Raw genomic sequence first — 72,089 nt, 5'->3', positions numbered from 1 at the left:
CCTCGGAATACTGCAATACTGTTTTAGAGGTTGGCATCCCTGCATAATGCACATAATTTCAGAGGAGTTTCCTGCCGCTCACTTTCCAGCAAATAGAATCTGCACAGCATGTCTACACCTGGTTATTGTGTGGGGTTTCTTTTATAATCTTTTCTTGCAGTATCCATGGGATCTAATCAAAAAAGCATGGGAGCTTGGCCTGATGAACACACACATCCCTCATGAAATAGGTACTTACCATTTCTCCTTCATAATTTACATGGCCAGTTATGGTCAATTTTGCCTGCATGCTTTTTTTCCTCTGGATAACCGATTAATGAGACAAGTGCAGCATATTAAAGGGTGTGTACAGTTCTGGGTGAGGTGTACAACATTGTAGATAAAATTTGCGAGGTATTCGGAAACCACTCTATGAGATGTCAAAGAGCATGCAATTCTAGAGGGTATCAAAAGTTTATTTGATGAAATTCGGTTTTGAAAGGGATGAGATATCCAAAAACAAGGTGAAACAAAGAGATCCTAATAAAGTTGTGGCATGTCGCCTTATATTATTAGCACTTTTTTTAATATCTCAGCCATTTGAAAACCAATTTTCATCAAATAAACGTTGAATCCTTCTTAAAATTACATGCTCTTTCATGTTTCATAAGAGGATTTTCATTATCTTACTTACTTACCATACCTCAGCCAGTACTGTACAGTCCCTTTAAGGATTTTTTTTTCCTGGATTCTCTATGAGAGCACTTGTCATTTATTTCTTGCACTTGTCAAGAGATTAACAACTTTTCTGCATCATAGTAAGTTCTGACGAATGCAGGAGATCAGATGTATCAAAGAAAAATCTGAGATACTGGAAGAAATGATGTGGTACTTACTGTTAGCTGTATTCTTCCTCTTTGCTGTATTCTTGCTGTTATTGAGCAAATCATGTGAAAGTGTTTCTTGCAATGTACAAGTAATGCTAACCTTTTATAGATCAGTCACATTTTCAAGTTCAAATAGGTATAATTTTAATTAAGTAGTGACACCCACATTGCAGTTGGATTTTGAGTTTGAGTTCTTGTGTACAAAAAGAAAATAAAAAAAATGAAAAAGAAGAAAGATATTACTGGTAAAAAGGAAGTGTGTATGAATCCCTGTTTTGATTGGCAGGTGGGCTTGGTCTTGGCATCCTGGACACATGTGTGATCACTGAGGAGTTGGCGTACGGCTGCACTGGTATCCAGACAGCCATTGAAGCCTGCTCTCTTGGAGTAAGTTCACCTTCTTTGTTTTCGCCTTCAGCAAGATGCTGAGACACTCTCCACTTTTCGTTTTGTCTGCCTCTGCCCCCAAAGGCTTTGGAGTTTTTATGTTGCTTGGTTTCCATCTGTCAGTCCCAGATGTTGCATAGTGTTGCAAGATTTTTTTTTTTATTATCATTATTTATTATTATTATTATTATTGTTATTATTATTATCATTATTACTACTATTATTATTATCATTATTATTATTATCATTAGTATTATTATTATTATCATTATTATCATCATCATCATTATCAGTATATTATGAGATTGTAGAAATGAATTTTGTTGGTACCTGGTCCAGGTGTGCTGCAAGAGGTGTAGTGTGTATAATGTAGTTATAGGTTTTGGGCAAAATCCATCAGGGTCAAGGGTCGCTGACCTTTGTCTAAATCGCCATTTTTCATTTGTAACCTAATCTAGGACTGTTGAGTGGGGATAGAGCTTGCTTAGAAGGTTAAGCCCCCGTTCCACTATCACGATTTGGACCCCGATCTGTCCCGATCTAGCAGATCGGGAGAGAGCGGCAAAAGCGTACGGGGATCGGAAGCATCGTAGCAGCAGCGTGTGGAGGTCGGGGTTGGAGCGGGCAGTTTTTCAGATCGGGAAGAAATTTTGAACCCGTTCAAAATTTCTTCCCGATCTCCCCGATCAAAATTGACATATTTTCAATCGTACGGCAAGCGGGGAGAGCGTAGTGACAGCGTAAACGCAGCGGGGAGAGCTTAATAACGGCGTAAACGCAGCGGGATGAGCGTAACAAGGTCTTTCTGAGCGTAGTAATATCGGCACAAGAACGGGAAGTAATTTTAGCTGTAATTTTCGAAGAAGAAGAAGAGATGAAGAAAAAGAAGGGAAGAAAGCAGCGAAGCAGCTACCCAAAAGGCGAAGAAAGAGAGACTGCACGTGATGCTGAAAGAGGAGGAAGAGGACATAGCATAATTTTGAAGAATATGAAATCATCTACAACTGGAGGAAGACGGACTATAAAAGCAAGGACATCAAGAAAAATCCTTTGAAAAATCAGCACGTCTTTGCTTATACAATGCATTGCTGCAAAAGAACCGTGAGTTGAGGAGGCTCTTCAAGTTCAAGTTCAAGTTGATTTATTTCACTTCCAACAAACAAATAATAAAAAATACAAAGAAACGCTCATATACACAGACGTCATGAAATCAGTACCACAATGCGATGAACAGAATATTATTGTAAAAGAGATACAGGCAAATTATCAACAGAGATACATATAACAGTTACGTCACTGTGGTAAATGTATACAAAATATTGCTGGAAATGGAGGGGACTGCTAAAAAACAGAGCTTGTAGTATTAGAATGCAGTCCCCTCTTAGAGAAAAATATGTAATTGCAAAAAACAGCAACAACAAATTTCCCTAAGCGGTAGCAAAAAAAAAAAAGACAGAGTAATACACACATACATGTACACATACGGACGCACATTAACAAACACATGGCGGCTCTCTTGTAAGGAAAAAAATGATGAGAGGATAGAAAGATATAGTAGTGAAGAAGGTAGTAAGTCCGAGGTGGACAAGGGGGGGGGGGGGGAGGAGGGGAGATGAGAGGGAAATGGTGGGTCATAACCAGGTCACTGGAGGCACAGAAGCACGGGCTCGCTGATGAAGAAAGAGTAGTGAGAATAACGAAGCAACAACAACTTTGAAATCAAAAGTAAAAAAAGAAGAATGAATCTTCGAGGTCCACAGTATATTTCTTCGGTTCTGCATGCTAATAAGTTGACTGACTGCTGACCCACAGTCGAATCGGGGTACATCGGGGCACATCGGGCACTTTTCAGCTCTCTGAACGGGGTAACAGCGTGATAAGATCGTATAGATCGTTCAGAGCGTAGATACAGCGTGCATTGACCGGATAACATCGGCAACATCGCACTAACAGCGTAGCTACATCGTTCTAAAGCGTACCGGCAGCGGCAGAGATCGCAATGTCTAATTCCCGATCATCGTAGTAAGAGCGTAGCAAGCACTTGGTAGTCGTAACTGCAGCGTACTTAGAGCGTTCTAACATCGTACTGTGTCCAGATCGGCTCAGGTTTTACCTGATCCTTCCCGACCTGAGAAAATTGTCAAATCGTAGCGAGAACGGCATAGTGGAACGGGGGCTTTAGAAATAAGTAGACAATCAAATTTTCCATTTCATTGTGGAGTGACTTACAATCATAGCTGATAGTTGTGGGAGGAAGAAAGGTTTTGAATTTGGATGTTCAGAAGTGCTGCCTGTCGTGCTGTTTTTATTTTGACATTGAACTTGGATACACATTCAATTATCTTGTAATCTCTCATCAGGTACACTTTGCTCAGTAATGTTAAAGGGGTCAACTGTTGTAGATGAATTGCAATCACAAATTACAGGCACCAAGATGTTGCTGATTTTGTTTTTATCTTCTTCCTAAACCTTTTTTGAGAATTGTTGACTCATTGCCTGGTTTCCTGCCTACCGGGTAGCCTTAGTTCAAGGCCCCCTTGCTGTAATAATTTTAAGAGAAATGAAGCAAATGAGTGATTCAGCACCTGAAACATATGTATTCAAGTTACCAGTTCTTTGAGGCAAGCCCCATTTTGGGAACTTTTGTTTAGTTTTCCTATTTTATGCCTCTGAATTATTAAATCTGCCCCCAGTGTTGGCAGGGAAAAATAATTAGCAACCAGCAGAACTTTGCTAGCTAATGGCCATCCATGAACATTTCGTTCAAAGGGTTGATGGACGAGTCCAGCAATTTCATTGCTTGAGGTAACTCACATGAACAACAATTACATTAATAGGAGATCTCAGAATGGCCTCTGCGGAGATGCACTTAGAGTTGCTTCGCGTCACTCACAATTGTTAGTGCCAAACAACTGTGTGGCAATCTTTCAAAAAGGCTGTCTATACGGTAGTCTCAGGAACCATTTGAGACATGGAACAAAACATCTCTTTCAATGTCTGACGGGAAACCAGTACAGATATGCGTGAACAGACCTTTTTATGCCTTTGCCTTGGTGGGCGCTGGGGACAACTTTTTCATTGTCTGAATGATGTCATCCTGTGTTTTGATTATTATTTTGCTCCATCCCCCTCGTTTTTTTTTCCCTCTCCATTGTAGTCAGCTCCGGTGATTCTGGCAGGCACTCCAGAGCAGAAGCAGAAATATTTGGGAATGCTGGTGAATGAACCTATCGTCTGTGTAAGTATTGCTGCGACATTCTGCATAGGCCATACTGTGTCAGCTGTTATTTTCGGGAATTCCGCGAATCACAGTTGGACCGTGAATTTAACAACACATGAAAATGTCACCATATGCTAAGGTAGTAGTTCGCTTATGAAAGCTGCTGTGTCAATTCGCGAAAACAGCATCTCACGAAAATGTCCACGACCTCCTCATTCACGAAAATATCTGTACGGGAAAGTAACAGTGTATACAGTATTTGACAATTAGCAGGGTGGTCCACAAGGGGTTTGAGCATATCGCTGCAACATGCTCAAATTCTTGTGCAACATCCTCAAAAGCCAGCAACATGCTATGCAACATTCTCAAGAATTGGTGACATGCTCTAAATTAAATGTATTTGAACATGTGAAAGACATACACATTAGTGCAAAACTTGAGAAACATCAAACGAATCAGAAAATTTGTGCACAAAACATGAGACCGAACATCTGACGTAAGCAGTACATTAAGAAGTTGCAAAATATTTCACATTACAATTTTATGTGCTTGTGATGTGCACTCCATTCTCGTGATGGGCACTCCGCGCACGTACAATTTTTGCAATATTCTCACATTCAGAGCTTGCAACGTGCTCAAATTTCAAATTGTGGACCACCCTGTTGTAAGGTCACATGGCTATCACACCCCACCTAAGATAAGATTTTGCTTGCATCCACATGGCATACATGCTGTGTTAATTCAGTTTTAAAATAGGAACTCTCCTTTACAGAATGATATCATGGCAACAATTCCAAGACACATGAATTTATGAATAGTAATGAAATCAATCAAAAAGAAAAAGTGGAGATGTTATCAGAATTGAAGCTGATATATGATCGTTATGAATCCTTGAATTTTGTACTTTCATAACAAAGTGATTCTAGTAGCAAACAAATTATGCAAATTTGAGGAAGTCATGATGTCATCAATGCACAGAGAATGATGAAAGAAAAATGAATATTCATGTCTGGATGAACTACATATGTAGTAGATGTGATGTATTAAAGTGTGGATGTGTGGCTGCAAATTGCTAGTCCCTATGTATTTTGCCTTGTTGTTGGAGTTCTGAGGATCTCACAGTATGATTCGTGGCATGCCATCAGCGTCCTGCATATTCATTTAGTTCTGAGTTTTCTCTAATCACTTCCCAGGCTTATTGTGTCACAGAACCGGGCGCTGGCTCAGACGTGGCGGGGGTCCAGACCAAAGCCGTGCGCAAAGGCGACGAGTATATTCTCAACGGGAGCAAGATGTGGATCACCAACGGTGGCCACGCCCGATGGTACTTTGTCCTTGCCCGCACGAATCCAGACCCCAAAGCTCCGACCAACAGCGCTTTCACTGGCTTCATCGTGGACAGAGACTCGCCTGGACTCTCCTTGGGCAGGAAGGTGAGTATTTCTGGAAAGGGCTGAATCAAAAGCTTGCAGCCACCCGAACAAACTCCAGTTTTGGCATTCTTCCAGTACAGAATGCTTTGTAGCAAGCAATAAAGTTGTGGATTCAAGACTAGGTCTCGTTTGGTAATGTAGCATATTTGCATACACTCCAAGTACTTTGTTGTCACTAGTTCTAAGATAGTATGGTGTGGATGTGACACATAGGATCCACTCGTACACTTTTTTTTAATGTACTCCTGCTTCTTGTGACGTATTGTGTTGCAATGTACAGCTAAGACCTTACAAAGATTATGATGACTTTTGTTTGAAAGACTACGTGCCATAAGGGGGCAGGGTAGAAATGTGAAATGTAATCTCTTATTTCTATCAATTACATATCTACGTATTCTGTTTGTTTTTCAGGAGTGGAACATGGGCCAAAGAGCGTCTGATACCAGAGCAGTCATATTTGAAGATGTTGTCGTGCCCAAAGAGAATGTCCTTCTTGGGGAGGGGCAAGGTTTCAAGATTGCCATGGGAGCCTTTGACAAGACAAGACCACCAGTAAGTGGTAGTAGTGACTTACACTAAACTGAAATATGCCTACAAGTTGGCTTATGCTGAAACTTTTTTGAGTAAGCAGCCAATTGTTTGGAAAACTTACAATCGATGTTTGTTGTGAGAAACTTCAGCAAAGTTTAAGATCGATGATTATTTGAATAAAAAACCTGGAAATGAACTCACTTGTTGCAACATTTCGCCAATTGTCAATTGGCTTTTTCGGGCGATTGACACTCCCGTTGATGGAACAACCCTTATCTCAACGGCCCAACTGCACTAAATAAGGGCCATTCCATCAATGGGAGAGTCGTTGCCCAAAGAAGGCAATTGATAAATGGCGAAACATCACAACAAGTGAGTTAGTTTCCAGTTTTTTATTCAAATAATTATCAATCTTGTACTTCAACTGGATGAATGAGAAGAATTTATATCTGTCTATTAAACAAAGTTTGATTTGTCACAGGTTGAAATATATTTTGACCTTGAGTTATGATTGTAGTTTGCCACTAGCCAATTTGCATTGAAGCTCCTGATTTGCAAAAACTTCTAAAAACTTGGAATCTAGTGTGTATGTGATTTTTGGAAAACTCCGGAATAAAAGCAGTCTATGATTGAATTGACTTTAATCTAAAACAAATCAAATCTTCAGCAATGAATGACAATATAGTTGGCTTTCAAATCTAAAAATTTTAGACCATTTAAAAAGTGGTGAGAATCTGGTTTTGAGGAAACTGAACTTGGTAGGCAAAGTGCTTGAGCATTGAATAAAGAACATGTATATATGTGCCTTATAGGCATGGTCTACCAGAGGACTGGGGCCTGCCAAGATAATGAAATGGTAGTAAATCGTCTATTTGATCGCTTTGCTCGTACCCTATCTCTGACTTGTGTTGATTTTACCTGGAAGAAAACTACAGGGATCGAATGTCTTAGCTAATACTCATGAGCCTATCTTATTCTTTGTATACTAGTTCCCACATTTCAAAGGGGAGGGCATTGGCCAGGTTTTTTTTTTTTCCTTTTTTTTTTTCAATTTACTCCCTCCACATCATGTAACACATGCCTTTCCCTAGGTACATTTTGCCCAAATTTTGTGAGTCATCCAAATTCCAGGAAATGTGTGTTTATCCATGCCAGTTGCTTTAACAAACAGCGGAAATATGGCCCGAGCTGACAGAATTTGGACCATATCAAAGCACCCATTTTTTTTCGATGTGTGTTTAATCCTCACACCCAGGTTGCAGCAGGTGCAGTAGGTCTGGCCAGAAGGGCCTTGGATGAGGCCACCAAGTACTCCATGGAGAGGAAGACCTTTGGTAGACACATCGCTCAGGTGAGTTGGATGAAGACAGGCCCTTCCCTGGACCCCCCCCCCCCCCCCCCCCCCCGAAGACCGGAGAATGAAAGCAATCTACAGCATTTTTGTTTGATAGATAACTAGACAACAGCAGTCATTAGTGGAGAAACAGTGTCTGTCTGTATTTAATGTATTCTTTACCACATGATGAACATACATACGTGTCCACATACAGTGTTGGCTTTTTACATCCTCTGCGTTATAGTGTACTGCTGCAAGAATAGGTTTGCATATCCCTTCTGTAAAAGCAGATGCTTTAATTACTCTTGCTCAGCTGGTTTAAATCAATTTTGCGTGTCCTTAATTTTGTGGATGGTCATGACAATTGAGTAAGCACTGCAAGCAGCTCACTGCTGCCATTACGTTCAAAGGGCTTTGGGAGTACATACTACCGTAAAAGGTGACTGGTCGGTGTTACGACTGCAAAGTTGCTCACTCTACAGGACCAGCTAATTTGAAGAAAACTACAAATTACATAATGCTATACACCTGCAGTATACCTACTTTGAGATCAAAGATATTAGATAGTATTACACATAGCATTTCATTTAAAGATATCAATTTCCTAGAGCTTTTGAATTGGGGGCTTGGTACCGTTGTGCAATATGTGAGTGCGCTGAAGTAGCAAGTAAACAGTTATTAAAAGTATCATATATTCAGCTTACAGAATTTTCAGTGTGCACATCACTATTTCTATTGTAAATATGCTATGACTGCACCATCACCTACTGTCACTGCACATCCCATCCCAGTTTAGTTTGGAAAGAGCTGCTTCAGGGATTATCTCATCAAGGTTTGCTTCAGGGATTATCTCATCAAGGTTCAAGGTTCAAAAACTCATGTTAATTTTTGTGCAAGTTTTATATATGTTCCACCAAAATTCACAAAAATGTCCACACTGCAAAAAGTTCGGCTTTTACAGCAACTCCCTGTCCTGCGTACTTGACATCCAAACTTGTTCTTTTCTCCCGTCTCATGTAAACAGCACCAGGCAGTGGCTTTCATGCTGGCAGACATGGCTATCGGTGTGGAGGCCGCACGGCTCCTGACCCAGCGCTCCGCTTGGGAGATCGACCAGGGACGGAGGAACACCTACTACGCCTCGCTGGCCAAGTGCTACGCCGCCGACATCGCCAACAAGAACGCTGCTGACGCGGTGCAGATATTTGGCGGAAATGGATTCAACAGCGAGTATCCAGTTGAGAAGTTGATGAGGGATGCCAAGATCTTCCAGGTGAGTTCTCATTCACCTATTTTTCCATTTTCGTAGGTGACCTTGCAACACAAAACCACACACAAAAAAAAGGTTGCCTGGCAATTATTTTTAGTTAAGGGCAGATTCTGACAGAGTATACATAATGCTTTTAAATAACAAAGAACTCAATAGAAGTGGACTTTCCTAACCCATCAAAATAATGGAAACAATATTTTACCCTCTGGAAAAGTGTTTGCTGAGATAGGAGGCTTAGAAGTTTAGGGTGTATTCAAATGCTTAATCTTACCCAACAGTGCTCTATGCAATGAATGGGACAGAAAGCAGGATGTAAGACTCTGTAGCAACTGTACTGAAGGGATTATCAGGTTAAGCTCATTAAGCACATTCTGTAGCAACCATAATGAAGGGATTATCAGATTAAGCTCATTGAGCACATTCTGTTCATGGCTGATCCCAACTTAAAATGCAGTAGCATCATCCTTTCTAAAGTTATGAGAGTTGAAAGTGAAGTGTGTGTAAAGGGTTTTTAAGAAATTGAAAGGGACCTCCAAGATATGCCCAATGACGCTGCATGAGAAAAACAATTTCTAGAAAAATGGCAAAAATACCCACAATTTCACATTCATTTTATGATCCCAAATCTAAGAATTATGGAGAAGAATAGATCTTTTGTAAATAAATGTCTATCCATCCATTCGCCCATTTCTCTGACTGCAGAAAAAAAAAATAAAAATCTTGTTGGCTGTCTCACCAAAAAATTGGCATATGATTTTGTACACAGAGTGTTCACATTTTGGATCATAAACTCAGAGGTCATAGATGAAAGTCATTAAAAATATGTTTGAATTCAAACCCTGTGTGTGATTGTTAAATGTTCTGAGGGTAATTCCCTGCTTTGGCTGTGTGCTTGAGTTTGAAGGTTGCTAGGGCAAAACAACTTGTAAATGTCAGTGTTTCTAGAGTGATGAATGATGTGACATATTGAATGGAATTTCATCCAAGCAAGGCACATAAATTCATGCTACGCAACGTGATAAAAGATGCCACTTTGTGATATTGTCCAAGTGAAGTATGTGGATTCAGGCTACATGGCATTGTAATAAATTTGTAACAACTGTATTTTTTTTTTCACCTGAATGTGAATCAAAATGCTTGGCAACAACCTGCCACCTGTAGACATTAAATGCAAAGTCAGTAGGATTTCATGCTGGTTGGTCCCTAAGGTGCTAAAGGTATTGTTTACCACTGGGAGTAGTGATTTGAAAATGTTCAAGTTATCACATTTGTGACCCTGAACCACAAAACAAACAAAAAGTCGCCAGATATGGATTTTTAGTTAAGAGTAGATTCTGGAAGGGCAGGCTCTAAGCTTTAAAATGATGTACAGTGGAAACTCGATATAACGAGATGGTCGGGACCGAGTCATTTTCCTCGTTATAGCCGATATCTCGTTATATCAGTAGGCATAAAAGAAGGCGTAACATAAAGACATTAATTTGCACATGTGGGACTACCCATCATATTTAAATCAATACTGGTAACTTGATATTGTGCGTGAGGGAATTATTCACCTTTATGGGTAAGAAGATGTTTTTCGCCAAGGAAATCCAATATCAAGAATGTATTTCTTATTAATTGTAGATGTTTGAATTTATAAATTTATATAGCTTGCAATTGTATCAAGTTCGTCTGTGGATTGGTATGTGGTTATCGTGGGTGTGTGTTGTGTGGAAAGCTTGAATTTGGTCTGCACAATACTGTGTGTGTATGTGACACATTCTGTATAATATGTACATTATGACTGCGTGTGTGTGAAGATGGGGAATTCCCTACGTAGAAGGCCAATCACAGCATCAGATTGCCTCACACCTGCTAAACGTCATGATTATGTCATGTATACATATGGCCGTCCCACCACATTTTCTGCATGTATCAGTGTGCGCGCACACACACACACTTACACGTAAACTAGCTGGAGTGCACTGAAGAAAATGATTATGTGTGTACAAGACAGTTTTTGGCGCATCAGGCTTTACAATCTCGGAAGATGATAGCACAGACGAAATAAAGCTTTACCGAAGGCATTTTGCTTTACCTCGCTATAGCAGGTTTGATTGACTATGTTTTTCTTTGTTTGGAAGTCACAAAATCTATCTCGTTATAGCAGTTATTTCGTTATAGCCGATCTCGCTATAAGAGTAGCATTTTACATAGACTTGTGTGGAAGCAAATTTGGGACCGGGAAAATTTCCTCGTTATAACCGATATCTCGTTATAGCAGTGTTCGTTATACCGAGTTTCCCCTGTATAACTCAATTTAAATGGACTCTTTTAACCTATCTAAATTTTAGAAAGAAAGGACACACTCTGGAAAGTGTGAAGTGAGAAAACAGGCTCTGAAGTACAAGGTGTATTCAAGCGCTTAATCTTTACCAAGCTATGCTACTGTAGCTGTGGGATGAATTTAACAAAAAACAGGATGTTGACCACTGGAGCAATAACAATGAAGGGCTTATTAGATTACGTTGAAATTAAGCATGCTTCATTAGCACATTCTGTACATGATGAATACCAACCTTCAGTGCAGTAGCAGCATTCTCTTTAAAGTTGTTGGAGTTGAAAGTGAAGTGCATGGACAGGGTTTTTGAGAAATGGGAAGAGGGTTCTATGAGAAGCAACTACGGTAATCACACTATTCCACCAGAGAAAATTGCTAAAAACACAAGTTCCTGTTTGTTTTATGCTCCCAAACTTTAATATGATATAGAAAAAGACTTGCTCTTTCAGAAAATATGGAAAACTCAAGATTGGTTAGGTTGACCTATTTCACCTATTTTCAGTCCTCACACAAAATCACTGTGTGCGACTTTTTGTTCGTTTTGTGGTGAACGGTCACATTTGATGCAATCGCATATGTGGAGGTCAGTTGTATCACAAAACATCCTACTATATAACAATTTTGCAATAAAGCCTAAAATATAGGGAGATATCACTATTTTTCTCACTAAACCATAACTGTAGAAGGTTTAGTCTTGAAACAATTTTATCATAATTATTATTCAGATTTTGTATATTTAACAATTCCTAGCATTGATTATAATGATTAACATTTTTACATTGGTTGTTTCTATCCCTTACATTTCAAAACTATTTTGAAGCACTTAAGCTGGGTTTTTGTTTCATCTGCAAATGGTAGATAATGCCTTCAACCTCTGTGTTTGGTTGATTTTCTCCCGCCTGCACAGATTTACGAGGGAACCGCCCAAATCCAGAGAGTGATCATCTCCCGCGAGTGGCTGACCAAAGCAAGCCAGGGCGCGTCCTAAGTAGCTTGTGCTCCGGAGTTGACTCGGCATCTGGTATACCACATTGCCGATTACACCCTGTTGTAGGACTATTCATGCACAAATCATTACCAGCAGCAATACTGGCAAGAATGTAATTGATCAATTTTCAGTTTGAATGAAAAATAAAAAGAAAGAATAATAAAGTAAGAAAGATTGAAAATATGATGCAGATTAATTATCATTTTTGTTGTTCTGGGCACAGGTTTGTATGGCTGCATCTCTCTATTAGATACACATATTCATTTTCTTTTGTTTGCCTGTTTGTAACTAGCCGGTGACCGAGATGTTTTTTTTTTTTTCACAGGTGTATACATGCTCTTCAAGGAGATGTGATCTGTCTGTAGTGAAAATGAAATTTTAGAAATATTTGATTGTAAGTTTGGAGTTGGTTAAAGAAAAAAACAACAATACTGTTTGTTACAACAATAGTGATGAAATATACCAGTCTGTTACAAGATGGATATGATCTACATATACATTAGAACATAACACATACATGCGTGTAATTGTCTTTGCACATTTGTACATTTCATTTGAAGAATGTTTCTTGGTAACATAGAAAACCTGATTGTTACGAGCTTGACATGGTATTCATTTGTATATAAACATATCAGAGGACACTACATTCTGTGTGAATTATTTGATTTTATGAGCAGCAGGGTTTTTGATGTGTTTATTTGTTTGTTTGTTTATTCAAATTGTGTGGGTAGTTTCAGAAATTACCAGTGCACACCATAGCAATATCAGATTATTTTTGTGTATTTATTTTAGAGACAAACTTACAATGATGTTTCATATTGTTCTCACGGCAGGTTTTTAGCCCAGAGATTGCAATGTTGCCCTTAGTATACACTGATCCTACTTAGGCAGCATGATCCGCCATTACTATTGGTGTCCCCACACACATCATGTGTGTGGTGAATGCATGATAGATATTGCAGCTGGCTCATGGGGCACTGCAGTAATGTCATGCACATCGATCCCCGGATCAGTCTCTAACACAGTGGTAAATGGCAAAAGATGGGGACTATCTCAGTTTTCAATACTTTAATAGCTTGCTTCTGTGGAAGTCGGGGGGCGGGGGGGGGGGGGGGGGGGGGGGGGGGGGAGGAGTAAAATCACATATTGATTGTAGTGGAATTTGGACCTTATGATTTCTGGTTTTGATATGATGTGCTGCTTTCTGTGTGAAACAGGAATTTATGATGTAAAGAACAGGAAGTCATTTCTATGCACATGTTATTCTATCACTAGTAGGCCCTACACCAATTTCATCTATGGCAGAGTGACCTGGGGGGGGGGGGGGGGATAACAATGATACCCCTCTTTGAGAATTCTGATCCAAAGGGTGAGTACTTAGAGCCATTAGCTGCATTCTTTCCAAAAAAAAAAAAAATAGAATGAAAAATTGTCATTATGCAATCAGTTCAGGGTATAACTTCCAAAAGATTTTCTAGTGTTTTGTTTGTTTGTTTGTTTTTAAATCTAAGCACATTGTTGGTAAACTCAGCAGTGTCACTCCATGTGAAGGGGTAGGCATCATACTGGAATGTGTAGCTCTGTTCAATGTTTGTGTCTTGGTGTATATATATTCTGTCACGAGCACTGATTGAGGACTGAAGAATGATTCTACTGGAGGTATTGTTTCTTGAAGCATGTTTACATATTATGCAGGCTTATGCATGTACAGATTGAAATAGAGAGACAACATTTTTGAGAGTATATCCTTGTCAATAAAATATGCCATGGAAACTGGCTTTGCCATTAAAAAAAGAGAGAAAAGAAAATGCCTGTGGTTTGTGTGTGTGTGTGTGTGTGTGTGTGTGTGTGTGTGTGTGTGTGTGGATAGAGAGAGAGAGAGATCATTCAATTTTCATTTTATTTTTTTGCAAGTTGTCTTATATTTCCCAAAGAGCAGAGAGTAGTGCTTGCAAGTGAGTTGTGTATGTAGTCTTTGTATAAAGCATGGTTCCAGAACATTGAACATGTAACATGCTGCAGTTGACTCCCATTATGACAAAGTCCTCGGGACCAGCTGATTCCTTTCGTTATATACTACTTTTGTTATAACTGAAAATTCAAACAATAAAAAAACACAGAGTGGATAATATTGGGCCTGAATTTTCACTTCCTTGTAACTGGAATTTTGTTTAGAGTGCACTGTATTTTATCTTGGTAGCAGCAAGGAGGTTCTAGAGAATGCAGTCACAACCGTCTTATTTCCTTTGCTAGATGTTCGAAGCCGCTGCTCAAAAATATTTGAAGCATGTGGCAAACTGGATCTGCCACTCAGATAGGAAGACAATTGACTCGTGGCTCACCAGCCACTTTCAAAGGAAGATATGTCTTTGTGATGGTAATTACTTTTCGCTATCCCTTCTTATAAAAGGTGGGTGGTACAGACACGAGGATGCGCGAATAGAAATTGAGCAAAAAATGCTGAAATAAAGATGAAAATTATTCGACTGGGCATACCCGGGCACTAATCTTATATATCTATCAATAAAGAATTATACTTGAAGATTATTCCATATTAGCTTCACTTGTGGAAATTAAGCGGAAAAGTGATAAAAGCAGCTTTGTAGGATGGTATAGTTTTAAACATTTTCACATGATACAGCTCTGATTTACACTTTTGTGCAAATTTCTGGACGGAATTGACTTTTGTTTTACATGCTTTATCATTACGTAAAATTTCATTTCATTTAATAAATAGATAAGTAAAATATGGCCAACATTATGACAACGTTCAAAATGAATCTTCAGATTGCTCAGCAAGACGGCGGCTTGGAACATCGATCATCAAAGGCACAAGTGCACCTGTGGAATTCTTTTGTACATCAATAGAAATCTGACAACTGTTTGAATAATTGCAGCCAGTTGGAACTCCAATGTATTAAACCTCCTTGGTAGCAGCTTGAGGAATGTGTAATCTGCAATGAAATTAAAAGGGGGAAACACACACACACACACACTCACAAACAGATTGTCAGATTTTCTTCAAACTTGGCATCTAGTGTAGCACTAGTCCATCAGCATTTTACTGAATCCACACACCTGAATTATGTGTAGGGATCAGAAACACCCTCTGAGCTATGTGGATTCAAGTTTTATGATGATATTGGTTCGGGTCACAGAATAGTTTAAGGAGATGACAAAAACAAAACTTCTCTATTAAGAATAAAATGCCAGTGGAGTGTTGTATGTGATGTATACAAAATGGTTATAATATTGTACTACGCTTCTTCAAAGAGGACTTAGTAACACCTTATTCTGACCACCTTACACACTTTGAGACATTATGATACTCGGAATCCAGTCTGCATTAAATCTTGTCGCTGGTTTGAGCAGCCAAAGCCAAAGCAGTTGCTGCAGCAAAGCCACCGCCACAACCACCGCCACCAAAAACAAAAATAACAAGTGAGGCAAATGCGCACATATGCCCATACGCTTTTAAAAACAGATGCAACAAACACCAGAAAATTCAAGTGTTTACGGATGTTGTGAAACCAAAGAGATCAATCTCTCTGTGTGAATAGTGACAGTGCTTTACCAGTAGGGGGCGCCATGTATCATTTTTGGTCTTTGACTTTCAGATGAAAAAAAGGAAGCCAATCTCTTTGAGACGTACCAACAAACCACGCGCAATTAGCAAATAAAGTAACAGTGCGTATGCAATTAGTATAGATATGGCTTCCTTCAAACAAAGCGTATAAACTTAGATTGTGTCCTTGCCTTTGAAATCTTGTTTACGATCGTTCCTACATCCGTAACTATTTTTTTTTGAACTCAAATAGCACAATACTTCTTTCTTCTGTTGTTGTTTTTTTCTTCTTCTTTTTTCATCGCTCTTTCCATTCCAGCGCTGCATTTGAGATTTCGCTATGTGCAGCAACCTTTTTTGCTTTTAACTTCCTGGGTAGTTTTAACAAAAGTGTAGTACTCTTGCTCTAAATAGTGCAGTATCATTCATGTGTAACGCTCCTGCATCTCTCACCCTTAAAAGCAGCACTTGATAATTATGACAAGAGAGCTACCAAAGACATCAGTTGCAAGTGAGTGACAAATTCAAATTACAAAAAGCAATAAATATTTGTTAATGGTTACGTTAAACAAAGGGTTTGTAACCATATATTATATAATTTTTATCATGTGATTATAACAAACTTGCCCGAATCCATTGTAGTCCGTGCCAATAATTTGCCACACACTTGATTTGAAAAAGAAAGAAAGAGGGAAAGAAACAATAAGTGGGGCAAATCATTCCCATCACATTATGCGTTAAAACTTGCATTGTGAAATACATAGGTTTTTATCTTACAACGCGTATAAGAAGAGACCTATATATTATGGAGTATCCTTCACGTGATTGTACAAATTTGTGACGGTAACCAGCTCGTAGGAAATGTCCCGTGACCTTAGCCAAGCTGCAGGAAATTTCACTTACAGTAAAAAATGGCGCTTGTGAAAACACTTAAAGGCGCAGTGTCAGCAATGTGTGTATACGTATAGTATCATACACGTTTTGATATGTTTAAGCCGGCCTAGTTCTTTCCTAATTATAAATTTTTGTGACGTTGGCTCCTGGTCAGTTTAGAAGGTAAACCTTCATCAGAAAAGAACATGCCCGAGTAGACATGTACACTAAAAAAAGCGTTATCACACTACTGTAGGTCCTATGTAAAAGCGGCAGCCTTGTCCAAATTTGAGTGAAATGTATGACATTATGCATATTATATTTCCAGTCAGATAGGTCTACAAGTTTGTCATTCAATGTCTTGTGTTATAGGCACGAACTTTAATGATTTCATGTATACATTACATTTTTATTATGTAAAGGTAATTATTACTATACGTTATCATAGGTATATTATACACATCCGTTAAAGAGACAAAGTTGATACTTTAAAGTGGTCGAGAAAATACTGGTAGTTATCGTTTTATTGGACCGTCAGTCACCAGGGGATGTCTTCTACAAAGGCTCTAATAGGCTAAAGGTAATGGAAGACCATGCATGTCGGATGGCGTACATAAAAGTATGCACATGTTTGTTTGTTTGCTTTTCCGCACTGTTGTTTGATACAAGCAAACCTAACCATTTAGGGTAAATTCTCTCTGTGTAAAACAGCAGGATGACCTGCCTTTGATTATTGATTCTTGACGTAAGGATATCGCCCTGCATTGCCACCACAAGCATGGTCATTGTAGTCCAAATCAAACCCGTGTGCTGCCCTCCGGCGCCACGTTTTCAAAAAAAAAAGGGGGGGGCACTTCCGGGTTTCATCGGCTAACAAGCAAAAAAAAAATAATAAAAAGGCCTTCAGCGCAACGTATGGTGCCACTTCCTCAGCTCACTTTGTGTTCATAATAACACATTAACATTAAGACGTTAACAGCACGTTAAGACATTAACAGCAAAAACAAAAACAAAGCGACACCAAAAAAAAAAAAAAATCGAAAAAAATTCGCTGTAATTACACTCCCCCAAAAATCTCTTCATTCTTATATTCATGTTTTTGTTTTATATTAACGTCAAACACACACACACACACACACACACACACACAAAACCCCGAGAATTTCAGCATAAAGATGATCCACATCCTTAATGTTTTACTATAGTAAAACAGTAAGGAAAGGAAGGAATAGAGAAAAATAAGAATCGATTTAAATCATCGTCTCATCCCCATCTCCTCCCACCTCCCCCTTCCCCCCCCCACCCCCATTCCCCCCCCCCCCCAAAAAAAAAAAAATCAACCTGTGTATTCATCACATTCTAATCAGCTGAAATTTGCCTGGTGCTATGCTATGTTGCGATCTGAGCATGCATTTTCTGGATTAATTGTAATAATAACTATCGTTCGTGTAACTCGTGATTACAAGATCCATTGTTTTGCTAAGAAAACATTTTTATCGTCTGATGATTCAAGGGAGCAATAATGTGACATATTAAGCTTTCATAAAGGTCCTCCTAACACAGGTATTTTAAGAGGCTAAATCGACGCAATACCGATATTTTATTTTCGAAGCGCCTATAAATGCATATGCATTAAAAAAAAAACAGGAGCTATAGGTTCATATTGCTCTGTTTCGATTATTCCTCTATGTGCTTTGAGAGCTAGAAATAGCACAGAACATCTGATACTTTTGTACACTGCATATAAAAGTCCTGGTATATACAGAAATGGTTAAGGGACATCGCTAACGCACCGTCCGATTTTTGGTGCATTTTTTATGACACCATAACAATCATCCAAGATTTCGCGAAATTATCCTTAGGCGACAATTGGTACCATAAAACATATACCATGATTTTTTTTAATCATTTCGAAGGTTCTAGAGACACTAGACTAACCTTTCGTGTGACTTGGGTGCCGAGTGTACTGTACACACTGCCCAAACTTCCAAAGTCGCGTACATCGACATGCAGAAGGGATTAAACAATTGGCTGATGCGGAAACCTGATAGATCCTGTTTAACAGTCTTTATTGAGTTCTCGGAATTTCGTAGGAAAGAGGTTGAAATGTCGCTTTGGCTTCGGTCATCATGCAGTCCAACCGTATTATTTATCTGCGCATTTCTCAAGGAAACGGATGACACCGTTATTATAAACTGTTATGCTCGTGGATTACAAAATTGAGAAAATGAATAATAATCTGTCTGGCTAAAGAGTAACAAATATCGGGATGATCATTATAGCAGCATCACGAGTGTGTGTGTGTGTGTGCGTGTGTGTGTGTGTGTGTGTGTGTATGTGTGTGTGTTTGTGTTTAATCTCAAGTTGTAAAAAGCATAGTGGTATTGCAATTTCCTGATATCAGCTCAAGTTTAGACATGTTTTAAATATGACAACAGTGCCAGAAATGACTTTTTTTTTTCTCGTAAAAATAATACCACTCAGAGGTTCGTCACTTTACAGTTTGTTTGGGAAAGAAAACAAATTAGATTTATGAACAAAGGGAGGGAGGAAATTAAAAGCAACTCCCAAGAAACAGAGAAATGGAGAAAAATGAGAAGAAGGAGGGGACTCAGTTCTTTAAGTTCCGCATGCAGAGCATGGTCTATGATATATTAATATATGTATGTATATATATATATATATATATATATATATATATATATATATATATATATATATATATAATATCCATAACGTGATGAGCATATTATTGTAAATAAAACCACTGAAACATTCGTGACAATAGTTTGCTCGACATGAGTTAATGGAGAGCTTGAACCCCCCCCCCAAAAAAAAAAATAGAATCGGTTAAACCAATGCAATGTGTATCATTATTCAAACGTCTCGCGTTGTTTCCCAATCCTTATAGCTATAATATGTCTTAATCACAGAAGGGTCCCCCCCCCCATTTACCCCTCCTATTTCTACAACCGAATGCAACATATTTATCGTAAAGCTTCCACCCTCTTACGTCAATATTGGGTGTTGTTTTTTTCTTTGTCAACTACTTTTGTTTACGACACCGAAGCCAACGTAACAAAATAAGATATGCAAACTGCTGTCACTAATTGCATTTCCCCTTCGTTACAAATTACAAATATTTTGAAACCTTCTTCGCATTGAATCCAACACCTCACAAAAGGTCGTATACACCTCTAGCGTTGTTCTCAAGTAATTAAAACATTGCGAAGTTATCGGCAAGTATAAAAGCGTGATCGATATTGTAAACAGCTATTTCATATTTCTTGTCACCTAAATTGCGCTGGAATACTTTGAGTGAGAAATACACGAGTTTTAAAATAATAAAACTATGGCGCTGATTGACACATAATTATAGCTAACGGCCTGTATGTACAGTTTAACCTTCAAACCTGTAAATATCACAGTGCAGGGATTGACATTCACTTACTATTCACAACATTGGCAACCTGCTGTTTGTATATGACAGGTATTGTATATATTATATATATATATATATTTTTTTTAATGATATGGACTAACTTTCAGTCACAACACACAACACACACACACACACATACACACACGCACATTAAAAACGTACGCACAGACACGTAGCCTACACTCGCACACACACGTATAACACACACGTATACACACACACAGACACGCACTCACAAAACAGTCAACAGAAAAGATTCACCGTATACAACAGAAAGACGGATGCAGATAATTTGATGCCCAAATTAGCAGATGTAAACAAACACTCACCCTCTCTATCTTTCCCCCTCTCTCCTCCTCCCTCTCCCTCTCCCTCCCTCTCCCTCTCTCTCTCTTCTCCCTCCCTATCTCTCTCTATTTCTCCCTTCTCTAAGTCTCTGGCGCCATCTGCATGGCTGTCTGTCCTTGTCATGAACGATAATTTTAAATCTTATTATTCTCTTTCGAATTTAACAGTAGGTTTGGTAACCTGTACACATGACATTTAAATTGTATTCTCCTCAGTTATCATCCTACACAACTTGAAACCCCATTTCCCCTCCAGATTCGGTATATTTAGTTCTATGATTTCATCCTAAATACAAATTTAAGCAGAAACGTTGACTCTGATCCAACTAACCAGCAAACTAGCAAAAATAAGCATTAATGCAACACTACAATTTTGATAACATAAAGTTTATATGATATATATATATATATATATATATATATATATATATATATATACAATGTTTATATTCATATACAATTATAACAAAATCAATCGTCGACATCATCATCTATATTATATAAAAGTCTGATCAAAAGATTATCTTTAAAATTGATGTTACATGCTGTCTTCTTTAGATAACCGTGAAAGGAAAAAAAAGCTTTCTTATAATGATTTCTGATGTTTCTGATATATTTGATCTTTCTTGTATGGAGAAAGAGTCATTCTGAGAGAGATTTTTCTGTCCAAGCAAGCTCTGTAAAAACAACAACGAAGTGTAATAGGCGGCCATGCCAAGTTATAGACGAAGCATCGTATATACTACATAGTATTATAGAAGATGCTGAGAAGACATCAAACTTAAGAGTTTTAGGACGAGCATCGGACTATCACGATTATATAGCAAATGCTCTCTCGTATAGCTAGAATAGAATGCAGTTTGAAAGAGAGAAATATTTGCTTAGTTTCTAATCGTTTTATCAATATCGTGAAGCACGTGATTACATATCTATTTGGAAAAGATGTTGGAAAACGCCCCCTAAAAAACACACACGAACGAACAAACAAACAAACAAACAAACAAACAAACAAACAAACAAACAAACAAACAAACAAACAAACAAACAAAACAAACACATCAAATATTTAAAAAACTCCGACGCGGAAAGGACACCATGTGCCAGTTCATGATGATCAATTATTACACTACTGAGAAGGAGAAGCTGGGATTCAGTGTAAATATGTGTCAATTTTTTAAACACAGAAGAACAGATTTTAAGAAAAAAAAAACACACAACAAACATACAAACAGAAGCTTGCTTTTATGTTGCAGTCACAATTATACCACCGTCAAAAGAGACTTAACGATTTCTTCAAATTGCATTATATTTCGTCCATTCCTTCGAATCATTCGTGGAGGGCATTTCATGAAGCATTTTGTCTGATATTTTTTCTGACAAACTGTTATAAGCTATCAAAATCCTTGCATCTGATTGGCTTAGAGCAAATTTGTCCGACAAAGTTGTCGGACAAAACGTTTCATGAAATGCTCCCCGGATCTTGCGTGTTTTATGTACACCGCCTCTTCCCATTTGATTCATTCAGACAAGGGTGTGTGTGTTTCCTCTTAGAAGTAGAAAAGCAATCCGGCGGATTAACCAATTAAAGGGATCATACAGTTTTGGTTGAGACCTAATCTTAGGTTTCTAACATTTTTTGGTGAGATAATGAGAAACCTCTTATGAAATATGAAAGAGCATGTAATTTTGAGGAATTCAGCGTTTATTTGAGGAAAATTGGTTTTGAAATGGCTGAGATATCCAAAAAAGAGCAATTCTGATAAAGTGTGGGACCCACACTTTATTACGATCACTTTGTTTTACTTTGTTTTTAGATGTTTCAGTAATTCCAAACCTGACTTTCATCAAATAAACTTTGAATTCCTCTTAAAATGGTATGCTCTGTACTATATCATAAGTGTTTTCTTGGTATCTCGCAAAAAGTTAAAAGCCCAATTCTCATCTCCACCAATACTGTACTATCCCTTTAAGCATGTCTTACTACGCATGACTGAATAACAATTAGTCCATTCACAACTAAAAGAAAAAGAAGGAAAAACAAAATGACACCTAACCTAAAATATGAACACTCGTTTTGGATGATTTGGACCATGGTATCTCCTGTGTAGCAATGAAGTTGAAATATACAGGAATATGAAAGTGGCAAGACATAAGGTTGCAGAGTTATAATAACAAATAAACTACTAACATTATTAATAGAAAAATACTTACACCATATTATACCACTACAACTACTACTGCCACTGGGGCCTACTACCACCACTACTACTGCTACTTCTACTACTACTACTACTACTACTACTACTACTACTACTACTACTACTACTACAACTATGTACTACTACTACTACTACTATGCAACCAGTATGTTTAACAGCATGGAATTGCGAGCGAGTGACTCTATTATACAAATAAGTAGGACAATAAAATTATAATAATGATTATATAGTGGCTTCTTGTAACACGAACATTCCAGCACATTATACCCGGTCCGGGCACTGATGCTTGTGGCATCTTATTAGATGAGAGCTATCATACAAGTCAAAACAAAATGCCGTGAAAGATCTCTGTATGATTGTTCGTTCAAGAGTTATAGTATAGCTGAATAAATGCACGCATAATCACAGCTAAACACCAAACTCACTAGTCTGTTTTCAAATTCAAATTCAAATTCAAATTCATTATGAGTTTTCTCCATTGAACAAAGTCGGGAATGAAATACAATGTACATGCATTTTCGTCCATTTTCAACAACAAAAAAGACTTAACAACAATTGGTACATTCAAACAACTGACATGCATTTTAAATTCAATTTCCATTCAATTTCAATTCAGTTGTATTCTATTTTCATTTAAAAAAATACTTACAAAGTATACAATTGTCAACTCGTATTGTTGAGCAATTTGGAAAAAAAAAGTACAAGTTGCGAGATATGAAGCAAAATATATGAACAGATGATTAGATAAAGGAAATCAATGCACACTTTGCAATACAGTAACAAAGAGCAAATAAAGCCATGGTATAATAAAGCGAGTGATCTACTGAGAAGCGATGCTTGTAAGACGTAGATCACTGTAAAAAAACACAAACATACAGTATACCAATAACGTATACGCATAATTAATCTAAATATGTACAGTAAAAACATTTGAAATCGTAATATGATATACAGTAGTCTGATAATGATGTACAATAAAGTCTGATTATGATGTACAATAGTCTGACAAGATTATGCAATATCGATGTCTGATAAGGGAATGGAAAGATATGTCGATTTTGATCTGTTCCGGATATGATGATCTGACTGAATTACAGTAGAATGTATTGATATGGTTAGAATTCAGAAGGCTGACGTTAAATAAACAAATAGCTTTTCACTGGCTGCTATTGTCGACAAAACCTCAAGGATTTCAACACACTGTATGCAAACCATTCATGTAAATATATATACGAGTATCAAGCACGGGAAATGCATAAATCATCATACACACTAAATTGCACGTATACATCATCCTTTTGCTCACACACACACACACACACACACACACACACACACACACACACACACACACACACACACACACACACACACACACACACACACACTTATATATATATATACAAAAAAGCGACTAAACGAGTCATTTCCCATGGACGAAATGCAACTTTAAAGTACAGAAGCAAGGTACACTCTGTCGCATGACTTCACACCCGTAACTGCGCATCCGATGCGAGCGGGATTCTAATTATAGTGAACTTGCCTTTTTGTCTCTCTCTTTCTCTCTCTCTTATCTCTCATTTTTTCCTCTCTCTCTCTCTCTCTCCCTCTCTTCCCCTCTCTCTCTTCTTCTCTGTTTCTCTCTCTTACTCGCTCTCCGGGTCAACAGCAGGGTTCTGAACTTGACTTAACGATGTCTATCCGTGCAATGCCACATTCGATGTAGACAGTCCCGAATTGCTGCCATAGTACACTGCCACTTGATTTTGGTACACAAGCCCAGCAATGAATAGACGAGAAAGGTTGTATATTTCGTTCTGCCGGACGCCTCCCCGTCTGAGAAGTTTTCAACCACTAAGTAAGTTAACTATTTTATCATTTAACGTCACGTGACTGGTGTTACATGTTGTCATTGTTTAATTCATTTATTCATGTAGTCTCTGCACGTGAAGACGAGAATAGATGACCGTGTGTTTCTTTCGCACCATGAACTTGTTTGAAGATTTTTAAACAAGTGCATCAAACTTGTGTGTAAATATTGATTGCACTGGGATAAAATTCTGTTTGTGCTCGGTTCTTGGCGTGCGCATTGATTTGCATTCCAGAACGCTTCCGAATTTGACTTTGTGCCATAAACAGTTAACCTTCACTATGTCCGTTATTACACTATATTATTTACGCCAAAGTTACACACGAAGATGCCAAAACTATATTGACGCCTGTCAGTGTTTGCCGCTGCATATATTACGCGCGCTTGAAACATCGCAGATCTATCTCCATTGTCGGGATGTCGCAGATTTTGAGTGATGCTTCCTTCGTTAATGCACTGCTCTTATTTTCCTCTCCCTTTCCCTCACCAATTAGAATGAAACAATAATTACTATACTTTATACGTCATTTATCACATGACGGAATCTTATGATTGGTGAAACAAACCCACACGATTTGGCTCTGGATAGACATTGCGGGACAGAAATATCCATACTCTGCACGTCATCTGCTACGCGACGAAATTCTCGTTGCCAGTTCTGAAATCTAATGGTTTGACCGTAAATGCCAACGTGAATGTAAACCATAAATAATGTAGTTTCGACGAGGAGAGTAAAGCCACAAAAGAGCAACATTATAAACGTGAGGAACAGTTTTGCTTGATGTTTATATCATACCACTGTCTATTAATCAACTTTAGATAGTGTTGTACTGAGAAAAGCAGTCACGTGATTTTTTTCTTTCTTACTTTACAACTCATGATTCCTTGATTCCTGTGTGTATGTCTGTTTGTCTGTCTGTATGTCTATTTGTTTGTCTCATCATCACCGTCTCACTCCGCATTTCTCTTAGCTCGCTACATACGTTACATAGTATAGTTTGCTTCGGGTTTGTTGTGTCCTGAATAAGTGTGCCCAATTGTTTTGTCTTTTCTTTATTATGTGATAAACTGCTTCCTTCGTAATGCCTTACATAATCAACTCTGAAATAATCGCCAATGATGTACAGTTTCAATTTTCTGTCACCTCTCTTAATTTCTAAAATTAACATTGCATTCTATATACAGACTTTGTCGTTATATGTATGTATATATATATATATATATATATATATATATATATATATATATATATATATAACAAGATAAGAAACAAAACTGATTTTCGAGACGCTCGAAAATTTGTGTGCAGAAATAAACCGTTGGTGAATACAGCATGAACTTTGTTCCAGTTTTGTTTCTTATCTTGTTATCTTGCCAACACGTGGACAACCTATATACTCAATATATATATATATATATATATATATATTTTTTTTTTTTTTTTTTTTTTTTTTTTACATATGCACACATATACACTTGTATTTGCGGAGTGCTCAAAGGATCTAACGTAATATCTCAGTTAGTTTGACAGGGAGGAAATGGGGAAAAAAGTTTTCACTCGTGAGGTCTCAGGGGCGAGGAAACGTCAAAAACCTGGATACTTCCGCTTGCTGGTTGCCACGTTTTGCGAACCATATGTGCACTCGACGTTGCAGATCGAGTGGAAAGTGGAAGCTACTATTTAAGAGAGCACTTTTCATTTTTGCCCCGTTCGTTGCCTTCATCATAATTATAGTCCATGTTGTATAGTTGTTCATCTCTTCTTCTTCTCTATTGGACTTTTTTTTGTACTGAACTGTTTATCAAATTGCAGAATTTTTATTCTCGTTATCATTGTAATCAATAATAACAATAATGATAATAATTATAATTATAATAACAATAATAATGATAATAACAGTAATCATCACTGTCAATATTGATTATCATGGATTGAACCATTATCGATATCAATATCATCATCAGCCTCCTCCCAAGAACCTAAGCATTAACATAACCATTGTATAGTAGAGTAAGCACAATTTTTCCCCTTTAGATTAACATCATAATTTTCTTGATAGTGATCTATCTGTTTTCTACTTACATTATTATAGATTATTATAGATCATAAGCAATTCTGTATTCCACAGATGATGATTCTATAGGCCAACGTGTGTTTATTCTAGAAAATTGTAGAAATAGTTATGGTATGGATACGCTGCATTAGTTTCAATAAGATTTTAACGACGGTTTCACGGAGATTAATTCGCATCGGTGGCTTTTGGCACGGATACTGACGATTTTTGGCTCTAGTTTTTGGCTCATGATGCATGCAAAGTGAACATACACTCTCTTTTAAAGGGTGCGACGCCAATGGATTTTCAAAGGTGTAGTTAAAGGAAACATGCAAGTCCCCTTAAAATAACTTGTTATCTCTATACTTCATAACATAATTTTTTGTGTGCTTTTGTTGTTAATTTTAGTTGTAAATATCCAGCTGGTTAGATTACTTATCTATACTTGTTTGTGATATCAAGTGATTTATCAATTCGATCGATTATATATTTACTCGTGATGACAAAATTCAGAATAGGTATAAGGTGTTTCCAAAAGAAGAAGATGAAGAAGACGAATAAAAATGAAAGTAAGAGGACTACAAAACAGGGGTGGATCTAGATTTTTGCCAAGTGGGTGCAAGGTCGACCCCATGACGATGGGTCATAATAAGCAAAAGAAAAAAAAAAGTCTTCACTTTTTTTTTTGCTGCCATTTCTCTCCCCAAATCGGCTAACACGTAAAAAAGAGAGAAAAATAGTAGTGAAAAAATAGAATAAGAAAGGTCTTCACATTTTTTTATTTACTTTTTTTTCTTGCCTTGGGGCTGAGCCGGAGGCAGAGTTGATAGGGACATACTGTGTGGGTCTGCTCACGTAATGCCGTTTTTCTCAGCACATCACATTTTCACTTGGTATCCCAAGGAGGGGGGGGGGGGGGGGGGGGGGTGTGAAATTCCCTTCACCCCCCCCCCCCCCCCCCCCCATCCCGTAGATCCGCCGCTGTCAAATAAGAAAAAGAAGAAGGGGAAGTAGAGAAAGACATTCTTTGTTGATAATGAAATAAATGAAATGAAAAGTAGAACAAGAACAAGAAGAAGATAAGAATATGAGGTAGCCGTATAGCAGTAAGAAGAAGAGGAAGAAGAAGGAGGAGGAGGTGAAGAAGGAGGAGGAGGAGGAGGCGGCGGAGGAGGAAGAGGAGGAGGAGAAGAAGAAGATATAGAAGAAGACGAAGATAGGTATGATGATGACGGCTATATATGGAATTTACGAACTTGTTTGGGTATTTCCCTGCATGCCTTGATAGGAATCCGTATATATTTGAGGTTTGCATATACAGTCAGCTGTTTATTCCAGATGAATCTTCCGGATGCATTGTTTACTTTCGGACAAAGAGTTCTCTACGCGTAGCACACGTAATATAATTTCTTTGTTTGCTGATGAATCCAAGAATGACGTCAGTGCTATTTCATAATAGGCGTGACTGTAACTCTTCTTACATTGTACATTGACAAAGAAAGAAAGAAAGAAGAAGAAGAAATATCATTTAGCATAACAGTACAAGTGTTTGAACTATCCCTCTTAGAAAAGAATCCACTCGCAGTAACAAATATCTAACAGACAACCAAAACAACATAACAAATACATATGCAAATGCAAAACAAAAGTTCAAATCCACAGCACTGCATGCACTGTCGGAGAAGTAAAGCTAGATCCTAACCGGGCATGCACTTTTCATAATTCCACATTGTTTTCAAGTTGGCATTAAGAAACAGGGAAAACTTTAATTAGAGAAAGAAAACTTAAAGTCCTTCGAAGTAGACATGAAATTAAAAGGTGTGATTTTTTTTCAACTCAATAAGTTTTATCAAACAGCCATCAATACAGCCACAATATGAGTGAGCGTCATAGCCGGACAAGTCTCCCAATGACATACATAATTAAATCCTTACTAAATTTACATTGTCGGCATGAAAGCAAAGAAATAATCTTGTTGTATCTTCTGCACAAAATTGTGATGTGTTGGCATAACGTGTAATGGCAATCGTGGCTTTTAATATGGAAGAGTTGTAGCTGATAAATCATCGATAAAAAATGGTCATTATAATTTTGATGATGTGAACTTATGATATTCTTTTGCTCGATCAAATGAGAGAATTTGTCTGTTGATGACATTGTTCCCTCAGCTAATTTTGCGCATGTCGTTCCAATTAAGTGTGATTTTTTTTAATGCAAATACGTGAGACTTTCAAATTGCACGTTATTTTGTTTACCCTACAAGCTTTGATTTTAGTGGGACCCTCCATTTCCATTCTAATCTTTGTATTATGTATATGTATATAACTTAAAAAGGAAATTCTGTTGTTACTCGTGACCACTTGTACGTTTTCTTTGAAATTATGTTCTGTAAATGTATTGTATATAATTTTCCCTGTTTATTCAATGGAAATGGAAATGGAAATAAAATTGAAATTCATATTACTTTGTATGTGCCAAGGGTCGAAAAAGTCTGAATTAATTCCGCTGATGCACATGGTGTGGAATTGCAGATATAACCACGACTCCATGCCTTGATACGATTTTGCAAAAGGGTTCGTTTCATTCCGTTATTTCACATATTCAATGAAAGGCACGACTATTGATTATAGTGACATAGGCTGAAAATGGTCCAATTTGTGCGACAATAATATCACCAATTTTTCACTCGCACCAATTAATGTCAATTAAAATCCACCACATTGTGGTTAGATAGTAGACAGCAATTTCAGCATGTATCATACTAGTATACTTACTGGTATGGCTTAATTCGAAATTATCTCCAGGGAAGTGTGAACCCACTTGCACGTACATCTTGGACTTTCCTCAGTAACATAGGTCTAAGCTATCCAATGTGCCACTCAATGATGAGAAGTATTTTAAGATAGGAAGTGTTAATTCCACGTTTCCGCTTGAAACCTACAGTTGTGTCTACTATACGGTGACATGTAGTCAAAAAATCAAACTGCGCATGCGCGTAATTTCCAAGATGTCTTCTCCCTTAGACCTCCGACAAAAATTGAATCAACTTCAAATCAGCATAGAAGATGAAAACAGGGCGCGAAGAGAAAGACCAACCATCGACTTCAATGTAGAATCCCCCAAATTACCTCGTCAGAGGCCAGGTAAGACTGTCAGTAGTAAAATTAATGATCTGTAAATGAAATTGTAATGCGTACTGATTAGTTAGCGCGATATCAATCGTCGCACAGACAGTCGTACAGGCTTCTGTGCAGTTGTACCTGGCAAAATCAGCTGCAGAACACCGTGGCGGTGAACGACGCACGACCGACGCGACAACGCGACTACTACGAGTATTGCGATGGCTTCACACACAGCTAGCTCAACCAGACTCGTCGACATGTATTCAATACAAAATGACAATTGATTGTTATCAGTAGGGCCTTCTACATGCTATGAGACAGACCATATCGTTACTTTAAAACACATTAGGCATTTGAATGTGTATGTTCACTACTTAAATTATGCATGTCTGGTAAATTTTGCACTGTCACCACCACCTCACTCATCTGTGTGTGTGTGCTGTGAACATGACATGTCATGAGCTGCTGGCTGTGTTTTCAATTCGAGTGTGACTGACGCTCTCTTTACAAATGTAGGCCCTGTTACATTTGTCATGTTGTGGTTAGTGGTCCAAGACCTAATTTGTAGACCCAAAATGGTCGTACTATAAGTAAAGCAACTGCACCAACTAACAAGGTTCAACCTCCGGCCTCCCATGCCCAATTTGAAGGACCAAGCTTCCGTGAGTCCGTGAGTTTTGGGTCTGTCTACTCACTCGACGCTAGTCTACTACTACTGTATACGCCATATATCAGCGAGTCTAAATTTTCGTTAATCGGGACTTTCTGACGTTTTGGCGAGTGGTTAAATCCGCGATTGTGGAGTCCTGTCCTGTACTGCGTACGTCACAGGACATTCATATCGAGACACTACGGTTTGGCTACCATAGGCCATGTACACAGTTTAAGCAGCGCCTCCGTCAACACAGTGCAAGCGCAGATCCCCGACATGCATAATTCATGTCACCCCGAGCCCACTGAGAATGCCTGCCGCTCCACCACTCCACTCCCAATTGCGTACAGAATTTCGATATCTCGACTATATCGGCTGTGCGATCGCAGCAAGGAGAGAGCTAAAAATATCTTGGCCTCTTCTCTCTCGGGCTCTCTCCGCTCCGCGATGCGCTCTCCGGGTCTTACCTCGTTTCTGATTGGCTGAGCCACGACTGCATTGGCCGTGTGTATTGTGAGCACTGTGTCTCGCTTGCTGCTTCGCTAGTATGCACAGCGTGTGTGGTCACTGCACGCTATCCCGCTCTCGTAACCCGTTTGTATATTATGTACCCTAACAGCCTCGCAGCGCACCGCAGAAGTATCGGGTAGGTCACTACGGAAATCTAACATTTTCAACATTGATCTATGCACTTCAAACATCCTCGCACATACATTGCACATACTCGCACACGGTAAAAGTAGTATCAAAACACAGATAAAATGCTCGAGAATTCATCAAAATATACCACGAGGATGAAAAAAAAATTGCATGTATGACCAAAACTACTCCGTTGATGACATATTCCTGGCACAGATTGCTGAAAATTGCATAATATAGGGCGAAATTATAGGGAAAATCTACATGGTACAGTATACGTCGTTTTCCAATAAGCCACGGAGGTGTACATGGTATCCACGTATTTAAGCTTATGAATGGAAGAAAGCGATGATGTCATTTTCAGAAGGCATTGTGGGAGAACAAGCTGACCAAAGGGGGGATACCTTTCATAATTGAAAGCGATAGCAAACTGATCATCAACCGATACTAGCTTGCCGTCGTCTGCTATGGTAGGGATCAACGGCATGGTGCGTGCAGTGCGCTGAGCGAGACGTGACGTCATCGCTCGTGAATGGTGGGAGTGCAAACTGTAGTGCCGGATCAGAGTCGATAGTTTCGCATGCGTGTCTTTAGACCATAGCACCTGACTCGCAAAATTGGCGAAAATAAAAACATTGCAAAATATTCGGCATATACAGTATTTGAAAGTCAGTGTAAACTCCCTTTAATATATTGGAAATTTGAACAATTATTGATTTCGCGATTTTCAGCTGTATTTTCAAGGTTATTGTCATGATAGACAAATAAATCAATAACAGATCCTCTAAATACTCGTTACAGAGTACCAATACTGCAAATATAAACTGATCAGACATTCTGTCTTAGAGAAAATCAATTTTGAAATATGGTGTAAATCTTGTATGTTGGGAATACATGTGCAGTTGTATGCTAATATTAAGGAATTTACAGCCATTTTCAGAATAATGTCAAGGTCAAAAGATCTGGAGAGAACTTGAAATATTATTTGTAGCTTAAAATAGAATAAAAGTGGAACATGATCTGCAGTTATTGGCTTTAAGGTTAGGTCACCATTAGTACTGAAATGACACACAACTAAAAATTGTTGAAAACACACTTGGTTACAGAAAATTGACCGATTTATTGTTTTTTGTGATTTTCAGGTGCATTTTCGAGGTCATTGCCAATTGCCAATAAGATAAAACGATTTGTGATGTACAGCTGTACATTTGTATAGCCTTTTAGTACCAATTACAGACTTAGTCACTATCATCACAGAAGATAACATTGTGACATGTCTTGGTGCTTCATCTCTGATTTATCACAAGTTGAAATTTTCTGAAAGCCCCACGTGTCATTTTACATTGATTTCAGGGTGTTACAACCATTTTCAAATGCGTAAACCAGCTATTAAACATTTCGGTACCAAAAGTGTTTAGGTAACCCATGAAAATACTGTAAATGTCTTATCAATACACAAAATCAGTGTAGCTTTTCAATGGGATGAGTGGTGATTTGTGACCTTGAGCTTGGCATCTTTAAAAAAAAAAAGATCCCAATTTGAGGGTGCCCTACATACAAGAAAATAACGCATATTTTTTGGCCGATTTTTGGTAGGTCTATGAGCAAATGAGAGTTTTTATACTATGCATAATGTTGGATTCTGAACTAAATGAATTTTGAAATTTTCAGCTTCCAAACATACACCCCAAAACATTAACTTTGATGCTTAACAAAATTTTTGGTGACCTTGTGCACAGTAATGGATAGTCAGATCTGCGGCATAATATATTGTGCATGTTAAGATCATAAAGTTCTTCCAATTTACAGAAAATGAGCAATGTATGTAACTCATCTAACTTGCCTGCAGCAGTCAATCAAAAAGAGCAAATTTTATTTAAACTTTATTGTTCAACCACGCATTGGTTGCTGAGGGAGGCTGTATCTTAGCAACTGTTTGACCTTGGGGCAAAATGTAAATTTCAGGATCTTCTGTCGGATACTTGGGTTAACATTTGGTGCATGTTTAAAGAAAATTGAAGGGGGTCGGGGTACAAATTGTGTGAAAATTGGTTGATTGGACGTGGATTGACCCATACAGTATGTATCATCTACAGTAGACCTATTGTACATTGTACGTACACTGTACAAAGTGCATTATATTAAAAATTGAGAAAAAAAGAAAGAAATCTACATTGTACATGTCGTCGGGTGCCCGTGCATTGGCCGCTAACGCAATACAAATTGTATTGCGTTAGCGGCCAATGCACGGGCACCCGACGATGTGTAGTGGGGGGATATAGAATATTGTACCTGTACAATGACCCCTTTGATGGCCATTGTGGCATTATCTCATTGTTGGATAGCAGTGCACCCATACAATAGTAAATATGTGGACAAGTTGTATATTGCTGTACATTGTAAGCCTTTCTGTACTATACAACCTCATGTAGTTCTGTATGTCTGCAGCATGGTATCATGCCTCATGACTGATTGAAACCAGGATTCATTGGCCATTTCATCCTTGAACACATGACAATGTACTGTACTAACAAAGAAATATTTCTATCAATATACACCGTATCCATTATTTTGGTTACTTAGCCAGTAGAAAGACTGAAGCCGAGTTTTTCAAATTCAGTAATTTACAGATGTAGTTCCTTTTGTCATTAAAATAATTAGTCACATCTACAAAATGCAGACAGGATTGTCTGTCTGCAGTTGGCTGAAGTTTGATGTTAAATTTTTAAGTAAAAAAATGTAATTTACCTTAATTGCACTTGGTACTGTGACTGGCAAAATGTCACTGGAATGACTAAACTTTGCACACTGTATCTCAACCGTTGTACTTGTACATGTAGTTCTGTCAGAAATAACTGGACTGTTTTGACTCGTACATGATATGATCAGGGAGGTGGGAAAATCCCACCTCCCTGATATGATTGTGTACTGTAAAACCAGAAATGTTCTCGTGCATTGTAATTTCGTGATTTTCGCAAGAGCCAAGATTCACAAAATTGAAATGAACATGAAAGTTCTTGTCTACACTATATGCCTTGAATGCCTGTGGCAATTTGCAAAAATTTCATGCCAGGAAGGAGGCTGTATTCGCAAAAAATTTCCTGTTGCAAAATATCTTGCTTTACAGTACATGTACAGCTGTATTTGACATACACAAGTACAGTATTGTACATTGTAGGTAAAAAAATAAAAAGTAAAAAATAACCTGTAATCAGCCTTTGGACTGAAATGTAATGTACACTTGTGGTGTAGCGTACAAAAGGTTGTTCAGGTGGCATCGTACTATGTATTGCCCCTTTTACTGCTTCCTTTGTCATTTCATGAGATAATTCTTGCACTGTCTGAGCAAATATGCAATGCATTTTTGGCATAAATTACTTGCAGTCATTCTAGTATTTCTGGTACATGTACTTGTGTAAGTGTACACCACATGTATAGTGTTTGTGCACATTACATTTCTCTTTCAATATGACATACATATCACATACAAATTCTGTACAATGTATACTGTACACAAATGTACTTTTTTTTAAAATACTATACACCATGGCATAAAATTGTTGCAAAGCAAAGCAGTAGTACACAATATTTTACAATGGAAAGACACAAATTCCCATGAATTTTGTTTGAAGTGCAGCACAGATGAAATCCCTCAGTGCTATCCATGATATGTATTTTGTAATGTCAAGAGAATGTCTCTTACCTAGTCATACAGCTGTATTTGCTCTGTACTTACACAAATTTAAAACATATTGCACAGCTGTAACTAGTTACTATGTACAATATAGAAAATATCAAGCAAAGTTGTACAGTGTGCTAGAGAATTTGTCTGTATTGCTATAATCTTCATATAGGTGTAGCTTCATGTTGTGCAGTTTGGATATCAGTATTCTTTTCCAGTTACAAATTGTAGATTTAATGCCATCTTGTTTAGTATGCCTACATGCACAAATACAAACTACATGTGTAGTACATTTGTACACTGCAATCATTCTACGCATGTTGTAATGTCACTCTATACATACACCATGTACATTTGTACATATGTACATTGTACCTCACCTCAGCATGCACTGTACACTGGTTTCACAGAATTGTGTGTTATGTCTTGTTCCTACTGTTGGTAGTACATATTCTGTACATGTACATTTGTCAGTCACATCATCTCCATCACTGATTCAGCTTTAGGCTGTGATTCAAAACTTTAAGCAGGAGTGCTACAATACTGGGCAGCTGTATGCAGTGTCAAACATTTGGATCTGTATTACTAACGACACCATTGTATGTAATACTGCACACTTAATGTTTACCATGTACTGTAATAGTGCCCTCCTAAATGTACATGAGGTGCACATGTTCTTCATGTGTTTGTGTGCATACTGAATTTGCGTCGATGTGACCGGGGCATGGCCTACATATCACTGTGTGCCAGGCATGCAGGCAATGTGTTCCTTCCTGAGGACATAACCTGCCAATCAGCATGCACTCGCCAGTATGTGTGTACTTCAGATAACCAATGTCTAAGCCCTGATAGAAGTCACCCACATTTTCTGTGACTTTCCACTTTCGTCAGTTTACGTCTGCACACATGTAGGCCTACAAGTAACACCACTAGTACTTGTATTTTGCCTGTGTCAATTTATCTTTCATCAGCGTGAAGTTGTACATTAATATGCACTTTCAAATACATACAGTACATTATCAATTACATTCATTGCAAACACACTTTCCGCATCACTCTATGCAGTTTAGGGCCTATAAACAATCCACTTCCAGAAGTCAAGTCAGGGCAAGTCCCATGCAGTCCACAGATAGCAGAAAGTTATCATCTTAGTACCAATCAATTACCAGTTCCATTTCAGTCCTCTGAACCACACTTGTACAGTCTACAATCATGTACACGCTGTGTACAAACATTGTCATTTCTGCATGTATGATGGACTGTACTACGTGTATACTGTATTAAAGTGAAAGTCACAATTGACCAGGGCAAAACGGTTCAACATGATACATTGTTGTAGCTGGCCTCTGAGGGGAAACAAAATATTACTTGAAGGACTTTTTTATATCAAAACCTGCCAAATCACACAAAAAAAGAAAAGAAATGAGAGAATGAAGAGATTGAAAAAAAAAAGAGACAGAAAGGACTTACTACACATTGTTCTCATGAAAGTAAATGTTACCAAAAAAAAGAAGTAATGTACAGAAATATTCAAAAACTGTTTATTGCAGCAATGAGTGTTCTAAGTACATGCAGTGCAGTTACATGTACCTGTTCATTCATTACAGGGGCTTAAAAAAACTAACAAACAAGCAAAAAAAAAAAAAAAAAAAAAAAAAAACCCTCATGGAATATGCTACACCCTTTTGTGTTCCCTGATTCAATGCTCTTTTGAGAGTGGAAACTGGCATGATTGCTTTTCTGTGCTTGGCAAATTTCAGTCAACTTTACTTACAATGGTGTACAATTACAGTATGTGTGTATTCAAATTGTTTCTCCAAAGTTACGTTTTTATTTTTTCACTCTACAGCCATTAAAAGTATGTGATTTGTGATGATTTCCACCCTCCCAAAACTTTGTGCACTTTAACAGTACCTGCAGGGAATACGTGGATGTATTGCATGCTCATCACTCTTGTTGTAAACATCTACAACACTCATAACATTATGTGCATTATACCCTTGTGTCCTTGCATTGTCATTATTTTGTATGATAAAAATATACAACAAATGATCGTAAAGAACTTCTGGCACATGGTTTAGGGCACTTTCTCAATTTGATGAGACAGGATGGAAAGTGAATCTCATCGTCCATAACAATGCAACTTTTGTGTGTTTGTGTGTTTCCTACCAGCTCTTCCACTGAATCACAATGGGGGTTTATCACCGCGCCCCAGGGACAGGATGGCAATACAAATACCGATGTCAGGAGGGCCTTTAAACAGAAGTACTATCGATGGGTAAGTCGGTGCAGAGTTTCGTCTTCAAACATCTCCTCCAAATGCCCTCAGAGCTGCAGTTGATGAAAATGAAGAGACTCCAAGAAAATTTTCCAGGCATGGCATGTCTTTGAAAACACTTGTAATACTGATGCTGATCATATTGTGTCAATATATTGTATATGGGACAATGTTCCCTCCAGCTATTAATCTTGAAACATTATGTGCATGTACATCAGGAAAACAAATTCGACAAATCAGCATATGTGAGAAAAATGAATGCCATGTCATGTCATTACTCGAAAAGAAAATACAAACAGACATTGCTCAGTTGCCTGTTACAAATTGAAGCTTACTGCTAAAGATGATTTTCACCATTTGAAAGCTGTATGCGTGTATCTCTTGTTATTCATGCTGTTTTTCCAGTAGATGTTTTCTTTTTGTTTCGTTTTGTAATGTGTTTTGCTCTCTGCTCTTTGCTTGTCCAGGCCGGAGATTGACAGGAAGCTACAAGAAATTATGAAACAAACCGGACTCCTCACAACAGAGGGCAAGGTTAGTATCACCATCATACAATGCCTCTTTTGTTTCCTCTTTTTTTTTTCTTCTTCTTCTCATCTTTTGATCTTTCATACGAGGTATTAATAGGCATGGTATGAATTCCCCCTTTTTCGACATTCTTTGTGTGACTGTGTAGTGATGTTTCACCTATGGGGTTTTCTCATGATCTAGGGTTCACAACCATGGCTGATGTGAAATTTATGTCCATTCGCAGAGTCACATGAATTTTTTCTTTTCTTTTCTTTTCTTTTTTTTTCTTCTTTCATGAGTGCAATGTGTTTAATTTGCCAAAAGCAGGGGACAGGGAGTGATAAATTCTACCAAGGGCTCAAGGAGACTGTGTTGCAAAAAGTGATATAAATTGTCTTTCGTCAGTTGTGCATGCTGACCATGGCATGTGCAATAATAGCGCTATACAGCCAGAGTGTTTCCATTGTCTTTTATAGAGCTCTAACCTCCCATTCCTTCCAACAAAGGCACACCACAAAATCATGTAGCGTCAATTGCATACAGGCTGCCCCTGCTAACGAAACTTGGTAGAAAGTCTCAGAAAGAGACAAGAAATCTCATAAAAATGTTGAGATATAACCTGATCACATTATTTCAACCTGATCATCAGGTTGAAATGATGTACCACATCATGTGAGTCTTCCCATTGTCTATACGAAAGATTTGGGGAAAATCATCAGATTACAGATTTAACAGACTGCTTTTGCAGGGTACATGAAAAAAAAAATGATAACCCACAATTTCAACCACAAGGTTTACATTGCTATTGTAGAGTTGGCAGCCATTGGCATTCATGGGAAGGTTAATGATATGGGGAGTCATACGTTACGGTCAATTTGTAACCTTATACAGTGCACAAAAACACAAGTTGCATTTTATTGGGTAAGGCCTTTGCTGATGGCATTGTACAGAACTGTCCTAATTTTAGTTGGGGGGGGGGGGGGGGGCTATTATACAGAACCAGAATTGATATAAACTCTAAACAATAATCACTTCGATCTACACCATACAGATATGTTTAAGGTATTTGTTCGGGTAGGTAATGGAGCATATGATTTCCCATTGCGGTCTTTCATCCAGTTCTGTACATGGGCTGCTTTATTATCTGTGACCTTGTGTTTATGCCAGTGGTATGGTTTTCAACAAACATAATTGGTTTAATAGCCTTGACATGAAACTAGACTTCTAGACATAAAGTCAGCGCTCTGTCTGCCTCTGACATCTATTGTACACTTGTAACACCCAGGCTGTATGTACACGTACATGTACATGCTTAGATCTACACATCTTTCAGTGTATAAGAGGAATAAACAGTGTTTTACTGTACATGCAATGTATACAAGTACATGTATACTGTTTCTGGCTCTATGCTGCTGCTTTTTGTTGGTGGGATGTTCTTTTAATGGCTATTAAAACTTCACAAATCCTCGTACAAATTGTAGTTCATAGCTAAACTTACTAAATACCCACCATGTGTGAGTACAATTTACACACATTGTATAGATACCACCTATAGGTTAATAGTAGGTTGACAAATATATCGGTTTTTATTCACGTACAAAAGATTGGCATTGTATTGTTCAATGGAATGGTGTACAGGTTGTACATTGTACATGTTTTGAGCACTTGCTCCAAATTGAATACCAAGTTTAATACATACGGTACTACAAGTACGGTAAAGCGATACACCTTGTCAATAGGTTTGATCTCAGTTTCTATGAGCTACTCTGTCTTTGTTTCCTGGTTAAATGTCACAGACAGTTGAGATGTGTATTTTCTAGTGTACAAATTGTAGGCCTACATCAAGTTGTTGTTTTTAGAATGAATATCAATTAAGAACTAATCCTGTACACCTACAATGTGCATACAATGTACTTCATACATAGAAAAAGATTGTGGCTCGTATTAGGGATTTTTGGATACAAATAAGGCAAAGGAGCCAATATCTTGCCATCCTCTTTGATATAAGGTAGTTGAGCATTTGTATTGGAGAGATAGAGCCCTCTTTATTCTATTGCACCCATCCTCTAATTGCAGCAAATTTTGAGTATAAAGGGCATGTACACTCTTGTACTGTGTAGAAGTGTACCAGCAGTACATACTATTGCAGTGAAATGAAAAAGGTTTACAAGGTGTTCTAGACACACACACACACACACACACACACACACACACACACACACACACACACACACTTACACACATGTAAATCAGTACACAAGAAGAAGTACATTGTAATTGCACTGGACAACAGGCACACAAGAGCAGATGAACATTGGTAATTAGTATAATACCTTATCTAATTTTTAATAAGCATGAAGCAATGCCTACTTAAACACATTTACTCATAATGAAAGGTTTGGTTTACAGTACATCCCAAAAAATCTTCTATCCTGAGGATGATAATAGCGCTGTTTGCTATCAAAGATGTACAGATCAGAACACCCATCCCTTTGTAAACCTGTCTTTAAAAAAACAACAACAACACAGCAACAACAATAAAAAAGCAATACATGTACAATGGTTTTGATTGTTGGATATCCGAAGACCAAATTCTCCATGCACCGCAGGTTGTGTCCGCTTCAGAAAACGCAGCTGAGCATGACAGGCGGCAATGTCTAGATGCAACCTGCGAGAAGAATCCAAGAATGAAAACAACAAAAGTCCTATTAACCACTACTGCCTGCCCCCCTGTCAGAGTTGGGGGAAGTGCGGGCCATGGATACACATGTGAGACCCCGCATGTCCCTCTTCAGGAAATTAAGCATTAATTTCAATTACCTGAATTGCCAACGCAGAGAAGTGCAACACTTCCTGTTCTCAACGGGGCCTGAATCGGTTGCCATGACGATGTCAGTAATGGGACATGTCAAAAGGACTCCTGAAGGTGCGGACTTTTGGAGGGAGGAGTAGGAAAAAAAATGAAAATAAGAATAAAAAATAAGGCAAAAATAAAAAGTTTCAGTCAGTTTACTATTAAACATATTTCTTAGTGTATCTGGCGGACTATTAATTAAAGGGAACACAAACCCAAAGAGCAATGTGGATTGAGTGAAAGCAGCAACATTAGTAGAACACATCAGTGAAAGTTTGAGGAAAATCGGACAATTGATGCAAAAGTTTTGGTGTTGGAACCGCTGGATGAGGAGACTACTAGAGGTTATGACGTATGAGTGGTCAACAATATAAAGGAAATTCCACAAAAATTCACTTTTCTAGCATTATGAAAGAGCACTTACTGTAACTGTATAAACCGCTTTCAGAAAACGGGGGAATAATTGCTTCTCTAAACATATGTCAGTATCAAGTTGATGGAATTTGTAATTTTCATGAAAAATGATTTTTTTGTGTGTGGAATTTTCTTTATATTTTCTGTATATTGTTATCCACTCATACGTCATAACCTGTAGTAGTCTCCTCATCCAGCGGTTCCAACACCAAAGCTTTAAAAAATCATAACTTTTGCATCGATTATCCGATTTTCTTCAAATTATCACTGATGTGTTCTACTAATGTTGCTGCTTTCACTAAATTCACATTGCTCTTTGGGTTTGCGTTCCCTTTAAAGATGAAGATTCCCAAATGCGTTTAATATGTTTTACATCGATATATGTGAGGCGAGACTTGAGGAAGTGCATGCAACACTATAGATCTAGACCATGTGTGTTCCTGTTTGCGATTTCCATAAAAAACCAGAGTGCCGAACCATCTAGAGAGTATGCGGTCTTGTTTTGAATGTACATACACTGTATCTGGTACAGATGTACATTTCGATGAGGATGTGTTAAGATCTGTAGTCCAGATACATTAAAGGTACTTTATATACATTATGATCCCACTATTGGATTTAAGTGGATTTCAGCACTGGACTTCACCTCAGTCGTCCATAAGATGTATCTGACCCATGCTCACGTTAAGGAATTAACTCTACATGTGTACAAGCTTTAGGACTCCTTGAAAAGTCAGAGTTATGGTTTAAAGCAGCTTTCAGTTTACCAGTGTTCTATTTTCTGTGATACACTAAATTGAAATAACTTGCAATTATACTTAGTAGTACTTTTTCTGGCTAGGAACATTGACTCACAGATGCATGAAGGAAGCAACAATGTAGATTATAATCATGAAAGGAGCATATAATTTTTCTTCCACTCACAAACCTGGCTCTTCTGGGAATCGATGAAATTCTTTGACTCTGCATATATCTGTTGTTTAATTTTACCTTCAGAAACAATGTACAAATTTGTATACTGAGCTTGCCATGAAAGTCTTCAATGCTTACAATTTTGTACGTACTGTAATAGTGTTAGTGAAATTTTGATATCTGGCTTTTAATAGTCTACATGAAAATTTGTAGCAACTGGTGTAACATACTGTATGTTCCCAGCTCATCCATTTCGTGCACGTTTCTCATTTCTACTGTCGAAACATAGTACAGTGAACTTTGTGTTAATAGCAACTGCTATTACAGGTGGTTCTCTGGCAAGCTGACGAGATGTACTTATGCCAGGCACGATTTTCTGTAGATTTAAATGTGATTTCAGATTTTTTTTGTTCTCAAGTCTATACACATTTGCTTTTTCCATGTATCAAAGTCACCTGAAAATTTTGATTTCCGATTTTTTCAACAAACCTCAACATCATCCCTGTTATGCATGAGTAGTGTACATTGCTGATATTGTACCGGTATTCCATTCCAGATAATTCATGTACAGTGTACATTGTTTATACCAGGGTATTTGGAAACTGCCCCACCTTCCCATCTTTCATAATGAAAGAAAAACACCGCGGAGGAACTTTAAATGTCATTCTTTCCATCATGAAGCATTTGTGTATTAAACATTGTAGGTAACAGAACATGGAAATTAGAAAAATAATACTTGTACACTGTAGAATTTTTTTTTAAAAAAAAGTGTGATTTCTAACAAATGCAGCAGATGTAGTTGGTACTTGGACTAGAACTAGCCTAGGCTGTACAATATTTTATGTCATGTAATACACTGAGTACCAAATGGTATTTCACACTTGACTGATATGCAAGTTAAGGATGCTGTATACTGTATCTGTAGACTTTTACTTTGGTTTAATAGCACTTCATATCTGGTACTCCATGAAGTATTTCATCCACTGTATATTAAACATAAATTCATCAGTAGCCATGTGTACATGTATTTCAGGTTTATTGGGCATTACATAAATGTATTAGATATTACATTGTATGCCTTGTTAGCCATCATATTGCCCTGTGAATACAATGTAAGTTTGAACTTTCTGTGTGCAGATATCTGTACTTGAGTTGAATAAGAAGATACATGTATTGCTGTAAATACAATGAAGATGAAATCTGATTATCACCGAGGAGGGACCCTGACCTGCACATGTTAACCAGGGCATTGTTAGGAATGTCATCTGAAAGCTTACTTCATGTGTATAGTATTGCTTTTAACCCTGTCATGCTTCTAAAGGCCACCGCACACTATACAACTTTCAGTCGCACGACTGACAGACTTTGGATCGGAAATAAATCACAATAGCCTCAGAATATTAAACAAACGCTTGTCTACACGTATTTCAGATCCAAAGTCGGTCAGTGGTGCGACTGAAAGTTACCAAATGGTAGATGTGTAGTGTGTGGTGGCCTTAAGATCAATGCCTTCACAGTGCCTTCAATGTGCTGAAATATCCAATGTCCTGTCCATTGCTCACTACAGGATGTGTGCTCCATGTTTGACCCTCTATAGTGTCAATCCTCTTTGGCAGCATCTTCTTCAATATATTATACTGATTCTGTGTGCTGTTTCTCCTTTGCAGAACATCTTTATCTTTGCTTTTATTTTTCTTCTCTGTCTTTCTCTTTGAGTTCTTGAACTTTTTTTAGTTTAGCTAGTCTGGAAAATGTCTTTGAAGTGTATTTTGTAGTGGATTCATGTTGATGTGGAATATTGTTCATAATATGTACTACTGTTGTAGTGTAGTAGTACAATAAAGGCTATTGCATGGTGAGATTTTCTGAGAGATGATAATGAATGCCTAATGGTTGTAAATTGTGTCATTATGCGACCTTGAACCAGTAGCCAAAAAGACCTTGCATGGGTTCCTGTGTTATTCTTTTTAATAGGGACATTACAAATTTTTGAATTACTCCCTTGATTGGACATTTTGGCAAGACAAAGGCAAGTGCTTTATTACTTGCGTGATAGTGAGCTTAATTTGCTCAGGCAAGTGCGGGTGTGGGTTTGTTGTTAACATCCTGACACTCCATAGTAGTAAGTTGTTATGCAGCCATTTGGAACCCTCCACAATATTTTCTTATCTTTGATCCAAGTCTTTTTGATAATGTACACAATGTAGATATATCATTTTACAACAAAACATGGAACTTTATGGTATTAAGCTGCAATATGTTGGAGATAGCTTTAACTGGGTACTGTTATGTGCATTTCTTTGTGTTTGTTTTTATATTACAGCGGTATCATATCACAGTAGAAAGCCTAGAATCAATAGGAGAGCTTGGCTTCGGGAGCTGTGGTCATGTGATTCGAATGAGACACAAGGAGAGTGGAACAATACTTGCAGTGAAGGTAAAAGTTCATCACTGTTTATGAAGTCAATACTAATTACCTCCGCCAAGGGAGGAGGTTATGTTTTCCTCGGCGTTTGTTTGTTTGCTGGTTGGTTTGACGTGTGCAAGATAACTCAAAAAGTAGTGAATGGATTTGGATGAAACGTACAATTGTACAGGAAAGGTTGAGAATGACACAAGGTACAGATGATTAAATATTGGTAGTGATCCTGGAATTATTATAGATTTTACAAAGGATTTTCGATATTTTGGCAGGTTGGGTGACAATGAACTTGGGAGTTCAAGCAGTGCATTTTTGAGGTTTGCATGTACGTGCACTAAAAGCAGGGGTAGATTCAGGAATTCCATCAAGGGGAGGCGCCTTTACAAAATTAAAGAGGGCGCATGCCCCCCCCCCCCCCATTTTTCTCTTTTTTATTGCTTTTGTTTTAACAAAACAAAAAAAAAGGGCGCGCCCGGTGCACCCCCCCCCCCCCCCCCCCCTTTGGATCTTCCACTGCTAAAAGTGTGTGCTCTAGTTTGTGCTAGGGCAAGGTGCACCGCGCTGCGGGAAGTTGATGACGTAACAAAAGGCTTCTATATTGTGAACAGGGCGATTTTTCAGCATGCGTACATATGGATAGAAATGAGCTGCTTGGCAGAGGTTTGTGCTCTCAGAGTGTTTCTTTTGTTATTAACTAGAATTGCAGTTATACAAATAGTGAATGGTCACTGGTGTGAAATCTTGTTTTATTGTGAGAGGACAATTTTAAGAAGCTCCTAAAAAAAATCATGTGTTTCAGTATTAAATGCTTTCTATATTTTTTGTTGTGACAACTCTACATGTGTTTCTATTTTCATTCAATGAGTGTTATGTTTGCACATAAGTATGTACACTGTATAAGATAATGTTCTAGTGCCTTGTACTGCTATAGATGAAAAGGGGCTACTGCCTTGTAAATGCTATTGTTGTCATTATGAAAGATACATTGTACAAGGACATTTACACATGGACGAATTAGGGGAAACCCCAGATTCAGCTGCATTTTAATAGGGATACGCAGCTCCATTATTCTTTGGAGTTCCGCATTCACAGTATAGATTTGTACATGAATATTTGTCCAACTGCATGTATGCAAATCAGAACAATGCTCGGAATGTATACCAGAGACCCCACTTCTAACCATCCGTAATTTAAGAAAGCTGTGAGAAATACTGAATGCAGAATCACTACAGAACCACAAGCAGTCTTAACAAACGTTGTGAATGTACAGATGAAGGGCTACCCTGTTACCAATAAAACATCCCTATTTGTATCCCGTGGGAACTATGCAGCACAGCATATTTGCCATGAACACTTGACTATGAATCTCTCAGGGAGCAATTTGTCTTTTGCCATGTGTGCAAAAACATGGCCCAAAATGATTTTGTTTTCCATTTCTACAAAGGAGTTACGAGTTCACCTTTCTTCTTTTCGATGGTATACGACTTTTAAATACATTGTGGAATCTTTGAGAAAGCATTTCAAGCAAGTGTACCATTTAATGTTTTATGGATAGAACTACTGCACAGGCTTCCACAAGTATCACAAATCATGTGAACCTGAAATGGTTCTTTACTTTTCCCATTGGACATGTGCAACAGTACAGAATCATTAGAGAAAATAACAGGCCATTTCTTTTTTGTTGCTGTTGTTTTGTTTTGTTTTGTTTTGTTTTGTTTTGTTTTGTTGATGATATTTTTCTGTAGTGCACATCCTATGGATATAGAACCTGAGCTTGTAAATTCTTCTCTAACATAGGTGTAGCTACCACAGATCTCTCATTGTGCATAGAGGAGTGTAAGAAATATACATTGTATATGTGGATGTTTTGATTGAAGAAGTGATTTACACGTGTAGACATGTGCCAGTCTGTTATGCCCAGAACCAAATTTCCACGCAAACCTTATGACCACAAACAATGGCATAGCAATCTTCAGATGACAAGGTTATGGATACTCTATTGGGTGAAGTACGATGTATATGTATGCCTTATGTTCATTTTAATATGTTAGTCTCTCACTCCCTCTCTGTCTGTTCCCTCTTTCTCTTTGTTAAATATTCCAGCAAATGAGGAGATCTGGAAACAAGGAGGAAAACAAGAGGATTCTAATGGATCTGGACGTTGTACTCAAAAGCCACAATTGCCCATTCATTGTGCAATGCCTTGGAGCGATAGTCACGCCGGTGAGTGTGAGGAACTCTGTAGACAGTACGATTCAGTGTGAAATAGCTTCACACTCGGGTAGAAAAAGGAGTTTGATATAGATTTCTTTAATACAGCATATTCCAATACATGAATTATCAAATTGCTGTGAGGAAATTTCACACTGTGGTACTAGCATGAAAATAAAAATGTACAAATATTTTGTTTACTTTGATGCAATATCACTGATCATAAAAAGTGTCAGCAGTCAGCAAAAGTTAAAATGTGCTAAATTTCATCTCACAAAACAAAGTACACAAAATTTAAATCTACAATGAGTGTTTCCACATATGTATGTACCTGAGAAGTACAAGTGTACTATATATCTGAAAAGGACAGGGTGAGCTTACATGCATTAGATAGCCACCTTTATCATATGATTGTTAATATTATTTGCCACAAAGAAACGTGTCAGATTGTCCAGGGTGAAGCCATTAGCAAACATACGACATGTATCTGATGGGGCAAAGCTATGTGGTTAGTGCTTGCAACAAACAGAGGAAACTCCTGCTTAGGAATATTGTCTCTCGATTATGTCATTATGCAAGCAGATGAATGTTGCTAGCCACATACATGCTGATACATGTTAGGCAGCGACCTACTGTATTGCTAGCTAACAATGGGTTTACTCATGTGCATGTCTAAATTTAATGATTGCAATTCCAGCTCACTGGGTACACATACATGCACACATATACACGCACACCCACATGACCAAGAAATGGAGTAGCATTCTTTGTGTCAAATGAACATTGACTAGCCAATTGAGTAGCCATTGAGTACCATAGTCAATTTTCACACTTTTGGTTTACAACTCTATTTCTGTCTATTTCTTGCTTCATTTTTCTCCATTTTCCAGAGTGAAGTGTGGATCTGCATGGAACAGATGGCTACGTGTCTAGACAAGCTAATCAAGAAATTAAGAGAGCCTATACCAGAGCAAATAATCGGAAAAATGGTTGTAGCGGTGAGACAATACCTTTCATCTATCTAAAATGGTTTGCAGTTTTGTTATTCCAGATGTTCATTAATGCCAAAATGGCATAAGGTTTTAGTAGAGTTATTCCAAAGGTTTGATGTTCAATCTGAAAAATAGAATGGGATTCATACTTCTGAAGGGTAGTACGCACCTTCATTTCATTTTGGATTAACAAACCTGATTTCATTTTTGGATTAATGGACCTTCAGAATAACAAACCTTATTTTCAGTTTTAGATTAAAGAACATTGGGAATAACACCACAAATGTTTGGATTAAGAAAGCCTATCTTATTTGTGGATGAACGAACATCTAGGTATACAGTAGGCAATTTATGTGTGTCAGAATAACAAACAGTATGTCTTTTTGGGATTAACGAACCTTCAGAATAACGGACATCACCCATTCTAAATAATGCATGCTTGATGAGAGATGCTGAGAATGACTTTATTCTCACACTCACATGTTTCATATTGCATGAGTTTCAAGTATTTATCAAGTAACTGTAGGTCAACATGTGTAAGTAGTACGTGGTGCCTCTGTTTGAAGAGTCTGATACCCTTTACAAAGAGTTCAGTAGGAGTATTGTCTTTGATATTGTTAGCTCAGTTCTTTTGTCTTTTTTTTGTGTCTCAAGGAGCATTCTCCCAAATTTCATCAAAATTGTAAAGCAAAAAGTTAAAGAATCTTGCCTATCAGAGGGGTCTAAAGGTGATGGTGCACTCTGAGGTGTTCTAATAGCTGATCAGAAAGTAATATTTTTTAATGGTTGAAGTCAAGGTCATTGTTACAGTGCAGACAAAAGCAGTACTGGTAGTCAATGCAGTCAAGATAGAATTTGGTTTATGGACAGTTTAGCTACAGTAAAGGCGTGGAAAGACACAGTGATAAGCATCACAATGTTTGAATCTTGTGTTGTCATGTGTTTAAAAATGATGCCACATTGTGGTGAGTGTGAAAGCTTTTTCAAGGATTGAATCCGCTGAAAGCACACTCCAACAAATCCCTGGCAATTGAGAGGCCAAGACTGATATCCTTGCAGTACAGTCTAATTATTAACCATCTTTTGACTTCTTTATAAATTCCCAATTATCTGTTCTTTTCTGAGAAGCCAAAATTGTACACGATTGCAGAAATGATGTGGCACACCATACAAAACCTTGGTTAACGTTATACCCTGACTTATGGCATTGTGTAGCACTACATCGTTTTCTGAGTGTAATTTATGTATGTACATGCACATCTACACACTGCTCTAATAGTAATGGCAGCCAGATATTAGCGATCTCAGAAAACAATCCCAATGCCATTTCATCCCTGCTATTAAAAAGACACATTTGACATATTAGACGTAATTGCAATAACATATATCGATTTTTTTTTTCTTTCTAAAAACTTTATTATAATATTGGACAATAAGTTGCATTTAAGACCATTTTAATCCACTAGCTTGGCACATGATTGCTTGCATTTGTACAGCTGTAAATTGACTGATAAATAATGCAAAGAGCAGTGGTACATGTAATGGTGCTACTGCTACCGAGTGCTGCTGCTGAGCTGCACATGCATGCACTACGTACACACTGCCACTATAGCAGCAGGGCATTAGCAATAATGATAGAATTTATACGGGATTCATTTCATGTATTAGCATTTATTCATTTTTGTGTTAAGATCGCTCACGTAACAAAATCTGGCATAAAGGACTAAAATGTCGAGAACTCATTTCATGGAAACCTGGGGTGCTCAAAAATATAAGTAATTTACCCCCCTCCCCCCCCCCCCCCCCCAAAAAAAAAAAAAAAAAGAACAAATGTTTGGTAAGCTAAGGTACCAAATACCTCATGAAATGGCTGTTTCCTAGGGCAGTCCTTTTTTTTTCTCTCTCTCTGTCTCTTTAAGAACACAGTTGTAGGGCTTCATTTTTTTTTATCATATGTACAAGAGAAAGAAGGGGAAAAAAGATAATCAGTCTCTCAAAGAAAAAAAAAATGGGGCAGAAATTAGGAATTAGCAAATTGCTGCAATTCAGGGAAAAGGAGGAGGCCAGCGGCTTGCTGAAGGGTGGCTTGTCGGTTGCCCCACCTTCAGTGCTGCCTGCTGCTGGAATTTGATTAGGGGTTGTGCATTTAGCTTCCCCTTTGCTTGGGAGGATCACGCACCAGAACTCCAGCTGCAGCACTCAAATCGAGCACATCCTCCAGTCGGCTTGACGTAAATACCGCCCATCCTGTCTCACTCGAAGAGAGAGGCTAGAATTAGGAGGACTGTACAAGAGACTATTTAAAAGGAATTAAATAAAACAGCAGTAAAATATACAAACAAAAGGAAAGTGAGAAAGTTTATAAAAGAGCAAAATTTGTGCTGTTTGAAAATAGGAATGCATCTACACACACATATGTACATGTACTCCTTGTGTGCTGTTGAATACTGATATACATCTGTGTTAGTGTGTATATGTGTGTTTGTGTGTGTGTGTGTTTGTGTCTACAACATACAAATGTACATCTGGTATTACTGATGAAAAAAAAAATACTGTATTAAAGAAAGTGGAAAAAACTAACAGCAGAGATGCAGAATTGATAAGATTTTCATAGCTATTACTTGTAATCTTGATATTGTCAGGTTTAGTTTTAAGATGTGAATTCCTTCACTTGGTCCTTTTCATTGTTTATTTGGATGGAAATGTTGCGCAATCCATCACCGCGACATTGAATTGGCATGATCGATGGAACAGTAGCCAAATTCGTTCAGTGATTGATAGACCGTATGTAAATACAATGCACAAACAAGCAAGGCAAGTAGATATTTACAGATTGCCAATGAACAACGATGAAGTATGCCAGGAATGTGTATTTCAGTGCATGCATGGCAAATGAGGTAACTGTTTTGTATTTAAACACCTTTAATAGTGACCTCCTTGTGTGTTACATGCCCCTGATGTAGGAAGGTTTGCTGGATTAAGTTCTAGAGGAAGCTTATTGCTACTCTAACTTGTAAACATGCTACCTCTCTTCAAAATAAAAACACTCTGACCTTTGACGGCGCTGTTTAGGGAGGTTATACAGTAGGGGAGCCACAAGCCATACCCTTGGAAAATAAGAATGAGGAGAGGGTGCATGGAATAACACTCTCACCTACTTTTTGTGACCCTGTCCCTGAATGCATGCCAGAGGCATACTATGTATCTTTTTGTGTTGTCTGTCTGTCCGTCTGTTCATCCATCCATGCATCCATCTGTCCATCCAAGGAGGTTTTATACATGGAGTTCCAACTGGATGTAATTATTCAAACAGTTGTCAGATTTCTATTGATGTTGTACAAAAGAATTCCACAGGTGCACTTGTGCCTTTGATGATCGATGTTCGACGCCACCGTCTTGCTGAGCAATCTGAAGATTCATTTTGAACGTTATCATAATGTTGGCCATATTTTGCTTATTTATTTATTAAATGAAATGAAATTTCTCTCAATGATAAAGCATGTAAAACAAAAGTCAATTCCATCCAGAAATTTGTGCAAAAGTGTAAATCAGAGCTGTATCATGTGAAAATGTTTAAAAGTGTAAATCAGAGCTGTATCATGTGAAAATGTTTAAAACTGTACCATCCTGGAAAGCTGGTTTTATCACTTTTCCGCTTAATTTCCACAAATGAAGCTAATATGGAATAATCTTCAAGTATAATTCTTTATTGATAGATATATCAGATTAGTGCCGGGGTATGCCCAGTCTAGTAATTTTCATCTTCATTTCAGCATTTTTGGCTCAATTTCTATTTGCGCATCCTCTTGTCTGTACCACCTACCATGCCTACCTTTATAAGAAGGGATAGCGAAAAGTAATTACCATACAAAGATATATCTTCCTTTGAAAGTGGCTGGTGATTATGCAATGAGACACGAGTCAGTTGTCTTCGTATCTGCACGGCAGATCCTGTTTGGCACATGCTTCTAGTATTTTTGAGTGGCGGCTTCGAACATGGGATCGAAGGGAATAACACTGTTGTTACTCCATCTCTTGAACCTCCTTGGTCCATCCAGCCCTCATCTCAATAGCAATTGAAGGGGAAAAAAAGAAAGAAAAACTCCAACTGAATTCTTTAAGTTCCTTTCCCAAGTATGCTACATGTGGTGTAGGTGTGCTTTGGATTTTGAGCAGAATCCCCCAAGGTCAAAGTTCAAAGGTCACTGAATGACATTTATTCAAGGGTGACTTCATTTTTATCCAGTGGTAGTATAATGTGGCAGAAAGAGTAGAACTGATAGTGGTAAAAGGTCAAAATAAAATTTCAGTGTGATACAAATGTAGGTCAATGTCAATGGTGAAAATGTCAATGAAGAGCATACTTACGGCAGATATACACGTCATGTACACCGTGTGGTGATTGCATGAGAAGTGGAGGCATCCCAGTCGACTGAGTGCAGCGGTCAAATTGCTTTTTGTTTCAAGTTTATTTTCTGCTCCAAGTTATAAAGATACATGTACAAATACTGGACTGTATCTCTCTTCAGCCAGTCATGCAGAAAAACAAAATGACTGTATTGCAATGGAGTCTACGTGGAATCAATTACAGACCAAAAGAGACTTAGACATACATTGTATGAAGAGAAAGGGAGGGCAACAACCATAACACAGCAGTTTTGTCTTTTCTTCTGAATAGCCAAGATGAGATGCTTGCAATTACAAAAGTAGTTTTACAAAGTATGGCAAAGATAATGATCATGTCTCCAAGGGTATTATGAGTATTTGACTCAGTTCTTTTCACATTCATCATGCTGGTGTTTGATGTCCATTACACGTAATTAAATAAATGTACACTTGTTGGACATGCGGTGTTTTTTTTTTTTACTTTTATGAAATGTAAAATAAAGAAAAAAATAATGGGGCAATCATTAAAGCTTCTGAATAGATACACGTAGTTTGATATAATTCTAATCTGGGAATAGTGCAGATAGGTTTCTTAGTCATATGATTTTAGAGAGTACACATGCATGTCTCAATTGTGATTATCGGTAGACAATGTACACCTTAATATTGTCTGTAACTTGCTTTTACACAGATTGTCAATGCACTGGACTACCTGAAGGAAAAACATGGTGTTATGCACAGAGGTAAGGATGCAAACTTGTCTGTGTTTGAGTGAAACTTTGTTGTGAGTTCAACCTGCTGGTGTGAAACTATTCACAGCTCTTGATTTTACTTGTGTAAATTGAAATAAAGAAATCATCTTTTCTTTGATGTAATCTTCATTTTTTTTTTATTGGACAAAAAATAGAAATAACCCGTCAGAAAGAAGATATTTTTGTCAGAGTAACATTGCTAAAAACTCATAATTTGTTAAAAGTGTGATTTATTTTTAATCAAACTGTTAGCAGCACATATCAACAAGTTATGCAAGAACTATGCTACAATGTACAGGCTGCGTAGACATGTTTTAACATGTCTATGCAACTTCGACTACCTCAATATTAGGGACTTATTTTGATTGCAAGTAGGGAAACAGTGATATGCCATTGAATTTTGCGATAATCAAACTCAAACAAAAAAATGAAAAGTTTCTCTCCCTTTGAGAGTTAGAATAACATCTTTTATGGCAGTCTGTTGGTACCTCACCCTAGTCACATGTCTTACAGTCCCCATAAAGTACAGTGATATCACTTGCTTCAGAAATGACACTAATCTTCTCAAAGGAAAGGAAACTTTGTGTTGAAGGAAGTACTTCTTTATGGACTGTGTCCAAGTCGTGCCAGGGAGATTCTACACTTGTGCTGTAGAATCTACATTGAAAGAAGTTCACTCCGCTGAACAACGTGTATAACATGATACTGTATGCACCACATTTTTCGCAGGGTTACTATTACCTCCGCCAATGGGGGAGGTTATGTTTTCGTTACCGTTGGTTTGTTAGTTAGTTAGTTAGTTAGTTAGTTTGTCCGTGTGCAAAATAACTCAAAAAGTTGTGAACGGATTGGGATGAAACTTGCAGGAAAGGTTGAGAATGACACAAGTAACAAACGATTAACTTTTGGTAGTGATCCGAGAATTTTGGGGGAATTTATGAAGGATTTTTGATATTTTGGCAGGTAGGGTCAATGAACCTGCGTGTATTTGAGGTTTGCATGCGCGCACTAAAGTGCGTGCTCTAGTTTCTGCTAGGGCGAGGCGCGCCATGCAGCTGAGGGTTTATGACGTAGCAAAGGCTTCTATATTGGGAAATCGGGCGACTCTCAGCACACAATGCTGTAATAAGTATGGGTGGAAATCACTGATATCTCTATGAAAGAACAAGATCAGTGGTGGAAATGAGCTGCATAGGACCTACTTGGCAGAGGTCTGCACTCTCAGAGTGCTTCTCTAGTTGTTACTGATTTTGCGAATTAGGTGCTATTTGCGAATTTAACAACACACAAAAGTGTTCACTCTGATATTGACATGAATGTGATGTGCATGCATGCATTTCTACATCCACCATTGTACTCCACGATCGCAAAATAAACCAATCGCGAAATTGTTGGAAAGTGTGATTCGTAAAAAATTACGCTCGCTATTTAAAGTATATGGCATATACAGTATTTTATGTGTGAAGCAGGTGACAAGGCATGCTAGTCACGTGGCTGATGTCAGTGTTGAGATGCTCAGATAATGACAGTGTGATGTCAGCCCAGTTGCTGACTTTTGGACATTTCAGTAATTCTTAAAGTGCGTCCGTTGTTTGCTCAAACTTCTACTCATTCACTGCAATCATGCCACTGCTTGTAAACCAAACTGCAGTTATCCAAAGGATGAATTCTCCCTCAATAATATTTCTAAAGCAATATGAAGGAATGTCCAGGGTGTTTTTTTTTTTGTGTGTGTGTGTGTGTGTGTGTGTGTGTGTGCTGTAATCAATGTTTCCCCTCAGTTCCTCTTTTTTTAAAAAGTCCCAATACACGTGGCAGCCTTCTCATTGTTTTTGACGCTCAGCAACGATGCTGAATACACGTAGGACACTGCTACAAAGATTACATTTAGTTTGAAGGAACTCACATCTGCAGCTGGTGAAATGTTTCCTACCACACACACACAATGGGTGGGTGTGGGATGTGTTGTTCATTTGCTTCCATGCTGCCCACACTGCCAGAAATGGGTTAGGTTTGTTATACATATGTCTGCATCCTGACCCAACCACAAGAACCTTTACAAAACATGTCATGGGATTCTCCTTTCAGATAACAGTGTTTGCAGACATTGCCACTTATTAGAGGGTGTGACATTAACCCGTTCCTTACGGGAACCAGGTGTTATACTGCCTAGAAAAATAAGTTTGACAAAAAGATAGACTTTAATCTATCAACATTTGTTCTCTTTCCGTTGGAAAACTCCATAAATATCATGATATTAGTATCTTTTTTTCCGATTTAGTTTGCGATTGTTCTGATTTAAAACTCATATGAACAGCAATCAAGGCTGAGCTCCATAGATTTCTGTGTTTGCTGACTCCATTCAGGTGCCTGGTTTGGTGTAGAACAAAAGAGTCTGTGAGCCCATCAGTGCACGCTCTATTCATACCTCACACCCGATCGATAATTTTATTGTTTAATGGCCCATGTAGTTGACTGTGGAAAGGGTGTAATGTTTTGTACCGCTTTGGATTTCCAACCTGTCTGTTCTCTGTCGACAGGCAACAGAATCTCGTTTGGGGGCATTACAGGCACTTGGAGAATTGTAGGATGAATGGGTTAATGGCAGACTGGATTAAAACTTTTACTGTAGCTCTGCTGGCCAGTCATGCTTGGCATATCATTTTCTTTTCCTTCAAGATGGGAAATACACTGGAACAAACTACACCCATTGACTTGATAAAAATGCAAGATGTGAAGTACAGGAGGGTTGTGTAATATACCCCGTGAAGTTGAATATCAAGGGAAGAATGTCATAAGAAATTAGGTAATAGTGATTATTTGTGATATACATTTGTTGATAAGTGTTAGCCCATAAATCCTTCCAAGGGGGTAGATAATACATCTGGTTGGTAACATGTATGCATTTATGAATGTGTTGAAGATTGCTGTGCAAGCCATGAAATGGTTGTTCCTCTTTGGGGGTAGTGATTTTTTTTTTTTTTTTTTTTTTTTTTGACAGGTAGAGGGGAAATTTGTACAAAGGAACCCAGAGAATTGTAGTGATGCTTTTAATGACATTAGATGCATTCATACTTGTGGTGACATTCGTATTGTTAAGGTATGGGAATCCCTATCAATGAGTAAGTCATTGTTTCAATGGTAATTGACCTGTATTGTAATATTGGTAGGAATCTTGAAGGGATACTTTGTGGTAATTTTCATGTGTTTGTCCTCTTTTGCATCAGATGTGAAGCCATCCAACATGCTCCTGGATGAAAAGGGTGTGGTCAAGCTGTGTGACTTTGGGATCAGTGGTCGACTGGTAGACAGCAAGGCCAGGACGAGGAGTGCAGGCTGCGCAGCTTACATGGCGGTGAGTATGAGGCACCCTTTGTGTGTATCAGATGACTCGTCAGGTGACACACTGGTATCAGGTGACACAGTGATGTCAGGTGACACGACCCAGTCACCATGTGGGACAGCAGTGGCTTGATGTGGTTCTTGTGATGAGTACATAGATTTGTGTTAGTATTTTTTTGTGTGTGCTCTTTATCAAGATCTCTTTGTCTTATTCAGCAGCCCCAAGAAAGACCTCCTAAGCGTTGCCAATTGTGGTTTTACAGAGGTTAAAAATATCTCTCTGGGGTATGAATTGTTCTTAAGGGGAGGATGTATGCTTTTAGACATGTGCTTCTGTGTATATGGTACCTATAGTATGTGCTCTAATACTTGAACAGGCTGCAAATTATTATTGTCCTTTTTTTTTTATATTCTAGGATTCCAAAAAGCAAGTTTGTCAAAGTGTTATAACCTACCTCTGTGTTCTATGGCATGATTCTGGCAAAGATACAGCAGATGCTACAAGAGTGATGAATGATAACTTCTCTTAATTTAAGATATTGAGCTCATTCTAACCAATAGTCCATGCCCATCAATCATTACCAGTTGATCTGCATTGATTGTTTGACTTCAGAATTATATCCCTTGAGTTGGTAAATATCCAGAAGTTTATTGACCTCAAATGGCCTTGCTGAACTTTTGTCTTTTCGTGTACATTCCCTTTCTATGTATCTGAAGGTAGTTCTTTGCACTACGGATCCAAAATTTGTAAAGATAGCCCATTTTCCTCACACCGTATTAAAGAGTCTTTCTTCTGCTAGCACTGCTATACTTAGACAATGTAAACTGAGCCAGCTGAAATCACAGATATTTGGTGTTAGACCTCATTATTTTGTTGACCTTATCAACAAAGAAAGTAGACCTACACGTCTGTTTATCAATGCCTCATTTGTGTTTATTGTCTGTTTTCTGTTGCTCTGTCAGCAGGTACCCTGTAGTTCTTTGCACTATAAAGGTACTGGAAATTTTTATCCCTCCTCAGCTATTGTACATGGTGCTCGGTCGGGCAACATAGCTTACCCCAGAAAACAGATATTTGCTTTGAGACCTTGATTTTACATTGACCCTGGTGTGCAGGATGATATCTTTGACAAACTGGGTTGCGTAGCCAATATCTGCACTTTCACTGTCTATTTCCATGCACTTGATGTCTGGCCAAAGTTCTATTTTCAGCAAGGCCCTTTTGTTGTTGTTTGAAACTGCTGCCATTTGCCTTCACACATCCCACTTGCAGTAGCGTGCCAGATGAGATTTCGGTGTGGGGTAATGGAAAAATCCCAGCTTTCATGGGGGGCATTTGAAAGTCATGTGTGGTCAGATTGTAGCTTTCATACTCCCGAGTGTGTGTGGTTTCCCATTATGACATACACAGGGGTTGGTTTACTCAACTACAGTTTGAGAAGAACAGTGGAGAATGAAAGAAAATATTTGGTTAAGTGTGCCAAGACAATCTTACACTAAACTCGCTGATAAAAACAGCAGTCAAATAGACCAGAATGATTGTTCTAATTATCTGCTACAAGTTGTAAAAGCAAGTATAGTATGTCAATGTTACCTTAGAGTATTAAAACAGAAACCGCTTTGTCAGTTCATCGCACTGGATGTGTTGTAAATATTCTTGTTTTCTCTCAAATTGATCTTTGCTTTGCAGCCTGAGCGGATCGATCCTCCCGACCCAAACAACCCAGACTATGACGTCCGTGCTGACGTGTGGAGTTTAGGCATTTCACTGGTGAGAGTAATTTGAATTCGGACTGTATGGATTCTAGTATTGCAAACATATGGTTGTAATTGAAAGACAAATGTGCATTTTTTTTTTTTTTTTTTGGAAGACTGCAAACTCTCAGATGCTACATCTTTTACTCTTATAGAAGGAAGTTAAATTACACGCTTGCCAGCCCTGTTTCATAGAATGAACACATACAGCAAGTGTAGCAAATATGATTGCATCATCACTACTGCAAATTGATTCTTTCCACCTCTTCCTCTTTCTCCCTGTCTTCCTTCCTTACTTCCTCTCCCAACCCCCATGCTTCTACTTATATCCTTACCTTTATTGTCCTTCCTCAAATCCTTCACCTTTTCATCTTTTTTACTTTTTATTTCCCTCTTCTTTCCCTTCCCTCTCCTCCCCCTCCCATTCCCCCTCTCTCTGTCCTCTAATTCTAACCTTCCTCCATACTCCTTCCTCTCTTCCTCATCACTGGCCTCCTTTTTTTGTCACCCTGCCCACCTTTCTCCTGTCTCATCCCCTTCTTTTGCCCCTCTTCCTCCCTTCGTCTTTATTGTCCTTCCCTGTCTCTTCCTCCTCACCCTCCTCCTCCTCCTTTGCCTGATCCTCCCCCTCCCTTTCCCCCCTTCCTTTCATCTACTTCTTGCCTTCTCCTGTACCCCCATTCCCTCAACCTCGGGCCTCCTCCTTTGCATGATCCTCCCCCTCCCTTTCCCCCTATTCCTTTCATTTACATCTTGCCTTCCCCTGTACCCCAATTCCCTCCTTCTCATCCTCTGGCCTCCTCTTTTCCCTCTCCCTTCTCTTCATCTCCTGTATTTTCCCCTCCTCTTCCATTCTTCCTGTTGTCCTACTCTTGATATCTTTCCTTTTCTCCAACTCCTCCCTTTCCTTCTCCTCTTCCTGCCACGTCCGCCCCCTATTGTCCCACCCCCTATTATCCCACCCCCTATCCTTCTCCCCTTCTGCCCCAATCCTCCCATACTACCCCATCCTCCTCCCCCTTCCCCCTTCCTATTTTCTTCCTTCATTGTTTCATCGATCCTTCATGTCTTCCTTGCGCCTCCTCTTGGTACCCCTTCCCCTCCTCTTTCTTCCATTGCCCCTCCTCCTTTTCATCATGCTTTTCTTCATTGCCCCACCCTTGCTCTTTGCCATCTGTCATTCCATCTGCTTCTCCTCTGCAGGTTGAACTAGCCACTGGGGAATTCCCGTACAAGAACTGTACAAATGACTTTGAGGTACTAGCACGAGTGTTATCCGAGGATCCCCCGAGGCTCCCCCTGAAGAGGGGCTTTTCTGTGGACTTTCACTCCTTCATCCAGTGCTGGTATGTACCAGTTTCATCAACTGAAGTCCAGTGCCACATGAAAGAGTCAAGTCCTCTAACTTGAAATTGTTGCTATGTTTCCATGTGTTTAGTTGTTTGATCCCATTTTCCTTCCCTGTAGTCAGAGTCATAAAGGCCCGGTCACACTACCCAAAAGTCGCGTAAACGCATGAATCACGTAAGAAATTCGAGCCTTACGCGATACATGCGCGATTTGCGCATTTCATGAGTTTGTCTGACGTGGAACCTTCGTAGATGTCCGCCGATGTGCGCTGGATCGGCGCTTTATCCGATTCCAGGTTTTGAACAGCTCAAAACGCGGCTTCGCGTAAAAGTTTACGCAGTATTGCACTGTTTCACATAATTTTTGCGTAGTTTGCATAGTACTTACGCAAACAATGCGCGAAATATCAGTGATTGTTCACGAAAATGTTGCCGTTATCGTGTTCATGCGCGAATCATGCGCGATTCATACGCAGTTCATTAGTGATAATGTGCAGATTATGCGTAGTTTTCCATGGACCTCAGTTGTCGCGCACAACCATGAATTCGCCCTAATTGGGCCTTTGCCTGCCTATGCGCTGAAAGTGCTTGGTTTGTTAGTGATTTTTGCGTGATCTTTCCGTAGCTCTTGCGGAATTCATCGGTGATTTTCATCGTGTAAATCAGCGAAAATTCTCAACGGACAAGCACACACAACCAAATTTCTTGCGTGATTCATGCATTTATGCGACTTTCGGGCAGTGTGACCGGGCCTTTAGGGGCAATCTTTATTAAAAGGAGAAAAAAAAAGAAGAAGAAAAATGATTCCAGCACTTCATTTCTGCCTCAAGTTTTAGGAAACATTTACACATTTGCTTTGTGCAGTTCTGATTAATCTGGTTATAAATAATACAAACCAATGTTCATCTGGAAGATATTGCAATCTAGATATTGTATATTATACAGTGCACTCCCGTTACAACGAACACGATTATAACGAAATTTCATTATAATGAAGTAAAACTTGTGGTCCCAAAATTATCGCCATTAATGTCTATGGTACAAAGTTCGCTTATAACAAACACGGTTATAACGAAATTTTCATTATAATGGAGTCTTTTCCGAGCCCCATGGACAAAGAAAAAGAAAAGAAATATGCTCCGTTATAACGAAATGCGGATCGCTTTTGAAAATACGTAGCGGAACAAGCATGGGCGAACGCTTCCAATCACGGTGTGTTCGCTCCGTGTGTCACGCACAGTTTCCATCAATTTTATGCTCTCTTTAATGTAATATCCAAACGAAATTTAAAAGGTACAGTGCATTTCCGTTACACATAGCTGCACAGTGTAATATGAATATTCAACGAACAGAATGTGATATATGAGTGGTTTCCTAGTTTTTGTTATATGTTGTATTTGTTCGGTTATAACAAAATTTCGTTATAACGAAAGAAAACTGCCGGTCCCGAGCATTTTGTTATAATGGGAGTGCACTGTATTGTAAAGAGAGTCTAATTCCCGTTTCTTTTCCTGAAACCCATATTACTTTTCATATGAATGGGTTACATCATTGCTTCATGTCCATGTTATTAGTTCATGTTTCAAGCTGATGAAAGTATGTACATGCCTTTGATTATGCCTTCATTGACTGACATGAGATAGGGATACAAGTGTTTGTATGCCGATAAACCAAACTTCATATGAATTTCTTTTGCAGGTGTCTGAATGTTGTTTTTATCATCTGTATTGCAATGGTATGGTTTGTGCAGAACTGGTACGGCATTTAGTCTCCCACAAACATTTCCTCAATGATGAGCAATAGCAAAATGTTTTGCTTGTTCGGGTTTTTTTTTTTTTAACCAAGGAGCCACTTTTGACTTACCAGATATTAAGTGCATAGCTATATAAAGACTTTTTTCCCCCCTCTTCATTGCAGTTTGACAAAGGATTACAACAAGAGACCGAAGTACATTCAACTCAAGGTGAGCACATTTAAAAAGAACATGAGTATGTGTCCTAGTTTCACATGAAATATCCTGATGACATTGTTCAGTGTTTCATGGACATTTTGCCAAGTTGTCCATATCTTTTTGAAGGAAACAAAAACCTTATAGACCATTAGAGCTAAATTTCTGTCTATGTGAGGTTTAAAGAAAATGAAAGATCAGTGAAAATCTGAACACAGTGGTACAAAGAAAAGGGAAGGAACACCTTTCTTTGATATATTACAGTCATTAGAGGACAATATTATTGACAGTTTAATAAGTTTTTGTTACATCTCCTATGTGTTTGGTACTTGAAAATTTCTTGTGTTTATCTGCCTTTCTTGTGATTGAGATGATCTCCCCTTCGTAGAGTCTAGATACCTGTGTAGCATTTAGAAATGCATTCTTCGAGAGTGTATTATGCATTTACAGTCTGTAAAAGCAAGAGACTCAAAAGGAATGAGAACCATAGGAATGTTTTGTTTACCAAAGGAATGGAGAGTTGGAGAGTTGTTTACAACTCTTAAATGTAATCATGCTGGAGAGCTCATTTTGTCTTCAGTTGTTCTCTGATTCATTGAAACATGTACACGCTTTATCATAAAAAAAAAAACAAATTTAGACTTTCTGGTTTAAAAGTACTGTTTTTCCACCAAAAATATACCTTTTTTAGCCCTCAGAATACTACAGTGCTGTTTTGAAGGTTGGCATCCCTGACTAAGGGCTGCGATTTGAAATTCAAGGTAATCAGGATGATAAATATGTGCATGTCCAAGGAGCTATGTCAGCTTGTAAGGCCTTTAAAATTAATATTGTGCAGCGCGAAGCATGTAATGAACCTGTCCCCCATTTCACACTTGATATTTTTTACCCTACAGGAGCACAGCTTCTTCAAGAGGTATCTCATAGCAAAAGTCGACGTGGCGTCGTGGTTCGCGTCGGTCATGCACAAGGTGAGGACGCAAACGAGCCGCCACGACCGGCACACCCCCTAGTATGAACTCTGACCTCAACGACGCGTTTTGGAAATTTGACATTTTTTTGTGTGCACAGGATTTGCACAGGACTCGATGTATTTTTCTTGACCGAGTTGCGGACTCTCCTTTTCTCTTCCGGCGACCATCAGTGGGCAATACTACTGGTCGAGGGGGCTGCAGAAGGCTGTGTTGGCCGTCGGGCCTCCGCGGCTGTCCAGTCCTGCTGTTCCTTTTGCCTGGAGAATCAGAGACAGCGACCGGTGATAAGATGATATTTGCAAGGAACATATGAAAGTATATGTACTGTCCTCAAGTTGTCTCTCTCCTTTTCTCTTCTTCCATTTCTCTCTATCTCTCACTCTCTCCCTTCCATCTCTCTATCACTTATCAATCTATCTCTTTCATATACTCTCTTCTTGAAATTACGTTTATGCTACTGTGTCGGACACTTATTCCGACTTCAATGAGGCAACCATGAGACACTATAAGTTACGGTCTTCAGATACATTATGTAATTAATGCTCCTAATTAGCAAGGAGATGTATGAGCGTTAACATGTTATGCATTGACTTTTCAAAGTACAATGAGGCGCATTGAAGGAGACCCCCTTCTTTATCCTTTATTTAATGTTGTTTTCCTTTATAAGAAATTTCTCCTTTTTTTTGGGGATGTATCTATCAAAGTGTACTTGGTTATGCTCGTCATAACTGGATGCCATTAGAAATGCCGAGTAGTCTTGTACAAGACTGGGCAAGTGAGCAAAAATGATTTGTTTATCGTGCAAAACACAATGTTGTAGGCATTAAGTTTTACCTTTGCTCTGAAAATTACAAGTATTTTATGACACGCTTGTATTGTGTCAACTGTGTGTGTACAATTATGCACAATTGTCCAAGAGAAAGAGAGCCCTACTTTAGCTGTCAGTCATAAAGTATGTCTCTTGTGCACTTGTTTTTTTTAATTATTATTTTTTTTTGGGGGGGGGTCAATGCCTTTTCAGAGGTGTGAACATGTTATGCAGATGATAGTCATTCATTAAGTTCTCTGTATTGTGATATGCAGTCATTATTGCATTTAGCTGATGCATAAATGGCATATGACATTCAACTTACAACTACTGTATGTTTTGGTTTTCAAATAAGATTGTCTTTTGCTTTGCAGTATCATTTCACAAGCAAAGTGCAATTTTTCTAATGCAGCTCAGAAAGATTGCAAACAGGTTGACCTGGTGTCACTCGGATAAGATTTCAATTCAAAACTTTTATTCAGATAATGTTACTGAATTTGTACTTGCAGGGGAAAAAAAGTAGAAGTTTGCGTCCCTCAGTCAGGAAACTGAGACGTGTCCTATATTTTTACCCAATTTGAGTTTCGTTTTTCTGATTGTTCCTTTCATTCAGGAACAGCAGCAGCATCCCATTTTTTGCCATGACTTGTTTTTTGAGTGGGATATTTGTTTAACACATACCCATTTCCAAACAAAGCATTGCATTGTGCTCGATCATAAAAACCATCAGTAGTAGCAGCTCATGTAGTGGGCCTTTGGCTTGTGAGAGTCAGACAGCCTTAACTAACTATTGCAAATGTGTCCTTCTGCTTCTCAAGGGATTTGTTTTTGCTTGTGAGCTGGTGTATGCTGCTCTTCTATCTAAAATGACTAAGCATATTTTGTCATTTCACAGAACTGCCAAGATAAAATCGCAACTATAAATAGAGACAAAAATCCTTGGCTTCTCCTACGAGTTGAACTTGAGGGAAAGTTTGTCATCTGAATAAGATATTTGAGATAACTTACCCTTGAAGATATTTGAGATAACTTACCCCCCCCCCCCCCCACTCCTCCCATGGTGCAAGAAAATGTGGTTTGCATGAAAGAATTAGAAAGAAGTTGACACATTGCTAGTGGCATCATGTGAAAAGCACATTCAGACACCATGGCCTAATTCATGAAGGTGGTTTACATTTAGACCGTGGTTCAAATTTAGCCCATGGTCTAAAATAGGCATAAAATAGGCATACCTTTGACGTCATATCTGCCAATCACATTTACGCAGAAGAAACCACCTTCATTAATTTGGGCCCAAGAGTGCATCATTATCAAAGTTTTATTGTTGGTTCTGTGCAAATTGTCAAGAATTTATTCTGAACCATCTCTCAGATGTAGAGATTCCATTTCAATGTGTAAATCATAAATGTAGAGAGGTTCCTTTGCAGATACATTTTTTTTTTTTTTTGTTCCCCAAGAGGGCACACCTTGCGCAAACAGAAGTTCTCTGTATGTCATATGTATAATGAATGCAGACACAGTCCTTAAGAATCAAAATGCGTCTTGCATTTCTTCTTTCCTTAGAGGGTTGAATTTATGGCTGAAAGAGCTGTGGCATTTAATTTGATGAATAATTGATCGAGGGACCCTTTTTGTGCATGGACATTGTTGCCTAGTGTAGCCATTTTGTTTAAACTGACTGTCAGAGACTTAAGTTGCACTTTCTACATATGGAAGGAAATAAATGTGCCCAGATGCCCATATTGAAAAAAAAAAAAAATGTTTTAAAAAAAGCCTTTCTAGCTACAGGTTAGCTGATGTAATCTCACTGATCCCCATTGCAATGAAGCCACCATTTGATTTGCTCGTTTTGAGGGTCTTTGAAGTGTGCAAGTGTCATCATATGTGCACCATTTCTTGACGCCTTCCTAGAGTACAAACCATTTGTAACTTTTATATGGATTTCTTGTCCTTCTGTTTTAAATCAGCTTTAAAAGATCTTAAAAGACTTAAAAGAATGTGCCAGTAGAGAGATCATAATGTCCTGCTAATCAGACCCTTTTAAGCTGTACTAAGTCACTGAGACTGTGTAGTATGGATGCACATATGAGGAACAGGAATTTTCAGGATGGGCATGTAATTTTATTTATCAATTTATATGGAGTATCAGCTTTTGAATAAGTTTGTCAACCACCAGATTGAGTTGGGTATTGTGAGTGGGCTCTCTCGAAATTGTTCTACTGATGAGAATTTAAGGGAATCTGACAGGGATGATGTACAGTTTTGTACAAAGACACTCAATGTAGAGTTGACAAGTGAATGGAACCAACAACCACTCTTCCTTTTATATTTGCGCAGCAAAGCTTATCAGGCACAATCCCCCAAAATATCCGCAGACACGAGCTATTGAAAAACACTCTCACAAGTAGTTTGGCAGATACTCCTGTATCAGTTTAACCGATTTTAGATTGATTTAAATCGTGATTTGAATCATTTTTCTTTTGTGGAAAAAAAAAAATACATCATAGTGATTTGAATCGACTTGAATCAACAAATCATCCTGGTTTTTAACCGTGTAAGCTTGTCCTGTTCAAAATGTGATATCGTCTTCAGAGATCATGCTCAGTTTTTTTGTCGTCGTGTGATCTTTGCTTTGTGCATTATAAGAATTAGAGAAGAGTCACTAATAATGTTTCCACATATTTTTTTTTTTTATAACATGTTATGAAATTTATTCTGTTTACTGCTTCAAATGTGACCTTATACCACCATGCCCTCCTGTGAACAAAACAACATGTCAAATAGACATCAACATTCTTGTTTGGTAAGACTTTGCTTGTTTACTTGGCATCTGGCATCTTTAGCAAGAGGCGCAATCCATCACGTCGTTACAGCACATTAGTACAGATAATGAAGCAAATATCTATAATCAAGTCCATGACTTAACTTTTTTTTTGGTTGCTCTGGATGTGTTTTTCTCCCCCCTGCAAAGCTTAGATACAAGGCAGAGATAATACAGATGCTATAAACAGCACCAAACAACCCTTTGTGGTAAACAACTCTTTTTTTTCTTTTCCTTTTTCTTTTTTGCCAGAAGATATGCGCTGTTGTTGTGCCATAGAAAAGAAGTAGCAAAATGTCACAAGTTTGGGATGAGTTTTGTGGGCTCAAGCAGAGGCCTGTTGACGTCTAAGAGATGTTGGAAAGTGTGCAGTCAGCAGTTATTACGCAGAGTCGATAGATATAGTTGAAAAACTCTACTTTCTCCGTTTAACCACATGGCAACAATAAGCCAGCTTTAGGATTTCACTTTGCACATGAGCAGAAAAAGACCATTTGTACCAACCAACAGGGCATGATGGTTTTTACATTTACTGAGATAAGCATCTGCGATGCACTGATTATTCAAGTAATGGTGCTTGCAAGTACATCCGCCTGACAGCAAAAGTGGTATTTGGCAATACCAGTACCAAAAGATTGTTAATGCATTCAATGCAAGGTATTGACATGTCTGTTTTCCCAAGATGGACAGTTTTGGTCACCTGGTCTACGCAAGTTTATCCTTTGTTTGAACATGATTGATGAATTCCATACATCGAGCAAGCTTACGCATTGTGTCACTTTTAAAACAAATGAAGTGCCTAAATTACATTGAGGAAAAAACAAAAACAAAAGAAAGGTTAGTTGTACCCATGTACATGAGCTACGTAACACTGAACTGGCTTATTAATGTAGGCTCCAGCCTCCAGGAGTGTTGCAAGGCGACAGACTAATAAGTTCTGTTTCTGTTCCTTCCAATTAATGTGACCTGCCTTCATGATGCTCTGATAAAGCCTCAATCCGTTCCGCTGGGGAGATGCCCAAAGGAGTGATCTCGATGAAAACAAACAAACAAACAGAAGAATTTTGACAGTTGAGGTGTGTTACCAGCTCAAAAGTGTAATATCATCACTACCTCTTTTTAAGGAGTTGAAATTCTTCGTATATTTTTGTCATGAAGCATGTTAACCATGTTTTCAACACCTAATCCCATGCATGCTTGACTGCATCTGAACTCTGAAGCAGATTTCTTCAAAACCGTGTTTCTGTTTGCTAGCTTTAATTCTCACCACTTCTGTTGCAGGAATGGAGAACTCAAATGGGATGATGAAAACGTATTCATGGCCAACTGTGTTATGAATTTTTTAGTTACCACTATTAAAAAAAAACCACGCACACATACACACACAAAAAAAAACTAGGGTTCGGCAACTTTATCAAGCTCTCTTGGCAATGTGTTGCATTTAGTTTGGAGAAAGTTTGGAGATCACCATCTTCATTGAAAACAAAAAGAAGAGAAGAAACGCTTTTTACTCTATGGCATGATAACCATAGCTCACTGGCTATTTATGAATTGGTGACAAAAACCCTTCTGTAATGTAGCAGTAGCCACCCATTTTTTACCTTGGGTGAGTTTAGAATGGCACCCGTGACAGGCAGCGCGGTATCATAATGATGATTGTGAAAGTATTAGGACTGTTATGACAGATGGAAGAAAAAAAAAGTTTTCAGATCATGTGTTGCCCTCTCTAAGTATATGTTTCTCTGTTAAAAAAAGGACAGAAATAATGACTGAAAATCATGACTTTTCCATATATGAACTCTTATACAGTTTACCAGGCATCAAATAATCAAGACAGTGTTAAATATTTCATTGTATTTAAAGATGTGGAAACACCTTGTACAGTACATTAGTGATGGAAAACCACATGTTATATATTACTTGTAAACTTCCTCAAAAGTCTCTAACTGGTAAAGAGAAAGAATTATGACAAGGATATAGTAAATGGGCTTAAAACGCAGTGCCTCCCGTGGCACAAAAGAGAGGATGTTCATTGTTTTGTCTGCTATCAAATGAATTCTAAATCAAAATGTTGTCTCTAGGGAAAAAAAAATGCACTCCGTCAATTCCAGATATTGACACAGAGTAATATTTCTAAGCATAATTTATCAAATGTATATATATTTTCTGAATTTGTATGTATCTCTCCTTTTTTTTTTCTTGTGCATGTTGCAAACTTGTATTGTTAACTTGCATACTAGTTCTGTTGTCAAGGACATGTCTTAATGCATTGCTCCAAATCATTATTTTTATTGTTTATTTAACTCTCGTCTCTGAGACAGCAGTTTGTATATTATATGTCTGTGCATAGCTGGATTTGATAGATTCACAGTCAAGGAAGGAATTCTGTATATGTAATCCTTCTGATGTTATATCTCTTTTTTGTTTTGTTTCGTTTTGTTTTTTGATTGGAGAGCAGGTCTCTGAAAGAGTTATGATTTTGATTGGATTCGTTGTCAGTTTTCATTTCTGCAAATAGTCTCGATATTCACATGGAAAGCGTCATGAGCGCACGTCTAGAACAAACAAATGAAAGGAAGTCTGGCCCAAACTTGTTTTTTTTTTCTTAGAGAGAGAGTTTTAACAATCAAGGTATCTGTTGTGATGTGCTTTTCCTCGAAAGGAAGTTGGAAAGAAAAGGAAGTCATATAATAAGGTCATCATGTTGTTCATTCTTCCTTAATATGCAGGAATCATTCTTGATAGCATGTTCATCAGGACTAGATGCAGACATAATGTACTCGCGGTGTATAGCTGTATAAGAGAAAAGTGTACCCCCTGGACATTCATGTTAGGAGAGAAAGAAGTCCTAAGTCCACAGACTTGACCTTCTGAGTAAAATTGAACTCGCAGGACTCGATGCCTCTCATGTACTTCTTGTTAGTACTTGCTCATAATTCTTTCTTTCTTTGCACAAAGTGGCAGAAATCCTGATTTTTCTTATATTCACCTCCACGTTGTAAGTTTCAAATATTGTTTGGAATATATATTCAGTGGACTCTAGCAGACAATGTTTCTTTTAAGAAAATATAAACCTTTTTTTTGACAAAATGCAACTTGCTAGTCATGCAACTGTGGTTGTTAGTTTACTCCTATTCCAACATGGTATGTTGACTGGAGAAATTTCTAATCGTCAGAATATGGGACATAATTGTTGAACATCACTCGAGATTCCAGTGAGTCGCTGATTTTGCATGACTGCTGGCATTTATGATAAATGTAAAGTGAATTTACATGCGGCATAGATATTGTGCATCTCTTCATTCATGACTTGGGGGTTTTGTAGTTTGACACTGGAGATAACTTTCATGCATTCTATGGAACGGTTTTCAGTATGGCGGATTATTAAATGTGCTCATGTTTTGATTTGTTGCCAAAATTTGGTGAAACTGAGGTGAAGTGATGATAATTTCTTGCTTGAAATTGTCCTGCATTGGTTGCTGATCAACTTTGCAAACAACATTTTCTCCTTTTTTTTTCATTTTTTTCCAATTTTTTTCATTTTTTTTTTTTTTTTTTTTAGTGTGCAACGTGGTTATCCAACCATGGATTTTTTTTTAAATAAAAAATTGTTTCTTTCATGTTTACAAAGACGCCCCTAAATTAGCTTGTTTGTGAAATGGGTAGCTGTGTTTTGCAATTCTCAGGAAAGGTCATGTTTTTTGACGAGGTATATCACACTCTCTGTCACACAGAAAAGCTTGAATGCTTTTTTTGTTGTTGTTGCACATATATGCAATACTGTAGTGCGATCAGGTGCATTTCTCTGGAGGCTCCTACTACTATGTCCACTCCATGTAGAATATCTAAACATTAAAGAAAGCCCTCAGATTTGAAGACTTTGAGCACTAAGCAGTCTTCATGCAATTTCCAGATGTAAGTTGTGATAATCTGAATTTTGTTGTTCATTCATACTTATTGAACATTTGTGTAGCTCAGTGTTTCACCACTGCTGGTTAAATGGCTAATCGGCTAATATTTAGTTATTTAGCATGGTTTTTTTTTTAATGTTTCTGATTATCATATTGTTTGTGAGAAAAAAAAAAGAATCTACCCTATTCATATATATTATACTGAGACGAGTTTCCATCTAAACAATAAATTTAATATAACAATTATGTGGTCAATGAACTATGTAAGTGTATGTGTGATTATTGTTTTCAGAGTTTTGCGTGTACGTTGGACTGTCCTTGTGCTTTGGACATTAAAGTGAACTCGCGTTTTTATATAAACATCTTGTTTAAACTCTGGAGTCTCCGAAAGAGACAATAATACAACTAAAAATAAAGATCAAATTTCAAACAGGTAAGTTCTCATTTAATCTTTCTATCATATCGGGGTTTGAAACACAACATAAAACAAGTAAAACTCTGTTATTCCCTAATTCGCTACTCAAACGTGAATAAATTATTTTCAATCCCGCCTCCCTTCCCTAACGCATGCGAACCTGCAAAAGAACATAATAATTTATATACATATTACCTGAATCCTAGGGGAGCACCAAGCTTCGACGGCAAGACAGAACGGACGGAGAGAACTGGTGACTTACGTACGCGCCTGGAAACCACCCTCACGAACTGCTTCTTGACATGCTGGAACCAATACCGCCTCCCGATGCTCTTATCCCGAGAGCTGTTTCGTCCTGGTCCTATGATCCTCTATGTTGAGCTTGCAGGCCGTCCCGACAATACCAGTGATGGGCGTCGCAATTCCGTCTCTGAATAAGACGTCCGTTCTGCTGCGTGTCGAACTAGGTCAGTGAGCTCCACAGCTCTCTCCGCCTGCGAAAGCTTCGAACCCGGCACCTGTCAACATTCTTATGCTAATAGGTTAGCTCAGCTAACAATTGAAAATATATTTATTCCCTAATTCGCTACTCAAACGTGAATAAATTATTTTCAATCCCGCCTCCCTTCCCTAACGCATGCGAACCTGCAAAAGAACATAATAATTTATATACATATTACCTGAATCCTAGGGGAGCACCAAGCTTCGACGGCAAGACAGGGCTATTCCTATGCCCTCCCCTCTCAGTCAATTAAAGAACGGGTAACAAGGAAACAGAACGCATACAATTTCATTTAGATTTTAATCCAAGTTTCATTCCATAAACAATGTGTCAGTAATATCTCACATGCTTCATAATAGTGCAGAATAAACAAGGCAGTTTATTTGCTTACTAACGTTATCATATACAATAAACGTTATATCCATACGCAATGTTTTAGAGGCCCAAATTCAAGGATACCGAGAGACGATCATTCATACTATCTTTAATGTATCCATCCTTGGCAGTTTCTGAACGCCATCTACCATGCTTCTTAAACAGTATCTGGGACTCCAAATTTTGCGGCCGCTGTAGCACCGCCGCTTCGAAGGCTGTGCATGCCGAACTTTTTCGGTTCTAAACCCACTGCTGACAGGGCATCCCGTAACAGATCCAAACACCTAGTGTATGACAATTGTCCATCCCTTAATTTGTAGGATTCTTTGGACTTACAATAATTGACGGGTCTGAAAAGAAATTTCTCATCAGCTGGATCATCTAACTCCGCAGCCAACAAATACTTCCGCAAGGCCGAAACCGGACAGGTTGGTGCATTAGTAGCACCTATGAGGACCCATGCTCCTTGTCTATAAATATCAGTTTTACTTTTCATAATGAAAATGTTCACATGGGAAACATACATATCAAGATCGCACCTACGAATACTTATCAGTTCGTCATATCGTAGAAATCCAGCATATGCAATCAGTATCATAGCACATAAACGAATATCCACCAAACTAGTGGAAGAACTATATTTCTCTACAACTGCCTTCAAAATTTCTGGTGTAATAGGTTCCTTTTTTACAATTGGTTTGTACAGCAGCTTCTTCAATCCTTGAAGTACAATGTGTAGAAACTTCCGATCACACGGGTTAATGTGTACCTTGGGATTACAGTCATAATGCCATTTTATAGCGTAAAAGGCCGACTCCATCCTGGAGTAAGGAGCACCACTTTGGTATAAATGAATGAGGTATCGACTAATGTCTTCTGGTTCAGCCAGAGCTGAATTTACCTTTAATAAATTGCGTACACCATTCTTCCCAGGCTAACCAAGCTCTCTTGTATTTATAAACCGTGTTATCAGCTCTTGAAGCTGCCAAAATCTTGGTCAATGTTTTACCATATTCGTCCTGTGGCGAAAATCTGGGGGGAATATAAAAAGAGGAATAGCACAACTTACACCTATCCTGTGTGGTCATTACAAGACATGCTATACATTCGACACCTAAGCAACATGGTGTATAGACCCCAAGGCTAAAATTTTAGATGAATTTCATTCGCCGCTGGCAAGCGCAGCATAAAAATTCATCAAACCGCGGAAAGAAAGCTACATAGCTTTCATTCAGCCCTGCGGCAGATTCCACAGCCATGCGGCTGATTCCATAGCCATGCGGCTGATTCCATAGCCAGGCGGCTGATGCCATAATATAGTCCTACGACTGATACGTTA

General features: G+C 38.2%; 2 protein-coding genes and 1 pseudogene across 3 annotated transcripts in view; 2 read left to right on the top strand and 1 right to left on the bottom strand.

The window, feature by feature from the left end:
• LOC139726730 (medium-chain specific acyl-CoA dehydrogenase, mitochondrial-like) overlaps positions 1 to 13,394 on the top strand; it is a 23,668-nt gene extending 10,274 nt beyond the window's left edge. Inside the window, exons 4-11 of the mRNA XM_071637724.1 lie at positions 161 to 230; positions 1,153 to 1,253; positions 4,411 to 4,491; positions 5,667 to 5,906; positions 6,318 to 6,458; positions 7,693 to 7,788; positions 8,798 to 9,046; positions 12,274 to 13,394. Of these exons, the coding sequence (XP_071493825.1) occupies positions 161 to 230; positions 1,153 to 1,253; positions 4,411 to 4,491; positions 5,667 to 5,906; positions 6,318 to 6,458; positions 7,693 to 7,788; positions 8,798 to 9,046; positions 12,274 to 12,354 (1,059 nt within the window). The 3' untranslated portion in view covers positions 12,355 to 13,394. The remainder of the gene's footprint in view (positions 1 to 160; positions 231 to 1,152; positions 1,254 to 4,410; positions 4,492 to 5,666; positions 5,907 to 6,317; positions 6,459 to 7,692; positions 7,789 to 8,797; positions 9,047 to 12,273) is intronic.
• Positions 13,395 to 24,475: 11,081 nt separating this feature from the next.
• LOC139726710 (dual specificity mitogen-activated protein kinase kinase 7-like) lies at positions 24,476 to 62,052 on the top strand. Of its 2 annotated transcripts, none has more exons than XM_071637694.1 (12): positions 24,476 to 24,658; positions 36,992 to 37,097; positions 37,565 to 37,631; positions 44,111 to 44,224; positions 46,313 to 46,432; positions 47,311 to 47,418; positions 52,490 to 52,541; positions 55,778 to 55,905; positions 57,583 to 57,663; positions 58,851 to 58,993; positions 60,914 to 60,959; positions 61,841 to 62,052. In XM_071637694.1, the coding sequence occupies exons 1-12, from the start codon at positions 24,586 to 24,588 to the stop codon at positions 61,955 to 61,957; spliced, it is 1,155 nt and encodes a 384-aa protein (XP_071493795.1). In that variant the 5' UTR covers positions 24,476 to 24,585; the 3' UTR covers positions 61,958 to 62,052. The 2 variants fall into 2 exon arrangements, with proteins under 2 accessions (XP_071493795.1, XP_071493793.1); XM_071637692.1 differs by lacking the exon at positions 24,476 to 24,658 and adding an exon at positions 29,732 to 29,867.
• Positions 62,053 to 70,729: 8,677 nt separating this feature from the next.
• On the bottom strand, positions 70,730 to 71,855 carry LOC139726709 (integrase/recombinase xerD homolog; annotated as a pseudogene).
• Between the last annotated feature and the right edge of the window lie 234 nt (positions 71,856 to 72,089).

This window comes from Diadema antillarum, unplaced genomic scaffold, assembly GCF_040938485.1.
Source record: "Diadema antillarum isolate AM-2024a unplaced genomic scaffold, OU_Dant_1.0 seq00000097_RagTag, whole genome shotgun sequence".
NCBI lineage: Eukaryota > Metazoa > Echinodermata > Echinoidea > Diadematoida > Diadematidae > Diadema > Diadema antillarum.
Note: the sequence above shows the minus strand (reverse complement) of the source record. Positions and strands in the feature narration are given on the sequence as shown.

Bases quoted from the DNA above. Each gene is read 5' to 3' on its own strand.
- LOC139726710 (XM_071637692.1), top strand. From the start codon at position 29,732: ATGTCTTCTCCCTTAGACCTCCGACAAAAATTGAATCAACTTCAAATC. The intron at 29,868-36,991 runs GTAAGACTGTCA...GTTTCCTACCAG, and splicing joins ATTACCTCGTCAGAGGCCAG to CTCTTCCACTGAATCACAAT. The intron at 44,225-46,312 runs GTAAAAGTTCAT...TAAATATTCCAG, and splicing joins GAACAATACTTGCAGTGAAG to CAAATGAGGAGATCTGGAAA.